Raw genomic sequence first — 69,920 nt, 5'->3', positions numbered from 1 at the left:
CAGACTGTTGGTTTTGCCTTCAGAGAAGAGCACCCTAATTCAAACCATCCCCAGACCCCGTGTGTCTCTGCACTTTGGTGTGACGCAAATCTCGGCCTGAGAGAGTCTCCTGTTACCTTTGCTTGTGTCAGTAATGTGGGGTCTGTCCCCTGCCCCCTCCATTGTACTCTAACCATCTCAACAAAAACAGGCTAATTTATGGTCATTTCCAAACAAGACACACACAGTGACCTCTCATGCTTCCAGTCTAGCTAGAGTGAGGAAAATGAAACGGTTGTCAACAGTCCAGAGGAAAGGAGAAAGAACTCATAACCGGAGCCTGGGGCTGGGGCACAGATGTTTCTGTTTGGAGGCTCAGACAAGAATTGAAAATGTAATTCCAGCTGGGAATGGTGCTTTTGAGGGGCTGAGGCAGAGCACCCGCCTCCCTCAGCTGCCCCCACTGCCTGCATAGCCTCCCGTTCGGCTTCCATGCTGATACCCTTTTGCCCAGGCTCTCTGTCCATAGTGCCTCCCACCCATTGAAGGAGCATTCTCTGGGCGCTATCACTCCCCCCTGTCCACGCCAGCCCTCTTCCAATGCCCTGCTGTCCACACTCACCTGCCCTGTGCTGGCTCTGCAGTCATACTGTGTGAGCTCCAGAAGGTCTGGTTCTGCTCCCAGCCTTAGTTTCCCCCCATCGGTCCCTAGGGTCTAAGGATCCCTCTCCTGAGCTGCTGTGAGGTTGAAAGAAGAGCCGTGGGAGCACTCCCTTTCCTGTGAGCTGCAAGGGCCTCTAGGAATGTGTTAGGGAGGAGGAAGAATCAGATGGCAAGTTGAGCCAGGGCTCAGGAGCAGGCAGAGCGAAGGCGAGGCAGGGTTTGGAAGCTGAGCGAAGACCATGGTTTCCTCGATGAGTTCCTGGGAGGGTGGGGCTGCTCCCTAAGCAGGCATCCAGGAGGAGCAGCTGACCTGGGAGGGTGGTGTTCATGCAGCGGCACCCCCTCCTGCCACCTCCACCCGGAGCCCAAGCTTCAGGCACTGGTGAAACTAGCTTTGTCTTGGAGCCTGGCCTGGGTGCTGACAGGAGCCCGTGGGTGGCCTGGCAGTCAGGGAACACTTCTGCAAAGAGGAATCTGGTTCCCATCCTGCAGGATGCTGGACCTGGCAGGGCGCAGCAGGGGTTAAGACCCACGGGTGAGGGATATCCACGTGACTCATCCTAGAACTGCTCCTGGTTCCGAATGGCTGGAGCACGGGAATGGAAACTTTCGCTCAGGCCTGTTTGTCTGGAGATCCAGAGTATGCAAGAGGAGTCCCTGGATGTGTTTCTATCAGTCAGGAGCTTTGAACTCAGGCCTGCCGTCTTCTGGCTGACACAGGCTCTATCAGGCATCTTTTGCCGCATGAAAAACACTGTTCATCAACGCTGAAAAACAGTTAAGGCAGGTGACCACCCCTCTGTTGCGGTGATGCCCCTGGGGAGACAGGGCCTTATTTTTGGCCATGAAGTGCCCTTCTCTGTGATTTTGAGTTGACTTGAACATCAGGGACCATGGTGTTTTTACGGAGCCAGTGGTCTCAGAGGGGTGATTTTGTGCCCCTGGGGTTGTTTGTTTGGCAATGTCTGAGGACATTTTTAGTTGTCACAGCCCTGGGGGAGGGTGCTAAACATTTCACAATGCACAGGACAGCCCCCACAACAAAGAATTAGCCAAAATGCCGAAGGTGCAGGAGATGAGAGCCCCGGCTGTAAACTTGGCTGGCTGTCAGCCGCCTCCTGCATTAGCACTGATGAGTGAGTCTGGGACTTTGATTCTGCTCTTCTGCTCCTCAGAGGTGTTTCCATTTCATCCCTCCCCTTTCTCTGCCTGTCCCCAGTTGTTGGTTGCATATGCAGAGCATTTGTTACTTGTCCTTGTAATTGACTCACAGACTTTCTGAACCATTCCAGTCGGGGAATGATTAGATTCATCCCCTACACACGCACAACATGCGTTATCGCTCATCGCTTTCAATTTTTAACATTTCTCTGCTTTGATTTTCTATTGTAATTGCAGACTGCTTCCCTCTGGTGTTTCTAGTACTCTCCTTGCATTTGCACCTGTTGGCTGGATGGGGAGGGTTGGTTATGTCTGTGAAAAGCCTCAAAACCAAGCCCAACTCAACAGCCTGACAGTGAGACTCAGCCACTGTGGTGTGACACATGCTGTCTAGTGGCACTAGTGTGACTCACCCCTGCACTGAAACATCTTGCCAGGATTCAAGGAATTTCTAAATTGGGAGCTCATAGGAGGTACTTCAGTTTGTCTGTCTGGGTCAGGAGGGCAAAGGCTTAGAAAGATACAGAGGGATGGGGCGAAGGACCCTGGGGACCAGGCTGAGAGCAGGGATGTTGCTCTCCTTCCTGCCTCCATTCTACTACCCATGGGGAGTCTGGATTCCTGATGTGTTCCTAAGTGTCCAAGATTTCAACGCTTACCCATAAATCTTAATAGAACAATAAAAGCTTTTTAATGACACACTCCAAACTGCAAAGATGATAAACAGAACAAGAATAGTGAAAGTCTCAAACCTTCATTGTGTTGCTGCAGATTGCTAAAGCGCTATTAACCCAGCAGATGTAATAGGTGGATTCAGTCCCCAGGAACCGGGGTCAGCACAATGCCTTCCCAGCCTGCTTACCTCCAGAACCTACTCAGTTGTGTAAGCCAGAGCAGTGGCCATTTTCCTGCTGATTGGTCCTATATTAGCTACTGTAGGACATAATCAGACTCTACCCCCAAATAGTAGTAGCAGTGGGCACTCACCGCCGAGGAGCAGTCCAACTTTGCTAAGCCAAGCCAGTCTGTCTCCAAATATAGCCCCTGTGTCTCTTATTTGAGCAGTGAAGATGAATGCTATGATGTGAATAAATTCCATCAAAGTGGCCCAACCCCAAAACCCAATAGACTCCTCTGGATCCGCTTGACACACAGAAGCCCAGTAAATAGTCTGAAGCACTTGAATACCGTAGAAGCACTTAATTCTTCCACATCCCATGGAACAAGTGACGATGCTGGCCTTTTCACTTCAAAACGATTGATGATGAAGCGGAGGTGGGGTTGTGGATGAACATAAGAGTGTTACTGTGCACTTCTTGTCACAGGTTAGACTGGGGATGGATCTCACTAAGGTAGTTCTTTTAGTATTTGTTCTTGAAAAATCTCTTTTAAAAATGTATGCAGATTTTTTTTTTTTTTTTGCACATCCAGATCCGTTTCTAAGCATTTGTGACCAGAAGGATCCCAGGAACCAGATGGTTCAAGGTGGTAAACGCTCTCATGTAGGCAGATAAGGATTGGTTGCCAAAAGGCCATCCAACCCGATTTTGGGTGAGATCTTTCAGCATCACTGGACATCACCAAATGACATGGAGGAAGATGCAGAGGAAGTTTGGGACACAGTTGCCCCAAACAGTGTAACATTCCTGGCTGAGTGTGTTTTCCAGCATCCACCCGTTTGAACCTTTTATGCCAAGTGTTTTAACAAGAAGATACAATTCAGCATTCCTATTGGGACAAATCAAAATTTCTTGGGCTGTTGACTAGGGAGCACAATATAGGGCAGGACTGCGTCTTGTGTCTAAACAAGGATGAACGTGACATTCTCCCATTCTCCGATGGTATGCGCGATCTATCCTCACAGAACCCTGGGTGGAGCCAGGAGGAGAATGCAATATAATTGCTCCCAAATGGGCTGTATGCAAATATCTTCCACACCAAACCTTTCTATGGGAGCAAGAAGCACAGAATTTCCACTAAGATGTTTTTCTCCAAATGACAAGAAATCTTTTTGCTCATTTGAAGAGAAATGGAATGGTATAAAGTATTCAGAATATGCAGGGGGAAAATTCAGTCTTTACAAAGAAGTTGTCTGTAACCAAGAGGAAAGTGAGTTGGAAGAACAGAGTGAGTATGAACCTTGCTGCCTCTGGACGGGACACTTTCAACCAAAAAATGAGAGACTTTGATGTGGCAATTGAAACAAAGCACTGACTTGAAGAAAGACAAAGAGCAGAAGCCTAAGAAAGGAAGAAAGATTCAGTAGAAGTCTAGGCTGTGTCATAAAGATGGGGAAGAGTGGGTTGAGGATGAACCATTGACTGAGACCTCTTGGTACTTCCAGGCCTTCTGTTGCAAAATGCAACTGTGTTACTTTGAGAGAACCTCTTCACACCCTTCTTTTCGCAGTTCCAATGTCAGGAGTCCTAGACTTTCTGGATGTAGATGTACAGTTCAGTTGAAGTGAGAAAAGCTTCCCCTTTTTCTTCCTCCATGGCAGTTAGATTTTCTTCAATCTAAAGATTTTGAAAACAAGATGTCTGTTCCCTGCCCAAACCTCATGCTTTAGAAAGCATTTATGAATTCCAGCCTCAAACTGCACCATAGAACTGCTGTGAGAGATGCAACATCTGTTTGCTAGTTCATATAGTGTCTTAGGATATCTGTATATGTATAATGTACCTAGTGCCAGATTTAACATAAGCACTCCATCTTCTATAGATTTGATTCCTCTGTTTTCAGAAAATTAGCACCACGTGTTAAAATCAAGTGTTGGTTACTGTTACTGACCATGACATTTCCTAACATTTGTTTTGCAACTGAACTTTTACTCAGTTGTCTCTAACCCTGGACCGCAATTTAGTTATACTCTGTGCTTCTTCTGGTAAAAAGCAAACAGACAAAAAGCTGTCCTGTTACTGCTCACAGCCCTTCACTACCTTTCTGTGACTCTCAGTAAAGCCCAGAACCCTTACCTTACAAGGTCCTGCCAGCTTCCCGGCCCCTCCCCACCCTCTCTCCCCATTGTTCTGCACTCAGCCATATCTAGGACTGCACAGGTGCTTCTATAGTGCCAACCATCGGGCCCCACTGGAGAGCGGCTGGTCCAGATGTATATGGATCATTCATGTCAGTGGAGGGGCCAGCGGTGCCAGGCGCAAAATAGGTTGTGGCACAAAAGAATGCATCACCTGCCGCCTGCCCTCTCCATTACTCTCTGGGGTCCTGGGTGTATTTGTGTTTCATAAGAGACTGGTGTGTGGTTTTCTGTGTGAGTTTGGAGGGCTGGGATGAGCAGGATGGAAACTGAACTATTCGAAGCCTCCAAGACAAAAACCTTCAGGAAGTGGAGGAAAGAGATGGGCTCTCATCTGGGCCTCTGAAGCTTGATCTCTCTTTCTCTCTCTGTCTCTCTCTCCTCACTCTACACCTAGGTGGAAGGGGGCATCAGTGAACTGGAATGGCTCAGACCCCATCCTGTGACGCTGGATATGGGTAAACCCTGTGGTCCACCACTCATCACCGAGGATGACAGATGAATCCCAGGCTTCTGGGGCAAGTCTCTGAGAAAAGCGTCGCCCCAGCCTGGGTCAGCATGGCTGCAGAAGCATCCAGAGCCTCCCTGCCCCTTCCATGAAGGGCCCACCCAGACTGTGCTGGGGACCCAGGGTGTTGCTATGTCCCCTCCCAGCTGAGCCGTGAATGCTGGGTACTGGAAGGAGGTTGCCAGGGTCTCTGCTGCCTTCATCTGCATCCCTCCTTTGGTCCCCGCTGGATGGTCCCTCACTCAGGCCTGCGACATGGTTGGCCCCGGGGACTCATTTCTGGTACCTGGTTTTCTATAAAAGGAGTCAAACCTATGTCAAGGGCCCAGACACTTTGTTCTATTGCTGCCCAGGGTGTGGTGTGCACTGTCTGTGGTGATCATGGCTGGTGTGGGGAAGGTGATGGGGTGATTCACTCCCCAGAGCCCTGGTGAGGCCCCAGGAGAATGGAGGTGGACCTGGAGAGTAGGCTGGACCTGGCCAAGTAGATGTGGGAAAAGAGCCTTCCAAGGAGAAGCAGGGACCTCTTGGCCATTATGGTGTGGGGAGGGCAATAGGACAGAGATAAACAGAGGGACTAGGGACTGGGTGTGGTCCCTGGTACCTGACAGGAAGCATATGGGGAGAGGGCTGACTGAAAATGTGGGTGGGCAGAGCCTGTGAAGCCCCTCACATTCCAGAGCAAAGACGGCATAAGTTGTAATAGGAAAAGTGGGATATATGAAGGGGAGTAGCAGTCTGAGCCTTGTTTGTTTTGTTATCCCATGAGTTTCAAAAAGATGAGAACACGCAGAAGGGCAATGGCATTGCCAGTGAAGAAGGGGGTGGGGAGAGAGGGTCATATGGAAAGCACAGTGAAGGACTCTCCTGCAGTGGTTCACAAGAACAGGTTGGCTGCAGGAGCCCAGGAGCACAGCACTAGCCTCCCGGGGTTTCTATCTCATGGCTGCCCATGTGAGAGCTGCCATCCCCGTACCCCACTCTGTGCCCAGTGAGTGCTGTGGTTGGGACTCTGAGGGGGCTGTGCAGAGGTGGGTGTGTACACACAGGAACCAGGGGATGTACCCCTGCTGTGTCTGCCCTGGCCCAGGGAGAAGCCTAGGAGCGCCACCAGCACGGGACAGCAGCCTGTCCCCAGCTTCCTTGTGCTCCTGGGGCTCAGGACACTAGCAGCTCAGGAGCTGTGTCCCTCTGCAGTGCTGATTACAGGAGACTCCTTTATTTAGGTCCCAGGCACGTCGGAGGTAAAACTGGCATTTGGTGGTGACAACGAAAGGGCTTGTCTTGTGTTCTTGTGAATGGACATGTGTAGAAGCCTGTCAGTCTTTGGGGAGAGGCAGGTGGAGAGCAAGCCAGGCCGTGAGGGAAGTGGGAGGGTAGGGACTGTCCTGTCCGGCCTGTGCCGAGGCCCTGGTGGGGTTTGCTATGTAAACTCTCGCAGCCATTCACAGCAGGTTTCCAGCAGAAATGCTTCCTATATATCCCTGAAATGTTTATGCATTTGTTTTCCTTGGCCAGGGATAGGGCACTCCAGCTGAGCGCCCAGGCAGAGGAAATCGGTTTCCCAGCAGCAGCCTTGTTTATCAGCCTGGGAAGGAAAAGTGTGTCTTTTCAATGAAACTCATTTAACCTCCTGACCAAGGTCCCTTTGGCAGGGCTGGAGAAAACAAACTATTCCCAGTATTGCTTGAGAAGACCATTTCCAACAAATTACAGACCTGCTTCTTTAGAAGTCGGGTACACTGTGCAGTTTGATGCACCTTGCCTAGGTTTTCCTGGAATGGAAGATGAGCAAAGCCCAGCACCACCCTCCCCCAAACCCAGATACTGAGACAAGTCCTTGGTGCTGCCACCAAGCCTGTAGGAATGAAATACAGGCCCTTGACTCCTCACCCCTGGGCAATCTCCATCCAAAGGGACAGTTTTCTAGAGAGGCTGTGGGTGAGTTTCAGAGAGTCCAGAGCCGACCAGATTATGTGAAAGTTTCCGCTCCTCTTGCAGTGGTCATTTTGGGAGAGGGAGTTGTCGTTAGCTTTTGTCACCTTTCCACCATGCCCTTGGAGTCCTCCCCAGATGCTCAAGCTGGCTGTGGCTCCTCCGGGGAGGAGGGGCAGGGCAGCAAGGTCTTAACCTGTCCTGCAGTGGTGCTGGGTGTTGCTGTGGGCCCTCTGATGGCCACATAGGAAGTGCCGGCTGCCTCTTTGATGAGGGGGCTTCCCACCGCTAAGGACTTCCCCAAGTCAGCTGGTCCACCCTTGAACTGTGCTATGGCAGTCCTCCAGCCCCTCTGCCGGAGCCAACCTCTCTTCCACCTCCTTTATGGAAGACCCAAATCTTCCTTCTGCAGGATCCACACTTGGACTGTGCCAAGTACCGACATATCGTTGCCTCCCAAATCCTGGAGATCAGACCTTCCCCACTCAGCCCATCTCCTGCTCTGTCACTGTCAGGAGCTGCTCACCTTTAACCTTCCCCACTCCATGGGAGTGTCCCATATCCTGGGGGTACACATCAGGCTTTCAGGCAGTCTCCTTGAAGCCTCCCTCCCTTGGCTTTAGGAGTGGAGATTCACCCTCTCTGCTCCCCATGGGTGGGGGAAGGGGACCCCAGCACACGGATGCTTCTCTCCAAAGACATCCTCACTAGCCCCTGGCCTCTGACTGCCAGCCCAGTACTTTCTTCATCCTCTCGCATCATGGGAGGACCATTCGCACAACTCTTCCTGTTAGTTCTACATAGCGGCAGCACCTGTCCGAAGAGCCGTTTCCAGAATGGCGAGAATTCCCTGGGGTCAGAGCTGGGCCAGGGCTTGGAGGGGTGTGGACACTGTCCTAAGGCAAGGTTTATCCAGACTCCACGTTACTACTCCCCAGGGTCTCCATGTCTGAGCCCAAAGGGAACACAGGGACTGGGGTGGGATTCAGCCCATCAAGAGCACTAGCCCTGGAAGAGAAACAGCAGTGCCCACCTCCTGTGAGGGCCGGGGCTAGTGAAGTCTCAGGCTTCCACAGGCCCTTGGCTCTGCTAAGCCAGGGTGGCACAGCAGGGCGTCTCTGCCCCCTCTGCCCTAGTCCAGATTCACCACTCAAAGTGCTGTCCTCAGACCAGCAGCAGCAGCATCGCCTGATATCCGGGCTTAGAAATGCGGACTCAGGCTGCGCCCAGAGCTACTGGATCAGAGTCTGCACTTTCACAAATCTTCAGTTGAATCCGAGTTCAAGTTTTAAAGCCCTGCTCTGGAGGTTGTGATTTTTTGGGGAGACTGTGGAAATGCACAAGTAGCCCCCAAAATGAAGTACTGAGGGCGTGTGTGGGAGGCTCTCGTGGGCACATGAGGAGGAAGCTGCATCAGATCCCAGGCCTGAGTTCAGTCCTAACTCCACTGCTTCCTGCCTGTGGGGTCTTGAGCAATTGCCTTGAGCTCACTGGGCCTCAGTTTCCTCATCTGTAGAATTACAACCTCCTAGGGCTAGATGAGGATTAAGTGAGTTACTACATGGTGCAGTGCTTAGAACAGGGCCTGGCACAGCACAAACACTCAGTAAATGTTGGCTCCTAATACTTCCAACGAGGTAGGAGGCAGCATCTCGTCTGGGTGTTGGAGGATGAGCAGGGTTTTAACAAGTAGAGACGTGGATGGAAGATCATTCCAGCGGAGAGGAACAGTGAAAGCAGGGAGACCAGGGAAGTCCGTGATATCTGCAGGTCTCCTCTGGGGTGACCACAGCGTGGGAGGCCCAGAGCATAGGAGTGGAGGCAAAGAGCAGGAGAGGGCCTCAGGCAATGGGCCGGGACTGGAACATTTCCTTGGGAGAAGAGAATTTCTCAGAGTGCTGCGTCAGACCTCTCTCTCCCTGGCAGGAGAGTGGGGTGTGGGGCAGAGGCTGGGAGCACACTGAGGGGACGGAAGTGAAAGATGGCTGGAGGCCTTTTCTACTGGAGGCCCTAGTGGACCATCCTTACATGGCCACTGAGCTCTTAGGGGATTCTAAAATTTGCAGGAGGCAGTCAGCCGGCCGGGTCTATTTGCAGGTATTTCTCCACCCACCAGAGTCCACCCTACTCCTTAATCATGCGCTAATCCTCATGGGGATGTGGGAGCTGTAATTACCAGGCAAAAATGCCAGGCATTTGTGATAATAGAGATTACTTAATGCAAACTCCAGGATGAGGGAGTGGGCTGATAGGTAGTGGGGAGGGTTCAGGCAGAACGCTGCTATCGTGCCTGTGCATGTGCTCCGGGCAGACCTGTTACACGCAGAGAGGGGTCAGGACCCTGCTGGGCAAGGGCCAGTGGTCACCACAGCCTACAGGTGGCCTTCCTGCCCTTCCTTTTCATGCTGTCTCCCAGACTTCGGCACTTCATTCCATTCTCCTGCTCACATGCCCACAAAATACCCATCCTGTGTCCTTTTCATCCAAGACGTCACTGAGGGCCTTTCCCCATACAGATGGGAAAACCGAGGCCCAGGCAGGAATCCTTAGTTAAGAGCCCTCCTGGGCATTTCTCTTCCACAGAGGTCTCTTGGAGACCAGACCACCGGATGGTCTTGGGGCTGAATCAGATAAATCTGATGGGAGGTGGGGGTGATTCCAACCTGCCTCCCTTTTTGACTCCCCTCCTGCTTCCCCCTCCAGCCCTACACGTTACCTGCCGCAGACCCCAGCAGCCTCTTCCTTAACTTCCCCTGGCTGCCTTCAGCCTTCCCTGATGTTCTCTGATTCACCTGGGTCCTTGCCCTCTGACATCCCATGTCCATCTGTCAAATCCTACCCATCTCACAAGGCCCCTCCTCTAAGAAGCCCTCCTGGATTACCCAGCTCAAAGTGCAAGTCCTCCCCTCTTGAGTGCCCACAGGACTCAGTCAGCTTCTCTTTCACAAACCTAGATCTTAATAGTTGGAGGGTGTTGGTCACCTGACCACAAGTTCCTCTGTTGTCTCGTGTACAGAAGCAAACACACAAGCACATGCACACACACACCTGTACACCTCTAGTGCTGTTTCCTTACCCCTGGACCCGGGGCTCCCTTCCTCCCTCCTTCCCAAATGTACCTGCCCACCCTGGGGGACAAGCTCAAAGCTCCTTCTGCCCACTTTGAGGCCCCTCCCACACCTCCAGGCAGAAAGTCTTGGCAGCTGGGTGTCAGGGTGGGAAGGTGCTGCGGGAGGTTTAGGGAGGCTCTAAACCGTTGGTTCCAGGTGTGGCTTTGAGATTAAACCTGGCACCTTTCCTGTGGCCCTTGATAAGGGTGCTCCTGAGTGTTTATCTGGCATTTTCTGTTTAAGGCCTGTCTGAGGTTCAGTGAAGTCCCCACGGAGCCTTCGGTGATAAGCGCAGCACTCCCCGGGGCCTGCTCTGTGGGGAGCCCAGGGTCTGTACCATCCCTGGGCCCTGCCCCTCCCCTCCCCAGCACAGTGACTGACCCTGAGGAGTGCTATTAATAATTATATCAGGACAGTTTTGTAATCAGGAGCTGCCACGCATGGGAACTGTAGTCTAAGGGAGGATTGTTCTGTTACTGATTGATCTCCCATCACCCTGCCCTTCAAACTCCGGGCTCAGATCCTTCTTGGGTTGTATTTGGGGGTTGGAGCTCAGATGAGGGGAACCTCTCGGTGGGCTGGAGCAGTCGGGAGGCTTCTTGAAGAGGGAGAATTGAAACTGGACCCTGAAGGGAAGTGGTTGCGGGGGAGGGGCAGGGAGCATTCTAGGTAGGATGGGGTCTGTGTTCTCAGGGGCAAGGGGCCTGGGGAGTCTCGGGGTGGTAGGAAGGTTAGGGATGTCAGGGCTGGATCCTGAAGGGCTTTGAATGTCAGCTTGAGCTGTGAGCACTAGGGAGCCATGGAGGGTTTCAGAGCAGGGCAGTGATGGGTCCAAGCTGTTTCGGAAGACTGATATGGCAACAATGTGGAGGACAGATCAGAAGGAAGACACTAACTTTTTAGCTGGGGCCATGGAGAGGAGGAGAGGTGTGAGAGCGCCTGCTTTTTCTTTTATTATTTATTTATTTATTTTGAGACAGTGTCAGCCAGGCTGGAGGTGCAGTGGCACAATCACAGCTTACTGCAGCCTCGATCTCCTGGGCTCAAGCAGTCCTCCTAAATCAGCTTCCCACGTAGCTGGGACTACAGGTGTTTGCCACCATGCCTGGCTAATTTTAAAATTTATTTTAGCAGAGACAAGGTCTTTCTGTGTTGCGCAGGCTGTTCTCAAGCTCCTGAGCTCAAGTGATCCAGCTGTACTCACACCTCCCAGAAACACGTACCTATCCACCGTATTACTGCATGGTGCAGTGCTTAGAACAGGACCTGGCACAGCACAAGGACTCAGTGAATGTCGGCTCCTAATATTTCCAATGAGGTAGGAGGCAGCATCTCATCTGGGTGTTGGAGGATGAGCAGGGTTTTAACAAGTGGAGACGTGGATGGAAGATCATTCCAGCGGAGAGGAACAGTGAAAGCAGAGAGACCAGGGAAGTCCTTGATGTCTGTGGGTCTCCTCTGGGGTGACCGCAGTGTGGGAGGCCCAGAGCATAGGAGTGGAGGCAAAGAGCAGGAGAGGGCCTCAGGCAATGGGCGGGGCTGGGACATTTCCCTGGGAGAGGAGGACTTCTCAGAGTGCTGCTTCAGACTTCTCTCTCCCTGGCAGGAAGAGCGCTCAGACTCCTTAGCCTGACATTCAGAGTCCTTCAGGACACAGCCATGACATCCTTAACCTTCCTACCACCCCCAGATTGCCCAGGCGCCTTGCCCCTAAGAACACAGACCCACTGCCTTTAGTGCTTCAGCTGAAGGAGCCAGGTGGTGGGCCCATGGACCCAAGTCCCCGCTCTCTCCCTTGCTTCCTGACAGGCAGCTCTCGCCTCCAGCAGCGGTCCCCTCTGCTCCTCTGTCAGCACTGGTGACTGTAGCTCTCCCATGAGCATCTTTGCGAAACATCCCTGCCACATGATGATGGAAGGCTTCCTCTGCCCGCCTGCCTTGGCAAACCATGAAGGAGGGGGCCTCAATTTGAGGAAGTGCCCAGGACTTTGTTCTGGCTCCGGCCGTGGCTGGACCCACTGCCTATTGTTTTCCATGCCATTGGTGACCTTGGGCCAGCTGTACTGGACTGGCTGACTCCTACCTCCAAGTCCCCTGCAGAAGACGGCCAGGCTGGCAGGATGATTTTCAGTGCTTAGGTGGCCTTGGGTGGGGCCCCTGCCCATGGAGAGACGTAGTTTCCCCAGTTCATGGGGGTCCCAGTTGGCATTATGGAGATTGCTAATCTCCCAAGGACCAGGAATCTCTTATTAGACAGGAAAGTGAATTCCGAGCCCCAGAGGAGATTGCTAATCTCCCAAGGACCAGGAATCTCTTATTAGACAGGAAAGTGAATTCCGAGCCCCAGAATCGAGACCCATACCTCCTCCTGAGTCTGCTGCTGTTGGGGGCCCTTGTCTTGGACCTGCGGATCAGAGGTCCAAGTCTGTCTGCCATTCCGCCTCTGGGTTTTGGGGATCCTTGCTGCAACTACATGGGGTGTGGGCTGTGAGGAAAGGGCCTGTGTTGGATGGTGGAGTGGTTACAAGCTTCTGCTGGAATTGGGACCGCCTGGGTTTAGATCCTGGCCCCAACCACTCAGTTGTGTCACCTTAGTTAACTTACAAAACAAACGCACAAAATGAGCTTTCTGAGCCTCAGTTTCCTTGTCTGTAAAATGGGATTAATAACAGTGTAAACATCATAAGATTGGTGTGAGGATTAAGTGTAAAATGCCCAGAAGGGAGCCTGGCGCCTCATAGGGGCCCAGTAAATGTTGGATCTTTTGCCATGAGCTGATAGAAGGATCCAGGGGTTGGGGTAAGTTCACCTCACTGAGATTCAGGAAGGGTGACCGTGAGATGCTGTGATGTCGTGAGGCCTGCTGGACCTTGTCTCTGTGTACGGACCCCTGGAAGTCAGTCCCTTCCTGAACCTTCCCAAACCCAGCCCTGGAAGGCAAGTCCCTCCTCTCCTTTCCCTGGCTCTCCAGGCCCCATCGCTGTTCCTGGGCCAGCTGGATAAATGGCTTCTTCTCTGCTTGCCCCCTAAGGCTGTTCCTCCCTGCTGTCGGCTTTGGTTTCCTGCTTGTGAAAGGAGGTGATTGGATGAGGAGGGCCTGCATGGCGGCTGGGCCTGCATTCCCAGCTGTGACCACTCCTGAGACCGAGATCGAGGGCAACGGTGGTGGGCACTGTGTGCAGCCCCTAACGAGCCTGGCACTCACACCTCCCTGGTGACAGATAAACTGAGGCTCAGCCAGCCAGGCGCTTGCTCAGGGCCTGAGGCTAGCAGATGGCAGGTGCCCAAGTTCTCCTGCTCGTTCCTCGCCTCCTAGAGGATTTGCTGGGATTCTGGAAGGGCCCCAAGCAGGGCAGAGGAGAGGGTGGGGCTTCCTGGAGCCCCTCCTCTCCTATCTTCCTTTATTTCCTGAGACTTTGGGGACTCTGGAAAAATCTGTGAATGTCTTGGTTTCTATACCCGTGTACTATTGTGTGAGAGCCCAGCCTTTCCTTCAATTCAGACCCCTCCGCTCACCCTTCACGAGCAGTCCAGAGAGAGTGATGGGTCATTGCCCCGTCTGGCCCACCTAGAAGGCAGCCAGCCTGGGAATGTGACACAGCCCCAGCACCTTGCGCAAAACCCACTTCCTATCGCCCCTAAGCCACCACAGAAAATGCAAGGCACTTTTTCCTTCTTTCCCGCTAAGGCAGACACACCTTGGGTTTATTTGTCTAAGGATTTTCCATTTCCTTTTCTGGAAAGTTGTTTGGGTCCTGCGCGTTGCTGTTTCCACAAAGGAGGCTGGGAAGAGAGGCACGTGTTCCCGGGAATCGAGAGTAGGGAGGCTGAGATCCCAAGACCTGTGGGAGCCAGGGCTCACCCTGACACCGCCTGAGGCCGTGATGATGCCCAAGGCCTCTTGGGGTGGCCTGTCATAGGAATAAACCTGTTTTAGGAGTGAAGAACCTAGGCCAGGACAGCAACTTCCCCCAGGCCTCATAGCACGAGGCTGCCAGGCCTCCCCTGCTCATGTCTGTGCTCACAGTTGTCTTCAGAGGCCGTTAATTGTCTGAGCTTCTTATTCAGCCCTGTCTCCCACTTGGACAGACTTGGGTGGTATAGGACTCCCTGAGGGCAGAGCCTACATCTTTACCTCTGCACCCCGTGGGGAGAGGGGCAGTGAGGGAGCCTCCCCTGCTTCTGCGGTGGCTAGAAGCCCACCCCTCCTAGCCCTCTTTCTGCTTGGACATTCCTTTCCCAAAACCACCTCCCTTCCTTTATATAAACAAATGTCTGCTATGTGCCCTACTCTAGGAAGCCTTTCTGGATTACTGGAAAGAGGTGGGGCTCTTCCGCTGCCCAGAGATCCACCTCACCCCTCCCTGTGTCTCAGGCCTAGTCCCAGCTGCCCACCCCTACACACCAGGGCAGCATGGTAGAGCATCACAGCTCCAGGGTTCCTCCGTTGGCAGGGGTGTTTGAGTCCACTAGTATCAGAGCCAGTACGTGTTGGAAGGTTGGTTTCCTGTGGACACTGACCCTGGCACTAGCTCAGATTGGGCACCGGGGCACTGTGTTCTTAGAACCATGATGACTCAGCATCAGGGATTCACCCTACTGTGGTGCCCACTCTGCGTCCTTTCCATCGAAAGTCCTGCTGTGCTCCTAAAACAGCCTGCTTTTCAAATCTCCTGATAGGAAGATCTGCTTGATCAATTCCCTGGGCAGCCAGAATCGGGGAAAAGCCTTTCTATTGATGACAGGCAGCTGTCCCCATTATCACAGGGTAAGAGTTGGTAGATACTTCTTTCCTTTCTTGCCATGACTTCCAGGAGCGCAGGTGGAAAGCGATGCTCCATGGCAGTCTGTCTCTGGTGCCATGAGCAGCTTCATTCCTCTCTTTCATTGTATGTTCACTAGATTGTTGTTAGGAGCTTTTCTTGTAATTCAATCCCTTAGTGTTCAAAGTGTGGTTCTGGGACCAGCAGCATTGCACTGCCTGAGAGATTGTTAAGAAATAAATAATCCCAGGCCCCACTCGGCCCTACAGAATCAGAATCTCCATTTTAACAGTACTCCCAGGTGTTTATGCTCACATTTTAGTCTAAGAAGCACTGATGGAATCCCAAAAGACTTCCTAAATCAAAGTTGCATGAAATAAGACCTGTGATGCTTCTTCCCCTTTCCTATCCCACATTCCCTACCAGGGGCTTCCCCTGACCCGGTCTAAGCCCAGCCCCACCCCTTCCAAGCCCCAGTGCTTCCAAACCAGCCCTTGCTCTGATTTTGCCCCTCATTCCGCTCCCTGGCAGGGTCAGTTACTGAAGGCTATGGGAGGGACCCTCTGTGTTGCGGTCTGTAGGGATGAGGAAGATAATGAGCTTGTGCCCCAGGACAGGGACCCTCCAGGTGCTGGCTGATCCAGACCAAGTTGACTCTCCTGTGGCACTGGGCCCTCAGGGTTCTGCTCCTGATCACTCCTGGTGAATGGGACATCATAGTGTGGGGACATCAGACCCAGGCCCCGTACTGTTGCCAGGATGAGGCAGGAGCAGAGAGGGCCCGAGAGACCTAGGAGTGGTTGGCCTCAGGAGCTGCAGTCCCAGGGAGTGGGACCTTAATCCCGCTTCTGCTCCAAGAGCTGTCACTAGTTGGAGGATACAGCAGTGTTGGTCAGCGGCCTGCAGGGCAGCAAGGGACAGGGGGCTGAGTTCCCCAAAGCCACCTGTAAGGAGCAGCCTTTGGTGCTGGCCCATGGTGGGACCAGCTGCCCAGGAAAATGACCAGGACCTCACCCGGTGAGCACCCACGTGGGGGTCAGTGGCCCTCTGGCAAGGATTCATCCAGGGGATTCCGGGGTCTGGTCATGTGTGCTTCCAGGCCACCTTTGCGAGCCCTTCAGACCCCCAGGCTCCATGAGTCCAAGCTCTGCCTCTTCCTGGAAGGCTTTGTTACTTCTGCCCTCCTGATCAGCACCTTGCCACTATACAAGTATTTCTGAGTCTGGGCTCCCTTCCAACCTTCGAACTCGGAACCTGGGCCTACTCTGTCCACCTATCCTCAGGCTCACTGGGTAGGGATGGGCAGGAGACAAATGCAGACCCGTGACGCAGGCCTGGTGGGCCCCTCTGTCTTGGCTGGCTCTGAAAATGGCCACTTCCAAAGCCTCTGGTTCTCAAACACCAAGGGCTTGGGGAAGGACCCTCATCCCCCGCTCCCAGGCTGCTCCTAGTGCTGTATTTAGCCTTCTTCACAGGCCTGGGCCTGGCGTGGGGACCTGGGCTTCCTGTGTTCCAGGCCCCGCGGCCCTAACCCCATCTGGTCTTGGCTCTTCAAAGGCCCCCGTGATGCCAGCCTGGAGTGGGGTGTTCAGGGAGGAAGTGGGGTCATGGGTCCTGCCTCAGTCATGAGGCAAGTCCTCTGCTCTGCTGCATGCCCTGCAGGGGGCCACTTTGCTATTTGTGGGGCTGGGGAGTAGGTTGAGACTCATTCAATGCGTATGACATTGGGGAAGTCACTTGAACCCATGGCCTCAGTTTATTTTGGTGCAGTGGGGTTGTAATGGCCTGCAGATCCTGCTGCTGTGTTCCAATGCTCTGGTGGCAGGAGGGTCTGGAGGACGTGGCATGGAGGGGGGTCTGTGAGGTGGCTTCCCAGGACCTGCGTACCTGTACAGCTACATCACAAAGCAGGAAGTGTGTGTGCTGAGGTGAGGCTGGGGAGCTGGGGGCTGGCTGAGGCAGGGGCCTGGGGCAGAGGACCATGTCATCATTTTCTCATTAGGTGAGACAGTGATCTGCCCATGTGAGATGATCTTGCTGACCCTGTGGGCTCCAGGAATGTTGGCCTCTCATGAATAGACTTACCAGATGGACCTCAGAGTGAGGAGGTCTCTGGGTGGATAGGGGCAATGGCAGGCCCTGCCCACCTTTCCTTCCACCCTTCTAGGCCTCACCCACCCCAGCCCCTGCCCATGACATCCTAGGGGAGAAAGAGCAAAGGAGGGTTGTCCTGCAGGTGGCCCTGCCCCATCCCTGCTCTTGGGGGCCCAGCATACCTTCCTGACCATGCCTAGTGGGCTGGCAGATGGCAGGTCCTGTTCAGCTTTGAACACCTTCCCAAGCTGCCTGCATGTGGAGTCTGCTCCCCACCCGGCATTGTGTAGAGAGCTGGGTCAAGCCTGGTCCCCTGCCCTACCCAGGGTTCAGGGTACCATCTGGGAATAGAGAACAGGGCACATATGGTAAAGTAGAGTGTCCCCAGGAAGCAATGCAGTCACAGAAATGCCCACAGCTTCTCTGTTCCACTGTTTAAACAGCTCTCCGTGAGGACAGGAGGTGAGGGAGGTAGCTGGATGAGGGGCAGCACAGGTGGCAACCGCTGTGTGCACTCAGAGGGGCCAGAGAGACAGGCTCAGGGCTGTAGGCAGTGGAGGCCACAGTGTACATAGCACAGGGCTTCAGAGGTGGCAGGGCAGTAGTGACCACGATGTACATAACTCCATGTGTGTCCTCACATGTGTATGTTTAGGCACACACGTTTGTGTGTGCACACATGTACTGGTGTGAAATGTGCATGGTGTGTGTGCCCGTGTGGTGAGCGTGTGTTTGTATGTACATGAAGCCCACACAGTGTCAGAGGAGGAAGGGATAACCAGGCCTATTGCCAGGTCTGTTGCATGGTTGTGACTTGGCAGGGCAGGCGACAGGGCCTGCGGACCCATCCTGAGGGAGGAGATGGTCCACCTGCTTGTTGCACGGTCCTGTGAGCACAGCTGGAGTGTGCCCATGCCAACTTTTTTCCATCCTGTCTCTGTGGCTCAAACTCTATAGCATGAAGCAGGGGCCATTGCTGGAGAGTTGATGGTGCTCTCTCGGACCCTGCCCTCTGCACTGCTGGCTGGTGGTGGTGGTGGCAGTGGTATTGGGGCCACGTTATAACTTTTGTGGGCCTGGGTTCTTTGGCCATCATGGGCTCTTTCCTCTAGACATTAAGATATTAGAAACTGGATTTTACAGTTGCATTGGCATCAAGATGCACATATGAACCCTGGTGGTGAGGCCTGCTTGAACAGCCCTAAGGGCAGTGAAGGAGGAATTTCACCAAAGCTCTGGGGCCACCTGCACCTAGGTAGTTCTGCCATTGGGCCCAGAAGGGAACACAAGGCTGTCCCGGGCAGGGCAGCTGTTCCTTCAGCTGGAAACTGCTGGGCTTTGCATGCTGTGAACACCTAAGAAGCCAGGAAAGCTTTGGCCTTTGAAGCAGCTGGCTTGAACCCGGAGGAGGCAAGGGCTCCCAGAAGATCGGACTGGGCCAGGAGGCGGAGGGAACAGTGTCAGCGACCATAGCGCTCTCAGGAGGAAACAGAGCCAAGGAAGATGCAGTAAGAGGTGAGGCAGCAGCCGTCAATGACAGGGTGGAACCCATGCCAGGGGGGCAGATGGCATGGGGGCCTCCAGGAGAGGGAGAAGCGAACTAAGAGCCTGGAATCCCTGCCTGCTGGCCTTGCTGTGAGGGCCCAGAGACCCCCTGTGGGGACACCTGGCTAGAGGTGTGGGGTGGGACGGGTTGGGGAGGAGAAGCATGAGAACTGAAAAAGGCCAGCAGACGACCCAGAGCCATGAGGCAGAGGCTGCTGACTCTTCAGGGACTGGGTGTCAGTGGTGGAGGGGACAACAGCCTCTCCCTTGGCTCAGGCCCTGATTGGAGATGCAAAAACAACAGGTCCTGTGGGGCTAGGGGAGCGAGGGGCTGGGAGAGTGAGAGGCAGGATCTCCCGTGGATTCCTTTTGGCTGCCCAGCCCCCTTGGTTCTTTGTCACGGAGGCCACTTTTCTGAGTCCTTGCTGCAGTCTGAGGAGGAGGTGGCCTCTGGTTAAGCAGAAAAGGGAGGAGGAAGAGGCTGGGTGTGGCAGGCAGAGCAGGCCAGGCTGGAGTGGAGACCCTGGGCTCCAGCCTGGCTCCACCCTGCCCCACCAGAAAATCCTCTGAGCCTCAGTTTCCCATGCACCAAAGGAGGGTGTCAGATCCAGTGCCATCCCTCTGCCAGTCCTGTGCTTTATAATCTAACAAGCCAATGTAGGAGACTTCTGAGGGAGCCCAGGGCGGGAGGAGCAGAATGGGAGGCTGCAGGGTCCCAGGAGAGAGGAGGAGCTTGGCATAAGGATGTGCTCCAAAGCCACTTACACACATGACACTTCATTCCAGGGTCCCACAGTGCCGAAGCCACTCCAGCAGAGGCCCTGTCCTGCCCTGCCCTGCCCTTCCTAAGGATGTGGGCTGGCAGCCTGGCACAAATGCCACCCCCACTTTTTTATTTTTTATTTTTATTTATTTATTTATTTATTTATTTATTTATTTTTACAAGTGAGGGATCCCTGCCCTCCCAGGCTAGCAGGGATTCATCACCCTCAGGGCAGGGCTGGGGAAAAAGTGACTTCATTCCTTCCTGGAGGATCTTCTCCAATCCCCACAAAGTTGGGGGGAAAGTAGGGCCCAGCCTCCCCAGGGCACCCTCATTCTGAGAGTTTGGTCTGACTCTCAAATCTCTGCTCCCATCCCCGGAGGTGGCATCTCAAACCCTTATGGACCCCAGCTGGGCTGATGGCAACTTTTTTCCACCCTGTTTCTGTGGCTCATCCTCTATTAGCATCAGGCAGGGGCCATTGCTGGAGAGTTGATGGTAAAACATCAGAAAATGGTGCTTTCCAGAAAGAAATGGGTACAGCATTATTGCTGCACCCCCAGGACAGTAAGCCTGGCCAAGTGCTCAGGGCAGGCAGGGGTGGGGATGAGGACAGGATAGGGGCAGGAGGGGAGAAGTACATGGGAAGCAGTAGCCTAGAAAATTACTAAATTGTTCCAGCTCTGGTGAATCACTGGTGGCCCGCTAAATCCGCTTTTGATTTAAGAGAGATCGTGTGACGCCTAAATGTTCAGGAGTTGTCTGTCAGACAGGAATTCATAGGCTTTGTGAGGTGGGTGCCTCTCTCGTCTCTCAGGGGATTGAGAGAGTCAGCAGATACCACCAGGATCAGCCCCCACCACGCCTAGCCCTGTGCTCAGCTCTGCGGGGGGGCATGGTGGGCAGGGACACAGAGGCCCAGGCCCTGCTTTGGGAACAGTGGGCCTGGGGTGAGCATGGCCTTGGCCCTCCCTGAGGGTGGTCTTGTGGAGGAAGGGTCAGGAGGGGCTGCTGCAGCTGGAGAGGAGAGCGACGGCACTGTGGCAGGAGGAAGAGTGAGAATGTCAGCACCCAGGCTTGGCGAGTCTGGGGCATGGAGCCACGCCTCTGTCTAGAGCAGGAAGGGTAGTGAGGGCCTCAAAAGGATGGTCAGTGGAGAGCTCCAGGCAGAGGACCTTGACAGGCTCTGGGGCCCTCCTGTCTCTTTTCTGGATCTGTGTGTTCTGGGCCTGGGCCCCTTGTCTGCTCCCCTAGGCTTGGAGAGGACTGGCCTTGCCTCATGCAAAGGACCACTCCAGACTGGTACCAAGTATGGCCCATGGCCTCCTGTGGGTGCAGGCCTGTGCGGGTGTCCTGAGAGCCAGGGTAAGCAGGTCAGAGTCGGGAGGGGGATGGCAGTGGATGCCCTGTGCAGGATCTTCAAGCAGAGCTGGGAGCCACTGGTCAGTTGGGGCAGAGTCACTGGGAGGAGCATTTTCTGATTTTTTACCACCCCTTTTCCAGGACCCTGGGGGACTGGGTCCTTTCTTCCCACCCTCCATCAGGGTTCTCTGCCCCAATTCAGGAAAGCCTGCATGATTCTGGAAAGTTCATCCAAGCTGTGGGTGAGCTGATGGTGACTAGATGGTCAGGACCAGTCTGCTCTCTGAGTCCTCTCCCACCCCAAACCCCATCTTCCTGGTGGCCCCAGAGGGATGGTCCTTCCCACCTCGTCCCCTCTGCCCTGCACTCAGCAGAAGCTTCTGGCCAGCGATAGCCTCAGCCACACCCAAGGTCTAGACCCTCAGCCAACATCTGAGGCTCCATCCACCCTCCTCCGGATGAAGCCCAAGGTTCTCCCACCAGGAGACGGGGCCCAGACAGTCCTGGGAACAGCCAGCTCTGGCGGGAACGCGGGTCTCTGGGGCAAGTCAGGAATGAGGCACATCTGGAAAAGCCTTTGCCAAGACCATTGCTGTCAGCAGGGCCAGGAAGGGCCCAGCCTTAGTAGCCTCGAGCCCCGCCCAGGGCTTAGAAGCGGGGGTGGGGGCAGCCCCCTTATTTAGCCTGGCTCAGGCCCGAGTCCATGGGAAGACCCAGGAGCCAGCAGAGTGCAAGCGGACAGCACCTGCCAAATCAGGAAGTCCGGGAGGAGAGCTGGGCTGCACACAGCACCTGCCCGGAGACCAGCCTCCTAGGGCTCACTGGGACCACAGGGGTGGCTCTGGCTGCCCTGAACTCCTCTGGTGCGTACTTTTAGCCGGTGCTTCCCTTCCCACCCACCACCCCAATTATACAGGGTTGTTGGAGCCTGTCCCCTCCCTCCCTGCCCCACCCATCCTGGCACCTCTGGCCTGCAGCCCCCAAGTTTTGTACTGGGGTTTCTGTCTGGTAACCAGGTCATCAGGGGCCCTTCCTGACAGATGGGCAGAGAACTGCATTCAGGCCCTGGGATGGGGTGTCCTGAGTTCTAGTGCCAGTTCTGCCTTTTTTTGGCAAGTCATTTACAAATCTGAGCCTTCCGGGGTTTCGGGAAACAAGCCCCAGCTGGACGCTGTGTCCTTCCTTCCTTCCTTCTCTGGTTGGTCTGCATTTGTGGCAGATCAAGAAGGAGGCAGAGGGGTTGGAGGCATCCCTGGGCCTGGGGCTCCAACAGCAAATCCTTCCCTTTTCCAACCACATGGCCAGGTGCCAGCCACAGGGACCCTCAGCAATGGTGGGCACGTGAGCTCTTGGCACTCCTGGCCATGCTTGCATTCTGGTGGCGCCTCCTGGTGACAGCCATGCCTTCCTCCAAAAGAATGGAGATGTAATGGTGGCATTAAAGGCAGAGGCCATGCTGACGAGGGGGGGAGGATGAGAGTCGCAGGAGGTGGTGGAGTGGCACCCTGAGGAGCCTCATAGCATCGTGAGATTGTTGGGATCTAATCTGCCTGGGCAAAATGCTTTGCTTGACCAGTTCCCCCTGGGTCCCTTGGTCACCTGCCCGATGCTGAGCAAGGTGGGCTTCTGCTGAGTACACACACACACACACACACACTCTCTCTCTCTCTCTCTCTCTCTCTCTCTCTCTCTCTCTCTACAGTGCCACAATCATTAGCCTCTCCTCGCTGAGCCCACGGGCTCTTAATGGGATGGAAACTGTGTGTGAACCGAAGCTGGTCTGCCTGGCTCTTGTCTGTCTTCCCTGTACCCAGAGCAATGTCTGGCCTGTGATACACACTAAACATTTATCCAACTATATGTTGGATAAATTAGTAAGTCTCAGATGACCCTCATCCACATGTACAGTAGCAAACTGTGGGCCCTCACCTGCACATGGACACCATCATGGACACCCGGGACATGCCTGGGTCCATGCAGGCCTGTTTTCCTGTCTGTGCCACTCTGCAGGGCCACATGGCCTGAGTTCAGTGGCCCCTTGTGGCCTGGTGCCAGTTCTGCCCCTGCTTCTTCCCTCAAGTCTTCTTGGCTGGTTCCCAGCACCTGCCAGCCTCAGAACATAGCCCTGTACCAAGCAGAGCAGGAACAGGTGTGGGGAGGAGGAGGGTGGTGTGTATGTCCCTCAGTAGGCATCGTCTGCTGGAGACAGCCAGGAGCCTATGGCCTGGAGGGAGATGGTCACGTTCCAGAGGACCCTGGTCTGAGGGGTGCCACCCCCACCTACCCTCAGGAGCCAGATCTACAGGAGAAACGGGCTGCTCTCTAAAACTTCAAGTTGAGGGAGTCCTAGTCCTGCAGAGAGCTCTGGTTGGATGCCCCTGGAACTGACCAGAGAGTTTCTCATGTGAGTCAGTGTCCTTGCTAGGGCAAGGGGCCCTGGGCCCGGAGCCAGGGGTGTGAGGGAGCCTCCCAGAGCCTGGAATGCTGAGCCAGGGCTCCTCAGAGGAAAGGATGTAGAGGAGGGCCCAGGAAGTGACCCAGCGGAGCTACTTTCCTCTCCTGGACAGCTAAGGAAGTGCTGATGACCTTCGGCCCCCCGGGCTCTCTAAGCAGGCAGGGCGTACTGGCCACCGCCATCCTGGACAGGCACTTAGGGGAATGCATCTCCTGCAGCCCCAGCAAACACACACCAGGCTGGACCCTGTCAATTTATGGTGAGAGCCAGGCCACAGCTAGGCAGAGGGGTGATCAGTGACGGCTGGCGTCATTGTCTGCAAGACGGCCCCCAGACAAGAGGTACAAGATGCAGTCATCCTTGCCTTGCCCTAAGCATACTTCGAACTCAGAGGAGTCCTCTCATTGGGCCTCAGTTTTCCACCTATAATGGGAAGATGCCAACACTGCTGAATGAGACTGTGGTGGGGCAGGCAGGAGGTGGGAGGAGAGCCCAGAGTATCCCAGGCCCTTCCTAGGGGCCACAGGGGGACCCTCCCTCCTGGGCCTGGCTTGTCCAGCACGTTCTATGTAGCAGGCAAGAGGGCTGGGCCCCGGGGTTCCTGACGGCTTGCTGGCCGGAGTCCAGATTCTTGTTGTTTGTCGGCTGGCGCTGGACCTCTGGATTGGAGATGCCCAGGGCACAGGGGGTCCACAGGGGTCTGCCTGAGGGCTTTGGTCCCTCCCGCTGTGGGGGGCCCGTCTGGCCCCTCCTGCTCTCTGCCTCTCATTTATGTCTTCCTTTCTGCTTCTTGGTTCTGGGTCCAGTCCTATCTCCCTGTTTCAGTTCGTCTTTTCTTAACCCTCTGTGCTCTGTCTCTCAGCCCTGCTTGTCTCACTGTCTCTGGCTGGGGATCTGTGTCTTTCACTTCTACTTTGGCTCTATTTCCCTTCTACTGTCCGTCCTTCTCTCGGTGTCTCTGCTCTCCTCCCCTCAGCCTGCATCTTCCTGTCTCTCCCTTTCTCTCCTGCTCACTCCCTCCCTCGTCTCCAGCACCTTCCAAAGCCAGGTCGGGCTGCCGTTCCTTCCACCTTTCCAGTGACCTGCCAGTGTGACTGCCTTGAAAGTCTGAAACTGTCTCCATCGTCACCAGCGAGCCCTCAAATCATTGGTTCAAACAGCTCCTGAGAAGTTTGGGAGCTCCGTGGGCGGGGGCTTTCTAACAGCCCTGCCAAGCTCACAGCATAGAGAACAGCCACGGACAACCTCTCTGCACCTTCTGATGCCTCCGTGCCTGCTTCCACAGAGGCTTGGCTGGTGGGACTGGGGGCTCTGGGACATCCCTAACATGGCATGCAGTGGCCGTGCAGGAGGCCCCGACTGCCCCTCGGGAGCCCTGGGCTCAGGGATTCCAGGCCAGTCCCTCTCTGGGTTGGGATGGGGATGTCAGGCCAGCAGGATCATGGTGCCTGCCTCCAGGGAGGGCAACATCCACCCACCGAGTCCAGCCTACCCACTCGCCCACTCTGGAGTGCCTGGCTCTACCCTCAGGAACCCCCTGAGCTTTGCACACAGGGTGGAGACACCTGTGTTTCTCTGGTCCCCTGAGTGAGGCCAGCTTGGAGGAATTTCCCAAAGCCTATTAGAGCAACGGCCGCCTCCTGCCTGCCTCCTTGGGCTGGGCAGGGCTGAGGGCGGAGGGAGAGAGGGAGGGGGGCAGAGGAGGAAGGAAAAAGTTGGCAGGCCGACAGCAGAGCCGAGTCTGCATCCATCCAGAGGAGGCCCGTGTGGTGTGGGGCGGGCCAGGAGTGAAGAGAGGCCTTCCTCCCTTTGTGCTCCCCCCGCCCCCCTGCCCCTATAAATAGGCCCAGCCCAGGCTGTGGCTCAGCTCTCAGAGGGAGTTGAGCACCCGGCAGCGGTCTCAGGGCAAGCCCCCTGCCAGCATGGCCAGTGAGTTCAAGAAGAAGCTCTTCTGGAGGGCAGTGGTGGCCGAGTTCCTGGCCATGACCCTCTTTATCTTCATCAGTATCGGTTCTGCCCTGGGCTTCAAATACCCAGTGGGGAACAACCAGACGGCAGTCCAGGACAATGTGAAGGTGTCGCTGGCCTTCGGACTGAGCATTGCCACGTTGGCGCAGAGCGTGGGCCACATCAGCGGTGCCCACCTCAACCCAGCCGTCACGCTGGGGCTGCTGCTCAGCTGCCAGATCAGCATTCTCCGTGCCCTCATGTACATCATTGCCCAATGTGTGGGGGCCATCGTCGCCACCGCCATCCTCTCCGGCATCACCTCCTCCCTGCCTGGGAACTCGCTTGGCCGCAATGACGTGAGTAGGGTGTCCCTGGGCTCAGGGTGTTCTAGAATGATGCTGAAAGGCACTGGTTCCATCCTCGGCCCATTGTGCAGATGGGGACACTGAGGAACAGAGAGAACAAGAGGTGGCTGGAGGTCACGTAGGGAGCTGGGGCTAGAACTCAGCTATGCATGCCTCCCAGAGCCTGTTTTCCGTCAGGCACTGTGGGAAGCTGAAAGCCAGAGAATAATGGTCTTGCCAATGTCCCCTGCAGGGCATTTATTATGGGGAATAAGCTTGGCCAGCCGTTTCTCGCCCCTTGGCTGTAGCTTTTTGGCCCTTCTCAGTCCTGCCTGTGCTGCCAGCTCCCTCCTCCTGCAGCCTTGCACCCTGGGGAAACTTTGCCCACCATCCCTAGCCACCCTGAACCCGATGCCCAGCCTGTCTGCAGCTGGTTCTGCAAGTCTGTGAGCAAGACTCCCTCAGGGAGCCCCCAGGCCTCTGGGGAGCCCCCCATATTCACACAGGTTTCCACACACATCACCTCTAGGAATTAAGAGAAGGGCCCTCTTCCACTCCTCTGCCCCTGGGAATTAGACAAAGATAAGGGAGTGGAAACACTTTCTGACACTGTTTGAAAGGGGTTTTCCTGGATTACAGTGTGGGCTGGGGGCCAGGCACTGACAGGTGTGGCGCGTGTGTGTGTCTGTTTGTGTGTGCATGTGTACACGTGTTTGCCAGCATGGGTCTCTGAGCTTGTGTAAACTGTGCACATGTTTGTGCACCCGTGTAAGGGTGTGTGGGGGTGAGTTTATAACCACACGTGCCCATGGCTCCTGGCCTGAATGGGGTCTGGACTGGGGTCACTAATGATAAGCAGATGCTGGTGACTGGGTGGCAGCTGTGGAAAAGAATGTCTCCTGAGCTGCTTGGCACGGGTAATAGGCTGCTGGCGGTAGCTGCCTGCTATCCCAGACCTGGGCTTTTCCAGCTCCTCAGACAAGTGCAAACTCAGGCCGGGCTTGGGCCATAGCAGGGGGTGATTTGGCCTGGAGACTGAGGAAGGCTTCGAGGATGTCTCTGAGGGCCTGCATGGGGAGGGAGGGAGGCTAAGGAACAGAGAGGAGGACTCATCTAGAGAGAGGAGGCTGGCGGGGCTGTGGGCAGGGCAGGTGGGTGTGGGGATGGTGTGCACCATCTCTGAGGGCGCCACAGAGATGGCAGGAGTGATTACAGCAGCTGTCCTCTCTCTTCCTAGCCAAAGTTCAGATCCCGGTGCTGGCAGCCAGCAGGAGGCTAGGTAAAGGTCTGGTGCAGAGGGCAGCTGGCTCAGCCCGGCCACGGGGGGCTTAGCACTTTTGTGTCACGGTGACACCTTGCCCAACCTCCTCTGCAGCCAACCTCTGCTCAGCCCAAGATTGAAGATTAGCTCCCTGGGCTGGAGTTTAGACTTTAGCCAGTTTAGACATGGCTACAGGGGATGTAAGGGACAGAGCTCAGGCAGGCCACGTCAAGCTCTGCGCCCCAGGCCTCAGTTTCCAGTGGAGGCAGAGCTTATGGCCTCAGGGAGTTCCGATGGGTAGGGTCAAGCTCACGCTGAGGCTTGGCTGGGCATCACGGGCTGGGGAAGGGTCCCCGTAGGGGAGGGATTGTGATTCCCAGGCTTTCTGGCCCCATCTCTTCCCTCCCATCTCACAGGGCAGTACCTCTGCACCTGCTGGCAAAGGCTTCACACTCCAGTACGGGCATCCGAGGCAGAGGCAGGAGGGCGGGCTCCATCTGTGCCATCTGGATCAGGGGCCACACCCGACTCCCATGTCCCATGTCCTCCCTGGCCTCCATTTTTTATAGTCACCCCAATACTTGGGCTGGGCATGTTGCAAATAGGAGAAAAAGAGGAGCAGCCTAGTGTGGGGGCCAGCCCTGGGCTGGGAGGCACACACCTGGATTCAAGACCTGTCTGCAGCTAACCTGTTGAGCTTCCTTGGAGCTGCAGACCCTGAATCTCGAGAGGGGACCTAGGTCTTGTGACATCTCACAGCCACACCCATACAGCCAGCTCACTTCATTGCTTTGCACTTATCACCCATCCCAGGGAGGCTGGCTAAGAACAGCCAAGCAGGGCCAGTGCTGAACATCAGGGCACTATGCATTGCGGTGGGGGCTCAGGCGCTGCCCTGTCCCCACAGGAAGGGTGGGGTTCTGCAGCTCAACTCTGGGCCTAGAAACAGAGAAGGTATCCCCCAGAGGGCTCCCATCAGACACTGGCCCTGGAACTGGAGGGGCCTCAGGGGTGGCCTGGATGCCTTAAAAGGGACAGGGGTTGGTCTGGGCAGCAGGTGACACACTCTCCTTCATGATCCAGGGGAGACTCCTGCAGCCTCTCTGGCCCTGAGCCCCACCCCAGCCAAAACCTGGGTGGGGCAAGTTGTTGGCATGGAGATTTCCAAGGAAAACAGAGAAAGAGGTGGCAGGAAGTGGTTGGGGTGAGTCAGGGGTGTCCCTTTGAGACATGTTGGGGACAACTTTCTCCTGACTTGAGTCAGGGCTCAGGATACGCCCTCTAGAGACCATGGGCCTCCATCCAGCCTGCAAGGTCTTGGCTAGTTCTAAGAGCCAAATACCAATTCTGGCCAAGGGTGAGAGGCTCTGAGGCTGTGGGGGGACACTCTTGCCTGTCCCCGTCCTAGCTCAGCCACTAACACCATGTGACATCACACAACAGACAAGCCTGTATGGTCCTAGCTCCTGTCTATGAGATAGGGACATAGCAGGGCATGGCCACGCTCTGAGAAGTAGGAGACATTGATGGACTTGGGATTACTGGCATTTGCTGTTTTTGTCATTCTGCTGTCTGGTTTGCTCAGCCGGCTCCCTGTAAGCGTGACCGGGGACTGCTGGGTGCTCAGTGCAGGGCCGGGTTAGCCCGGCTCCCTCCCCGGAGAAGCCCTATGGCAAGATAAGCCAGTGCACAGCTGCCTGTGATATGGAGCAGGAGGCAGATTCGATAAGAGGTGTCAGGGCAGGAGGCCTGGGAACCTTTGAACTTAAAGGGTGGGAGGTCCAGGAAAGCATCAGGGAGGAGGTTTCGCAGGAACCAGAATGTGGAGACCCTGCCAAGGGAAGGGCCAGAGAGGACTGTGTAAGCACAGGGTGGGAGGAGGTGGGGGGCAGTGTCTGGGAGTAGTGGGGTGTGGTCAGGCTGGGGGGCAGTGTCTGGCAGTAGTGGGGTGTGGTCAGGCTGGGGGGCATGGAGGGAGGGTGGTGAGGGCTCAGGATTCAGGCCGGGGGCTTCATCCAGGGGAAGGAGTGTGGATCCCCAGAGCCTGTGATTTCTGCCCCCTGGGCTCAGGCAGAGGGCAAAGCTACCCTCTTTGGGGTCTTCACCAGCCCTCCTAATTCAGGGCCTGACTGTTCAAGAAGTGCTTCTACCTGCAGCATCAGGGGCCTGACCGAAGCCCTAAACTCTCCCTTTCACCCTGTTTTCTGGGCCTCAGTTTCCCTAGCCATAGAGTGAGAGGCCCCTTCATGCCACCAGTTCTCCCGGGGGCCCTGTCACCTCCTCCAGAGCTCAGGGGAGGGCTGGGGAAAGGCAGGCAGAGTTTCCATGTCCCTGTCCAGCCCCGGCTATGCAGGGAGGGCTGGGGGCTGGGTGGTGATGCCACATCTGGGACATATAATTACTGTTTCCAGCCAGTCCCAGATGACAGGGAAGGCACAGAGAGGGGCGGGAGCTTTGTGGTGGAGACTTCCCTCACCACGGAAAATCCTGAGGCTGCTTCTCCTTTAGGGCCCTTAGCACAGCACAGCCCAGCTGGTCCCAGTGTTGCCCACCCCGATGCTTGCCCTAACCAGGGCCTGCACTGGGAACTCTGGTCTGAAGGGGCCCTGCATTCAGAGGGGACACAGCTCCCCGGGATGCCTAAGGGGCTCACCACCTCCTGCACCTCGCCAGGCCACAGCCTCCTCTCACACCTTGCCTCCCCCTCTCCACCCAGGGCAGCCTTCCAGCAGCGTGAGGGGCCATTAGCTCATTGCAAGGCATTTCCAGATGGTGCCCCCACTTAGCCTAGGGCCCCCTGCCAGCAGGGGCCATGGCCCTTACCTTCTGGAAACACACACAAATCTGGAGTCTCCTGAATGGCTGGAATCTGAGCGCTCACACCTGAAGGAAGGCAGGAAAATGCCTTCTGCAAGGTCCTGCAGGTGGCCTGGGTCCCCTCAGTCAGGGCTTCCCCCGGGGACAAGAGGGGCTCCTTGCCCACATGGAATGGTGCCCAGGGGGATCATGAGGGGCTGTCTTCACTCAGCCAGTAGCTACACTTCAGTGGCGTGGGCACACTCTGAGGCTGAAATCTCCAACTTAGAAGATGTCCAGAAAGGCTGGAAAATGCTACTGCCCCATCATCCTCCCACGCCCCTCTCCCCGCCCTTTCAGTGCCTGCAATCTCATCATGGTCAAGGCCCCTTGAGAGGCAGGTTTCTGCTCAGTGTAAAGAAGGTGGTGGTTGTCACTGCTGACATGAAGAAGGGGCTCCCTCTAAGTCAATAAGCTCCCTGTCATCAGGGGTGTGCAACAGACACTATCTGGTGGGGAGGCCACTTTGGGGGTGCCTTTCTATGCAGGGGTGTAGTAGGGTAGGTGACAGCTTCTGCAACATAGGCTTTGTGTCACACTGAAACCAGCAGTTCTGATGGCCTGCAGGGGATCCTGTGCTCAGGTTTCTGGATCCGGGGCTAGAGAATGACCACCCGACGTCAGGCAGAAGGCGCATCTGGAGACTGCCGGGGGCTAGAATCTGAGCCAAGGCCTCCATTTTACCGATGGGGAAGCTGAAGACCACAGAAGCGTGGAGGCTTGTCAAGGTGGCAGTGTCTCCTAGCCCTTGATTATTTCTGCTGCTCCACAGTGCACAGCATTGCACAAACACAAATATGCACGCATATGTGCTCTCACATGGGGAACGCACACACGGTACACAGAACTCATTCTCAAGACTGGGTGGTCCCGCTCAGGCTCTGTCTGGGACCCGAGGAGGGTTGGGCGGGGGTTCCTCAATGGAGCCTTTTCCTTTCCCTGAGCTGGAGTTAGGAAAAGAAGGAGGGAGGCAGGGAGGAAGCTATTGCTTTGTGTATTGTTTCTTGTCAGGAAGATGAAATGGCTTCTGGGAGCAAATAAAGGGCTCGTCGAGACTTGCTGCCTTCTCACTTGAGGGGCTCTTTTTTTTTCTTTTCTCTTCCCTGTCTAGCTGGTAGTGGCACCTGTGTGGGTGTGACACAGGGACAGTGAAGCACTCAGAAGTGCCATCAGACACACCAGTGCAGACACACAGCATGGCCTCCAGATCTCCTGTCCTGCAGAGACCCCTGTGTGATAGCTGCTCCTGGGGAGGGCTGAGGCTCTTGGTCACTACCTGACCAGTTGTATGAATGTCCCACGAGATTAAAAAGCATATGTATTCTCTAATTCAGGGGTACAGGGTTTTTAATATTTTTTTTAATCAAGTTGGTTAATGATGTGGTTCAAATCCTCCCTGTTCATGTTATTGGTAGTTTTTGGCTGCTTCATTTGTTCTATACGTTTCTAATAGAAGATTGTTACAATTTTTCACTCTGGTGGTAGAGTGATCCAATTCTCCTTATAATTCTGTCAATTTTCCCCTCATTTATTTTTAGGCTATGTTGTTTGGTGCATGCAGATTGGGGATTTTTGTAGTTCTTTTACAGATTTTTAAAATTTAATTATTGTGTAATAAATCACTTACAATCTAACAAAAAAGAGAAAGAGGGAGTGAACCCTGGACACATGTGGTCATCCACAGACACAGCAGACACTTATCTACAAGACATGCAGAGACACAAAGCCAGGAATACCCCCATGTCCATGTGTGAACGCCCACGGAGGAGTGACACTGTGGGGCCCACAGAGGTCCCCTCACTGCCCAGTGCTGAGTCCTGGAGGCACTGGGGTGGGCAGGGAAGGTCTCAGTGTTTTCTGTCCCCTGCGAATGAATGCTTAGAGCCTCAGTCAGGTCTGGAGGCCTCTGGAGCCCACTGTTCCTCAAGGCCAGGGCAGGCCGTCAGGGGCCCCAGGCCTTGGAAGCTACCCTGGTTGGCCTGTCTGTGGGTAGCAGGGAGGGCTTAGAGTACATTGCCCGGAGAGATCATTCCTGGGCTGCCCCTGAGCCAGGACACACTGGTAGCCCAGAGCCCCGCCTTCTGCCAGCTCCTGAGTCCAAGCTGGGGATAGCCAGGTCCCTTTGGCTGGGCCTAGGAGCGTCCAGCCCATTGACCTGTGAGTGTAGGGTGGCACAGCCCATGGGACAAGGATCCTGGCTTTGCTGCATCCTCCCTGGGCCTCAGCCTCCACAGCATCATCTCACTGAGCCATCGCACAGGCTGCCTTGTAGGGCCCCCAGAGGCTAATGATTGGCCCATTGTTTCCCAGCTAGAAAGTGAAGAAGACAGCCCTGGGTCTGGAGAGCATCTCTGGAGCCAGGCTGCCCCTTTCGAGGGTGGGAGTTCTAGAAAATTAGCATCTCTACTACTTCCATCACCACACAGTGAGGCTCCCCTCAGATGTGTGGGCACGAAATGGCAGAGGCCCCCCACCCTGTCCTCACCGAACTCCAAAGCCAGGAGGAGTTGCCCCCACATAGGCCGCAGGAAGATTGGTTTCCTACAAGATGCACAGAGAATTCAGTGTGGGCGTGGCAGGTGAGAGCAGAAGTTAATTCCAGTCAGGGGTCCGGGAAGGCTTCTAGGAGCTGGTGGGGTCTGAACTGGGCCTTGAGCAGTGGGCTTACAAGGGCTCAGCACAAAATGGAGAGCTTGTATCTTTTTGACGCTTCAGAAGAAATGTGTGCAAGTTTTTCCAGATGTAAATAATGCAAGTGTATTAGGTAGTTGAAGGAAGATTGTCAGTAGATGTTGAAGCAATCAGGGGAGGCTTCCTGGTGCTGGTGGTGGTGGTGGTGGTAGTGGGTACTAGAGAGGAAGGCTGTCAGCCCATGTGGTTCTCAGCAGTCAGGAAGACATATTCCTGAATTCCCGGGGCAGGTGACTGCCCCCTCCCCTCCCCAAGGACTCAGCACAGAGCCTGGAACCCTCACCTTCTGCTCTGCCCACTTTGCATGAAAAGCATGGTATCTTTGGGTAGGGGCTGGGACTCTCAGACCTGGTTAAGAACCAGAGGAGATGAGCTCCTTCTGGTCACATCTGTGAGGGGTGGGGCTGGGAGGGTTCTCCAAGGCGGGTACAGCCATGGCTCCATTAATCATTGCGGAAGGGCTGGCTTCAGGATTTCTGCCAGCTAGCAATTAGGCCAGCCCTGGAGAGCAGAGAAGAGAGGAACAGAAGGAGCTGTGAGCTTCCTGAAGGCTCAGACACAGAGGGACAGGGGTGGGTGGGTGGGCATCAGGACTAACCAGCCTGGCCTCACCAGCCTCAACCCCGTCCAGCCTGTCCTGACTCTGGGCAGGCTCCAGCTGCTGTCACTCCCATTTATGCAGGCAAGATGTCTCCTTCTGCCTGTCCCCAAATTGTACACACACAATGAGAAGAACCACAACAAGAGCCACAACCACTGCCCCGTCCCTCCTGCGTCGGCAAATGCCCTGAGATGGCCCCTTTAGCCTTTGAACCTCCCGGCTGGTCTGGAGAGCAGGCATGGAGAAATGAGATCCATTTTGCAGATGGGGAGACTGACGACCAGAGGGGATAGGCCATGCTCACGGTGCCAGAAAGTAAAAGAGGCAGGACCTGAACCCAGGGCTTCTGCCTCCTTGGTCCAATGTTGGCACAGAAAGGGAACTGGTCATTGCCCAGAGGTCTGGCAGACCTATAGGGATGTAGCTCTGGGGTCTGCCAGGAAAGGCCCAAATCTGGGGCTGCAAGGCAGGGGAGGGGATGTGAGTCATTCCCTGTAACCCAGGGCTGCAGACAAAGCCGGGAAGAGAATTGTTCTTGTAGGATGGCCTCAGGGTGGAGCTGGGAAAACCTCCAAGGTGTGCCCCCCTACCTTGGGTTTTGCAGAATTCCCTATGACCTTGGAGACACTCCCATACCCTGAGAATGGGAGCTGGGTAGTGGGGCTGCCAGCTGGGAAGTGTTTGGGTGCATCCGCCCTGGCTGGGAGAAGGCAGCCTAAGTGGCCTCATCTGGGCATCTTTGCAAATATGCCTTTGCTGATGTGGTCCAGCTCCCCTGTGTGAGTGCACTGAACCCCTGGGACAGCCACAAAGCTTAGTGGATGGTGTTGGAGCTCCTTGGGGAGGGTCCTCTTGGGGCAGCTGCACAGGGACAATTTTCATGACTTCACTGCAGCTCCCATTCCCTTCTCTTTCCATGAGTCATGTTTCTAAAAGTGGCCCAGGAGCAAGTGGCAGCCAGACAGTGGTGGGGGGGGCCTATCTGGCCAGGGAGACAGAGGGTGAGACTGGGGCCAGGAGCAGGGAGGAATAAGAAGGAGAGACAGGGAGGGCAGGACCAGAAGAAATGGGAGACAGGGCCTGGACCAGGAAGAGAGATGGGTGGAGAAGGAGAGAGGGTGGAGACAAGGGAGGCAGGCACGGTGGGGAGAGAGGGCGGAGGGAGCCGGGGGCTCACTGAAGGCCCCCACAGCCCTGGAATTTAGATGCAGTCAGGAATGGGGTGGAATGTTCTGGACTTTTGGGTATGAAGCGATGTCCCCTGCTGGGCCCTCCCACCTGTTTGCATCTCTTCTCCTAGGACCGTGCTCCTGACCATCACCCCCATGCCTGGGACTCGCCCCTTGCCTCTAGCCTTGGTACCCCAGAGTAACGTGGCCAGGATGCAGCTGGATGCAAAGGCCCCAGCTCACCCCACGGGTCTCCAGCTTCTAGGCAGAGTGGGGCTGGGGCTGGGGCTGGGGCTGGGGCTGGGCAGGTCATAGAGGCTGAGCTGGAGTTTCATCCACAGCAGTGGGAGGGTTCGAGGCCTGATTTCCACCACCTGCTGTATGTACTTGCCCTGGGCCCTGTGAGGGGCTCTGAAGGCCCCTCTGAGGGTCTGCCTTTCTTGCCTGGGCCTGGGAGGTCTGGGGATCTTTGGGGTTCTGGGACACAGTCCCTGCCTACCCTCCTCACCGGTCCTCCTCACCTCTCTCCCCTGCAGCTGGCTGATGGCGTGAACTCGGGCCAGGGCCTGGGCATCGAGATCATCGGGACCCTGCAGCTGGTGCTGTGCGTCCTGGCCACTACCGACCGGAGACGCCGTGACCTTGGTGGCTCAGCCCCCCTCGCCATCGGCCTCTCTGTAGCCCTCGGACACCTCCTGGCTGTGAGTTGGGGACCCTCCCAGGTGGAGGCAGGGGTAGGGAGGGCAGGGGCTGGTGGGGTGCCCTGCCGTGGGCAGCCGGTGGGACTTTCAACAGGGCTCTTGCCATGGGGTGGAGGATGGCGGCCAGCACTGGGGCTGGGGGGTGGGGGCTGGGTCCTGCCCTGGAGAGGAGCACAGGGACCTCCTGCCCAGCGTGGGGTCAGCACTCTTCTCTCTCTGGGTCTCATTGTCCCCCACCCCTGATTATTCTCTCTCTCTCCCTCCTCTCTCTCTTCACCTGTGACTCTGCCTTCGCCCCTCCCTCTGTCTTTTTCCCTCACAGATTGACTACACCGGCTGTGGGATTAACCCTGCGCGGTCCTTCGGCTCTGCGGTGATCACACACAACTTCAGCAACCACTGGGTAGGCGACCCACGGGCTGCCTACGGCACAGGGTGGGGGGTGGGAGGCTTTGGTGTCCCATGCTAAGCCAGACCCCACCCTGGCAGCATCCCTTCCTGTCCTGGAGGCTCTGGGAGACAGCCAGGGCACAGGAAATCAGGAAACCGAGGCCTGCCACGAAGGGGCAGGGCGGGGTCACACTGAGCTTGAGCCCTCCCAGCTCTGCCCTGCCCTAGGCTGCCCGGCCTCCAGGTCATCCCAGCAGCGTGGTTGAAAGTGGGGCTCCAAATCCTGGCCCTGCCACCTTTAGCTTCAGCATGACCTTGAGCAGCGTGCTTGAGCCTCGGTTTCCTGAGCTGTGGAGGGGGATATGGTGGTGCCCACCTCCCAGGGTGGCTGAGAGGAGGAAAGGGCTTACTTCCTATCTGTAAACTGAGCTCAGGACAGGGGCAGCGCCTGGTGGATGTTAGCTCTTCTTGTCACGGATGTGGATGTGCTAGGCCAGCCTTGCATTAACAACGGTCTCGGGGGCCCTTCCAAAGCTGGGAGAGTCGGGGTGGTGGCCTTCCTCAAGAAGGGGCTGCTACTGCCTGTGCCTGAACTGGGCCATGCAGAGGCAGGGAGGTGCCCTCACCACACGGCCTGGCCTGGGCGGGTTCTGAGGGGCACCGGAATCCGGATGTTAGGATTTGGTCCTCCTGCCTGCCTGTCTCAGGTGGGAGAAAACCTGCCCAACAGGGTGGTGGGCGGGCGGGGGTACCGCAGGGAACTCTTCCCAGGGCTTCTCAGTGCAGCCTTCTGAACACACCTGCTCTGTTCCTAGATTTTCTGGGTGGGGCCGTTCATTGGGGGAGCCCTGGCTGTCCTCATCTACGACTTCATCCTGGCCCCGCGCAGCAGTGACCTCACAGACCGCGTGAAGGTGTGGACCAGCGGCCAGGTGGAGGAGTACGACCTGGATGCCGACGACATCAACTCCAGGGTGGAGATGAAGCCCAAATAGAAGGGGTCTACCCCGGGCATCCACGTAGAGGGCAGGGGCAGGGGCGGGCGGAGGGAGGGGAGGGGTGAAATCCATATTGTAGACACTCTGACAAGCTGGCCAAACTCACTTCCCCGAGATCTGCCAGACCTGCACGGTCAAGCCTCATTTGGGGGTGTTTCTATCACTTTCTTTCTCTTTCTGTTTTCTGGCCTCAGAGCTTCCTGGGGACCAAGATTTACCAATTCACCCACTCCCCTGAAATCGTGGAGAAGGTGAAAGAGAGGGACCCACCTGCTAGTCACCTCTCAGAGTGGGATGGGAGGTGTGCCAGAAAGTCCCCCCCTCGTTCCAAAGTTGCTCATCGACCCACCTGCGTAGGTGCCTGGGATTCTACTGTAATTGCTTAGTGTGTTTGGGCACGGCCCTCCTCCTCCTAACCTGCACCTTGCTCCCAATGGTGCTTGGAGGGGGAAGAGATCCCAGGAGGTGCAGGGGAGGGGCAAGCTTTGTTCCTTCAGTTCTGCTTGCTCCCAGGCCCCCGCCCGCTCAGACTTACTGCCTGACCTTGGAATCATCCCTGTCTCAGGGCCTCAGCGACCTCCTTCTACAGAGTGGCAGGGACAGGGAGAGCTATACGGACCTGCAGCCCTGAGTGCAGACACAGCACAGGTCCAGAAAACGTGGTCTAGACCAGGGCTGCTCCTTCCACTCGCCAGGGGCATGGCTATCGCCACACGCCTCTGTGTACATGTGTGCAGAGCAGGCAGGCTACAAAGCAGAGATGGACAGACAGCCAGGCAGTTGGAACTTTCTCTTCCCTGTGGAGGGTGTTCCCAAGACAGGGCCTGCTGTTGCAGAATGAAGCCGTTTAGAGGGTGAAGGAGAAATACCCATGTTACTTCTCTGAGTTTGAGTTGGTCTTTCCATCTGTCACTGCATTATCTTGCTCATCCTTTCAGTTCTCTACCCCCTCGTCAGTGTAGACACAGGTCACCATTATGCTGGTATATGTCTATCAAAGAGCACTTGGGCTCGCTGAAGGCCAAAGCCTGAGGACAGAATGACCCTGATGCAGGTCAGCCCATGGAGGCTGGGCATGGCCCTCCTGGGGCTCAGGGTTTTTTTTTTTTTTCCAAGCCCTCAGCTGGTCCTGAGCGGATGGAGCAAGTCCTGCTCTTGTTCACGAGCTCCTGGTTGGAGGCATTTGAGCAGCTGAGTAACCTGCACAGTTTTGCTGCGTGACCCCTGGCCACAGCCTTCCTTCCGCATTGACCTGGAGGGGAGAGGTCAGCCTTGACCTGATGAGGCAGCTACAGCTGCAGCCCAAGGACAGTTCGGAGATAAGAATCAGCTCTGAAGGCTGAGTTCTTCCACTCATCTATCTACATAAGTCCATTCAATTCCACCAGGGCCAGAGCAGCTCCACCACTGTGCACTTAGCCATGATGGCCACAGAAACAAAGAGACACAATTACGCAGATATTTCGAAGCCGAGGGACAACCAGGAGGCCCTTAGCTGTCACCAGCACATCACATCCGCACACTCTTCTCTGTTCCCTAGCAGGAACTTCTAGCCCATTTAACAGATAAAGAAACTGAGGCCCTCCGTTTCAGCTAGATAATGATTTAGCCAGCCCTAGCAACCAAGGCCCTGGCTGTGGCTACTTCCTGGACCACGAGGCTCATTCCTCTCATTTCCAGCTTCTCAGTTTCTGCCTGGGCAATGGCCAGGGGCCAGGAGTGGGGAGGGTGGTGATGGAGGAGAGGGGCACACCCACCCCCAGCCTGGTTCTACGCTGCTGCGCACCAGGGCCCTGCGTCTGCCTGCTCTGCATAATTGTCTCTTTGGAGCTGGAATTTCATTATATGTTAATAAAGGAAAATGACTTGTAAGGTCCTTCAGGCTTCTTGCAGTTTTTCTTTCGATGCCGTGTCCCCACAAATGTTTCTGGATTACTCCACAGGGAAATCAGTCCACTGCTAGGGACTCAGTCTGAGGAGGAGCCACTGCCTCCCCTTCTGCCTTCAATACTCCTGACCTCAGGCGATGATACAGCCACACCACAGACTTCATCTGAGGGACACAGGTCCTACTCCTAGTAGGAGACTTCCAGAGCCCAGTGGGATGACATTGAAGATCTGGGGCAGGGAAAAGGGCAGAATTCTGATCAGTTTAAATGGGGCAATGGGAGCCATTTCTGATTCCTGAGTATGGAAGGGATGGGGGAAAGCAGGCCTGAAGTCTAACAGCCCCCCCAGCCCCTCATCCTCTCTACCCTCCACAGAGCAGGACCCCGGGAACACTGGGGATCGCTCCGCCGTCCTCCTTCCCTCCACCCACATTTGCCACCCATCTGACCTGGGCTGAGCGTCTCATGGGAGACAGACTTGCTCATCAGAGCCCAGTGCGGTTGGCTCTGCATCAGGCTGAGATTGGGACCCCGGCTCCTGACCCTCCCGACATGCACACACACTGCCTGATCATAGGGAACAGGTATCAACATGGCAGTGGGCTGAGCTGGGAAATAGTGTATGGGCAGGTCCCGGGGCCCTGGCACTGCTCCTGGGAGACACATGGTTCCTGCCTGCTCTGTGGAACACCTGGCTGACGGTGCTATAAGAGGGGCTCGGTCTCAGGGAGCCAGGGGCTAGGCACCCCCACAGTGAAGACTGAGGCCGTGTTGACGGGACAGGCTTTCTTATTTCAGTGTGCCCTGGGTCCCTCGGCTGTCTCAGTCCCTGCAAACCAGTGCATCACATCTGCACACTCTTTATTCCCTCGCAAGAACCTCCAGCCCATTTAACAGATAAGGAAACTTATCTCCCAGCTTGAGAGGGGCGTATAAATGGCAGCATGCCAGCCAGGCTGTGGGAATCGGCTACCAGCTAGCCCGCTGCACCCCAGGCCCGCCTGTGAGGGTGTGCCGATGCTGTCTGTCTCAGCCCTTCTCGGCTTGTCTCCTTAACTCGTCCCATCCTTCCAGGACTGAAGCCCTCCCAACCCCCGCTGTGGGTCCAGCCACCTCAACTCCTACTCACTCACTCTGACCCCCACCCCCACTCACCTCCATTCCATGACACAGCCTTCTTTAGTGTATTGCTTAGATATAGAATCCTAGAGCCAAGAGGCAGGGACTGAATAAGACATCAGGGAACTGCTATTTCTTGAGCACTCACTATGTGTGAGGAATCTCCCTGAGATTTTGCATACATTCGCTCTAATCTTTACAACATCCTTGGAAGGTAGAGATTCGTGTCCCCATTTGTAGAGGGTGCCAGAGTCCCTGAAGATGAACTGACTTTCCCCAGGCCACACAGCATGTTGGTGGCAGAATTGGGATTTGAACATGTTCTGCTTGGCTTCAAAGATCAGGCTCTTTCCACAATGTGGTCTTGGCCTGTTTTGCCATGATTCCTGCTAAGTTAAGCTCTGGGATAGCCAGGAAGCCAGGCTGCGTGCCGAGTGCAGCCACTCCAGCAGAGTGTGCATGGGGAGGGGGAAGGGAGAAGTGCCAGCCCTGGAGCCACCCGGCATCAGGAGAAGCCTGCTTATTCCAGGGTCAGCTGGACTTGGTGTCTGCTTGAGACACATTGGCATCACAGGGCCTGAGGCTGCTCCCCTTAGCATTGGCCCCACCCAAGCCTCCCCACTGTCTTCCAGGGCCTGGCTACCCCTCTCCCTGGGAGAAAAATGTCTGGGAAACGTGTTCACCCAGCAGAGTATCTGAGAAGGGGAAGGGCAATGCTGCATCATGAGGGATAATAATGCACTAAGACAGGGCCTCAGTGGCCTCAGCTACCCATCAGGCAAGGGGGCAACAGCTTAGGGCAAAGGCAATCCCAGACTACTCGTCAGCTTCCAGCCTGTGCGTTTAATGCTCCAGGCACCCCATCTCTTTGGGGCCATCCCCAACGCTGCTCTTCTCATCTTCTCTACAGCCCCATGCAGGGAGAGTTTTGAGGGAATAACAGATGAAGCGGGACTCCTTGGGCAGCTGAGACCTTGTCTGTTTGTTCATCAGACTTTAATGGAAGTAGTAAATTTCCTGAAAGCTCCCAGGATTCAATCTTTGTCCTCAGGCTGTTGAACATTCAGGCAGCTGCACATGTGATGTGACTTGGTGGAGGGCACCTGTTGTCCCTCTCTGGCTGGGTCCCTGATGAGACCAGACAACAGGTCACTATGTCCATCAGATGCCCTCCCGGCCCGGCCCTTGAGATTGCACATGGAATGACTCAGCTGGCTTGGAAGGCTGTGCCCTCTGCACCCGGCCCAGCAGGAAGCAGGATGTAATCTAGCAGCCACTGAATCCTAGAACGTGTGTCTTTCCATTAAACTCACAAGAGCAAAAAGTCGTGGTTCTGCAATTGCTCCATTTATTCTGAGGCCCCCTAGGAACCCTGGGACAGGTCAGAGGGTCAGCCAGAGCCCAGAGGTGACCGATCACATCAGCCTGAGGTTGGATTTCAGCCACACATACTATGACCTCAAGCATCGGATCAACCTCTCCTGGGTTTCTAAACATTCAAGAGCTCCTTATAGATGCATATTCCCCTTTTGACATTTCACTTTCTCCTCCAGAATCAAGGGGATACATCTTTCCCAGCCCTGGAGAGGTGTTGAGAGGTTATAGGGAAAAGACTTGATTTCTGCAGCACCCAGGACTAGGAGTCGTGAACTGGTCACAAATGTGGTGAAGTGTCAGCGGGGTTAGTGGCCCATAGCTCAGGCCCTAGCACGGCCACCCATCTCAACGCTCCTGTGGGCTCTGAGGGCCCAAATGGAAGGGTGTGGGGCTTAAAGCCACTAGACCACAAGGACCGCGGTGCCTTTGGGGGATTTGGTAGATGCAGGGAAGGTTCTCTCCGTTTTGGGATTCTTAGGCAGTCCTCAGTATCCCCAGAACCCCAGTCAGGAGTCTGGAAAAGCACTGGAGGAACTGGTGCCGGGTCCCCCCGCCCATGGCGTGGTCAGGCCATGTGCTGACCCACTGGGATTTTTCCATGGCTCCTGTAGGTCACACCTTCACTGGTTAGAAACCTCTCGAGGAGGGGACAGTGATTAATGTTTCATGGAGGAGCTGCTGGGCATGATGCCTTGTTTTCTTTAGGTTTAGAACACAATGAGGACAATGAGTGGAATTTGCTGCTGAGCTGGGGACCAGGGTGGGGCTATTCTTGGGGGCTTGGAGACCCAAAGGTAGTGATGTTTACTGTCCTTACTGCCAAAAAGGGGGCAATTCTATAGATAGGGAAGGCAGGTGAAGCCTGCGCTTATGCGGCTGTGTTCCCTAGCCCTCAAGAGCCCATCAGTCCCCACCGATACCTTGGGCCCTGGTGTGCAGAGAAGCCTATGGCGAAGGGTATCCAGCAATTTTAATGAGCTCGTCCTGCCTCGGTGATTCTGCTTCATTCCAATAAAACCATGTTTTCTGCATGTAGGATTTTGCTTGTTTTTCTGTTCTTTCCAGCGCATCAATCAGGAACTGGGCAAGGGCACAACTGATCTTCAGCCTGTTTTTTTTTTTTTTTTTTTGGGATGGAGTCTTGCTCTATCACCCACGCTGGATTACAGTGGTGCTATCTTGGCTCACTGCAACCTCTGCCTCCTGGGTTCAAGTGATTCTTCTGTCTCAGCCTCCTGAATAGCTGGGATTACAGGCGTGTGCCACTATATCTGGCTAATTTTTTTATTTTTAGTACGGACAGGGTTTTGCTATTTTGGCTAGGCTGGTCTCAAACCCCTGACCTCAGGTGATTCACCCCCCCAACACAGCCTCCCAAAGTGCTGGGATTACAGGCGTGAGCCACTGCACCAGGCCCACCTGCTCTTAAACCATTAAAATCTTTCCATCTGTTTTGAGCCATCCAAGTAACATCCTCCTAGCGCTCTGTCTGGCTTTCCTAGCTGCCTGCTCCTCTTTATTCTCCCCCAGACCTCCCCACAAGCCAGCACTCAATGGGTTAAGGGGCCCCCTCGGACCCTGTCCAGAACTACAGTTGTGGGGTAGTTCTGATGGATTCGTGTCTTCACTATACCAGGGTGGTATATATTTTACACATCAACCCTGGGTGAAAAGGAGTAAGAGGTGTCTATCCAGCAAGGTCCGAGTTAGAAAAAGGGTGTGTGTGTGTGTGTACACGCAGATTGGGGCACACAGTCCAAGGCTCCTGCCCTCTCTGGTCCTCAGTCTCCCCACCTGTAAGAAGAGTGGGTGAAGTGCTCCCTTCTCTGTGATGTCGGTGGTGTCCCAGTCCCTCCCTGACCTGGAGGTGGTGCTTTGGCTCATCTGGAATTCCCAGGGAGTGGGTCCAGGTGGGGCAGTACGTGTATGGGGTAGAGCTGGGGCCTGGGGGGCATCTTCCCCCTGGATGCACCCACTGTGCTCTGGGGGCTCTGCTCCATCTGTGCCTTGAGTTACATGGAACTCAAGAGACATGTTATTCCGAATAGACGTCACCACCAGGTACTAGACTCAGTTTGCCTGGAGCCAGATGCTCCCCAGGAAGAATATTGGTTTGAGAAGGCTGGCCTGGCTTGTGTTCATTGAGGGTGAATTGGCATACATTTCTCAATAAGCTGCTAAGTAGGTAAGCAGATCTATAATTTGTAGAAGAGTATTACCTTTTCTCCCTCTGAAATAGTAGTATGAGGAAAGCTTATTCAACAAATGAGTCCAATCCAAAAAAAGCAAACCAAATAATTAGTCCAGATGAAAAGTTCTTAAGGACTGAAGCTTACCATTCACAGCAGCCTTGAACATTCTGAAAGGGGTCAGCGTGTCCCTGGTGCCTTATTTCATATAAGTGTTTTTTAAAAAGCTTATATTTTTCATAAGGCACCTTAAATAGAAATAATAACTTACTCCTTTAAGGGACTCAAATAGGAAACAGAAACAAATCAAACCAATAAAACGAAGAAAATGTATTTTAATCATGTGAATGTAGAGTAGGTGGCTGGGGGTGGTGCTCAGGGCACACAGGGTGTTAACATATTTGGAATGTCACTTTGTGGGGTGCGGGGTGTGCATGTGTGTGCACGTGCGTAGGAGGTTCAATTCTCCGGAGAGTCCCATCAGGGCTGTCAGCAGGAATGCCCACACTGCATCTGTGCACGTCTACGAGATGCCTGTGGACCCAGCTTCAGGGGCTTCTGGACTGTGTCAGGCTACTGCCTGCCAGGGGATGATAGGAATCATGTAAACTCCAAGGAAACCTTCCTGAAATCTAGCTTTTGAACAATATGAGAGGATCTTACCCAGACCCAGCCACAGATTAGAGCCACATTGCCGAGTTCCCGGCAGCTGGTGTTTTGTCCAGCGGGGAAGAGCAGGTTCCTAGGGGTCTGGTGGGAGTCTGGGCTCCCCTTCCTCAATTGCCAACCAGGCCGACAGGACCAATGCTCTCATCCATCTTCTTTGCCAGATCCAATGTCTAGTCTTGAACTGATCATATGCAAAAATGTTGCGGGGTGGTCAATGAACACTTTTTTTCAGTAAGAAATGTATAATAAATTCTAAATGTGGTAAGAATGTCAGTAACCTTTGTATTGATTGATCACATTTCCTCAGCTGACATTCCCTGTGAAGTCAGGCACTGGGAGGTGAATTCCGTTGAAGACGGTGGCCAGAGCTAGTTTCATGTACCAGTCAAATCATTGACAGAGGCAGGTCTTGGAGGCTCGTCACAGGGGATGTGGCCCCAAAATTCCAACAGGCCACCTGGCACGTGCCAATGCCAAGCACGTGCCGCAGATCTGAAATGCACCTCGGGGTCCCCTTTCCTAGCGTTCTGTGCTTTCACCCCATGTCTGGGTCTCAGCAGCGAGGAGATGGACTCAGCAATCTCCCTACCCTCCCCACACCTGTACTTTTGTGTATCCTGCCTCACTTTACCCCTCTCCCATCCGTGCCTCTGCAGACCTGAAGAGGAGTCTCCGCTCTATGCCCTGAGGGAGGATTCCTGGGCACTTAGGTGGAGGTGACTGTTAAACTGTTCGTGAAGTTCCTTGGAGCTGCTGAGCCGCTACTGCGCCTGGATTGTAGCTGATGGGCTGGTGGCAGCTTCCATCCGAGATGAACTCCAAGAATTTCCGCTGCTGGCAGTGACCTCCTGGGCTGGGACAGGCAGCTCCATCTGCCTTCAGGAATGTGAGGCCAGAGACACCAAGCCCAGGAATGCCTCCATGGGCCTGCAGTTTGGGTTCCAGAGAATTCCGAGGGCTCCAGGCCCCTGCCCCTTTCCCTCTTTCTCCGTAAGTGTGAAGCTACCCAGGCTGCCCTCGAGGAGATTTTTCTGGAGGAAAAAATCCTGGAGAGTTGGATTTGAAACAGCTTAGCAGCCAGAGGGACTTTACCAATAGGTGCCACCCATGTTCCTGGCTAAGTCCTGAGTGGAGGGGCTTGGGGAGGTCACCTGTCCTCTGTGGTCCTCACCAAGTGAGGGTCTCAGCTCTTGGAGCTACTGACTGGTTTTTACAGGTGGCGAGGTAAGTTTGGAAACCACATTACCCTCTTGGAGTCTCACCATTCACGTCAGCAGAGGAGAGGCTCTGACAAGCCCCGCAATCAGAACTCATTTTATTGAAGACTGTGTTCACTAAACTTATTTGTCCACAGAACCTTCTTTCAGAAGTAACGTGGATTACCATTCCAGACAACTGGATTTCTACAAAACACCCATTGTAAACGTTGGCCTGGGTGTTATCTCCGAGGGCCCCTCAGCTTTCAGATTTCCCTGTCTGAAACCTCAGGATGGCTTAGTCTATCAAAACCTCTCCTGAGGGCCGGTGTGAGGGAAGGAGGAGAAAAGAGAGGTTCAGCGTTCCCAGTGAGGGTGCTGGTGAGGTAGAGGGGAGGGGAGGCAGGTTTGGGGTGTGCCAGAGAGAAAGGGAGAGGGAGGGAGGAGCGGGGAGGAAGAGAAGGGGAGAGGAGGAGATGGTGGGTGGGGAAGACCCTCCCACAGTCTCCCTCCAGGCCTAGCACTGATCAGTCCCTGCCCTGCCCTGCTGGGGGAGCTTGTACAGGAGCCAGCAGCGGGCTCCTGGGCACTGGGAAAAGGCCCCCAGGAACGAAGCCTCCATGAATCATTGACTATCCTCCCATTGTGCTGAAACCAGCTGGGGCTTGTGTCCGTGCCAAGCTCCTGGAGCTGTGGGCAAAGGTGATGCGAACTGGGGGTGAGCCCAAGCAGAGCCACAGCCTCATCCAGCCGCTTCCAAAGCAGGCCAGTCCCCGCGCGTCTGGGTGGGCTCTGCACACCGAGGCGCCCTCGCTGCCCCAGCCGCAGCAGCCAGGGACCTTAGACTGAGCACTGGGGTAGGAGTCAGGGCCCAGGGTTCCAGGCTTACCTCTGCTCCTGACCCACTGTGGCACCATGAATGAGCCCCTACTCCTTTCTTGGCCTCAGTGTCCCCATGTAGACATGGGGATTGAATTTCAGAGTCCTGAAAGACAGGCCTGGCTGGAGGATTTTGTCCAAAAGCTTTTCAAAACCTCATGCCTGGAACTCTACGCGTCAGCCTCGGGGCTTTATTATGGTGACCCCAGCTGATCTCCCACAGCTCTGCCCTGATTCAGGCTTGCTCAGCTCCGCCCTCAGGGACACACAGAGGGATGGCGGTCTGGGGACCTTTCCCAGGGGCCCCAGCATCCCACCCACCAGGGTTAGTTGGGGCCCCTGCGCCTGTCCACCTGTGAGAGGGGCAAGCCTGCGCTCACCCTGGGGACCTGCGGCTGCCTTGCTGTGCGACCCTGGCCGGCCCCTCCCCGCGCTGAGGCCCGCATAACATGGCACTGAGAGCAAGGCCCGAGGTGGCGGCTGTACAGCCAAGAGCCAGTCCGGCCTTCCTGCTGTGGGAGGAGGCCGCCCGCGCAGCCCTCACAGGCCGGCCTCTCATTCCACGCTCTCCGGGGCTTATCCGGGTGGAAACATCATCCGGCACCTCAGCCCAACTCTTGGGGAAGCTGCCAGCGAGGCCCCTTCCCCTGGGACCTCCCAGGGGGGCCATTTTCAAAGCTGGGAGCTTAGCACTCCCAGGGGGACCATTTCCAAAGCCCTGCCCACGTGTCCACATCAGCCCGATCCTCCATGGCTGGACGCTAATCCCTCGGGGAGCCCTGCAGGGCAGGTTCCAGGGCTTAATGCTTGAGGATGGAGTTAGGCTCCTTAGCAGGCGGGGCTAAAGTAGAAGTTTCCTGTTTGCCTGGTTGTTCTGGGAGCCCCGCGTCTGCCTGTGGGGGATACTGGGGTGCTATGACACGAGAAAGCCAGATGAGAGGTGGAGGTGATGGGGGACTGACCACAGCCCCGCCGCCGGCACCATCCTAGAGCTGGGAACACTGAGGCCAGGGAGATGGGACCTGCCCCAAGTCACCGCTGGGCTCAGTCGCAGAGATGGGACTGGAGCTCTTTCTGCTGCCCGGAGCTAGATGTGGCCCTCACCTCTGATTGCCTTTTGCTGTGACCATTTCTCATCTCTGCTTTTCTCTGTGCCGGGGGGACAGTCCTACACCATCCCTGCTGAGACCTTCACACCCTGAATGGCCCTGAGCACAGGTATGATCGCCTGTCCTTGCTCTGAGCGCCACCATCCCTGCTGGCCTCTCCTCCACTGTGAGTCCCGGGAGACAGTTCCAGAAGCAGGGAAGCATTCACTGAACAAAGGAGAGGAGGAGAAAGCAGTGTCCAGGGGCCTTGGGCCTGGCAGCCTGGGCATCCGTGCAGGCCAGGGGCACTGTTTCCCCAGGCACCAAGTGGAAGGCTGTGGTGTAGGCAGAGAAGTGGGGAGCAGAGGCCAGAGGAGCTGCGGGGGAGGAGCCTGGCCTGGGGGTCCTCGGCAAACTCAAGAGGCTCAGAGCTCTGGGTTCCTGCGGTTTCAGGATGGAGTCTGGACTTTGGCCATCCGGGGTCCCTGGCTGGGGTCAGAAGGGGGCTAGAATCCTCATCATGGTCAGTGAGGGGGCAACGTTTCTGCCATGCGTTTGGCACTGTGCAGGAACTTCATTTCATATTTTCTGCTTGGCTTGACACTCATAAATGAGCTGAGAGTTAGGGATTACTCATTCATTCATCCCAGAAATATTTATCAAGCCCTTACTATGTGTCAGGCACCATTCTGGGTGCTGGGTATTGAAGAAAACAGAATGTTTGCACTTTATAGATGAAGAAACTCTAAATCAGAGAGGTTAGGCAAGCAACCAAAGTCACACAGCTGGAAAGGTCTGGGACTAAGTTCTTTGCATTTGTATATAATGGCTGGGCAGAAAGGCAGGGCGGCGGAATAGAGAGGACTTCAGATGGCCTCGCTACGTGAGCAAGAGCAAGTCACTCCCCCTCCCCGTACCTGAGTTTCCTCAGTTGCCTTTGAGGCCTTTGGCAAAGTGGTCTGGAATAGCTCCTATGGGCAAAAACTGAAATTAACATTTTACATGGGACAGCTACTGATTTTTGAGCATGTTGTATGCATCAGACCCTGGAGTGTCCACGGGGAGCCAATGAACGTTCCTGAGTAGGGGTGGGGGGAGTGTCCCTGAACTGCGCTTGCCCCTGGGGCCCTCCCAGTTTTCCAGGATCACTTGTTCTAGGGTTATCAGGGGAAGCAGCTGAAGCTTTGGATAAACAGTAGGGGCAGGCAGGGACACGGGGACATATGCTTTATAAATAAGGGAGCTGGGTGGGGAAGGGATGGATTGGGTGGGAAGGGTGAAGGTTGGGCTGCAGGGAGAGGCCAGCAGAAGGCTTCAGGGGACATCCATCCACTTCTGGTACTCACCCCCCCGCCCCTGCCATTCTGTGGGTAGCCCCTCCTCTGATCAGAACTGACTCCAGCATCCCCTGTGCCCAGCCCCAGGCTCAGCATCTCTGAAGGGGGCAGTAGGGGCTGGAGCTCTGGCCTAGCCCTCCAGGTCCTCCCAGAGGGGACCAGGGCTGCTTCCTCCATGAAGTCTTCCATGCTGAGACCAGTCTATCTTGACCACACCAGTACACATCACAAGGCCACCCAGGTTTGTTATCAAGAACATGGGATCATCAGCCCTCGGTGCTCAGAGAAGATGGGTCAGCAATGAGGGAGGCTGTTGAGCGGGAGAGGGACCTTCAAGAAGGTTTAGGGGCTGGGCAGGTGGAGAGGAGGGTGAAGGAGGGGAGGAATTTAACCTGGGAAAGGGGAGGGTTGGAGGGGGATTTTCTCTCCATCTCAGGCCCTGCCCCTCTTGCCTGTGACACAGTGGTTACCTCCTTTCCTGCCTCTCCCAGTGCACTTTACATTTTTTATTTGATTACAAGAATAAAACATTGGTTACTTATGCAATAATATATGGAGCTTGGTAGAATGGTTTAGAACATGGGCTCTAGAATCAGGCTGCCTGGGTTAGAATCTGGGGCCAGATACCAGGTGTGTCAACTCCAGCAAATCACTGGTGCCTCAGTTTTCTTATCTGGAAAATGAGGATCCACCTCATAAGGTGAAGATTAAATGCGCTAATATATGTAAAGTGCTTATTAATATGAGAAGGAATTATTAGAGATGCAAATTATAAAGTTTAATAACATAATAAATACTTAGGAGCCCATTTCTCAATTCAGGAACTGGAACATTTCCAAAATTCTCATCTAGCTTATGCACCTCTCCTATTCCCCCAGCATCCCTTAAAGGTATCGACTATCCTGAATTGTGTTTTTCATTCCTCCTTAAAAAGAAAACGTCTGTAATCATGCCTGTATGCTTAATCAGTATATTGGTCCACTTTATTTTCGAGCTTTATAAAAATGGGAGCATGCTGTAGATGGCCTTCTGGGCTGTCCACTCAATCTTCGGTTTCTGGGAGATGCATCCATGCTGGGCCTGTGGCAGGGCCTCATTGTGTGAGCTCACTACCCTCGATTTCTTCCCGGCCACTCTTTCCCATGCCTGAGCACAGGTCCAACGTGTCTGCTGTAGCCTCCAGGCCTTCAGACCCCCACTCCCACAGCAGGCTGGCTGGCCCTTCCACAGCACCTTAGCCCTGGCTCTCTAGCTCTGTCCCTACCCAGACTCACGGCCACATTTTTAGACACTGCCTTTTCTCCCATCTATATGTTGCTCTGCAAGGAGTGGCTGGCCAGGGGCACCAGCATGGGCCTGAGTCCTTGCTTTGCTTCTAATTGGCTGTGTGACCCTGGGTGGGTCTCCTGCCCTCTCTGGTCCCCATCTGTAAGGAGAGTGGGTGAAGAGAGGCATCCCTCTCTGCGATGCCTATGGTGTCCCAGTTCCTCCTTGGCCTGGAGGTGGTGCTTTGCCTCATCTGGAATGCTGGAGGAGTGGGGCCAGGAGGGACAGTGTGTGTGTGGGGTGCAGCTGGGGCCTGGGGGGCACCTTTGCCTAGGATGCTGCCACCATGTTCTGGGGGCTCTGCTCCCTCTGTGCCTTGAGTTAGTAATAACCACTTCAAACCAAAATAAGCACATTGAAATTTTGAATCAAAGCCTTGTGGTGAGTTACAGCATGGAACTTAGGCTGCTGACAGCAGCCAGGGCTGGGAACCTAGGGCCCTGAGTCCCAGTCCCAGCTCAGAGAACAACTTCCTGTGAGACCCTGGGCACCTCAATTTCTCCTTCCGCAGGATGAGGCCAATTCTCCATGCGGGGTGCATGCAAGGAACAGCCGCGTCTGTGTATCTCACAGGTCTATGTATCTCACCTCTCTAGCCCCACTCCCCTCACAGGGCCGGCTAGAGAAAGCCTGCTCCAGGAGAAGAGGGCAAAGTCTGCAGTGAAGTTTAAAGTTTATAAAGAAATGAGTTATCTATGCACAGTTCAAAGCACCGTCTTCGGTTGGAGGAAAACAAAGTGTCACATTGTTCTCACGTTGTCTGGCTGAAGGCCAGTGTCCCTTCCGTGCCCCTGCCCACCCACACCTCGCCCTCGCCCCTCCCCCAACAGGTGTTACTGCTTTTGCCTGCTTTTCCCACATTTTCCCCTATTTTTATGATTTGGATGTGGAAGTTCCAGGCATTAAAAACTCTCATATACACAAATATAGAGTTTTTTTTTTAATGGAAAAAACCCCACATTCTGGCACTTGCTTTTTCTACTAAAAATTTTTATATTTTAATCAGCTTTATTGAGGAATACTTTACAAAAAACAAAATTCAGCAAGTTTATGTGTACACTTTGGTGATTTTTCTTTTTTTTTTTTTTTTTTAAACAGAGTTTCGCTCTGTTGCCCAGGCTGGAGTGCAGTGGCATGACCTCGGCTCACTGCAACCTCTGCCTCCTGGGTTCAAGCAATTCTCCTGCCTCAGCCTCCCGAGCAACTGGGATGTCACGTATGTGCCACCACGCCTGGCTAATTTTTGTATTTTTATTACAGATGGGGTTTTACCATATTGACCAGGCTGGTCTCGAACTCCTGACCTCGCGATCCAACCCCCTCAGCCTCCCAAAGTGCTGGGGATTATAGACATGAGCCATCTTGCCCGGTCGGTGATTTTTAACAAATATGCACAATAAGGGGACCATCATCATGATTCTAGATAGGACATTTTTGGACGTTCCTAAGTGTCTGCAGGGGTTGAGTCTTCTACTGGGAGGAGGAGAAAGGCATCTAAGGAAGGAGCCAGGGTCTGAAGGGGAGTGGGGTTAGGCAGGCCCTAAGTGAGGACGGTGCCCCTGACCCAGTGGGGAATGAGATTCCTTTCCTCAGTTTCATCATTTCTGTTCAGCAGAAATTCTCTTTGGAACTGCCAAGTTGACTTAAAAGTCTTTTTGTTTCTTTTTAATTTTTTTTTTTTTTTTTTTTTTTTTTTTTTTAGTGGTGAGGGCTGCCATATTGCCCAGGCTGGTCTTGAACTTCTGGCCTCCAGTGACCCTCCCACCTCAGCTTTCTGAGTCTCTGGGATTACAGGCGTTAGCCATGGCTCTTGACTTAAAAGTCTTAATAACAGATTGATTTGCTGCTCAGAGACTAAAGAATCTAAGTGCCATTATTAGCGGTGTCCGCAGGACCCTCAGCCCTGGTCCTCATCCTGCACCTGACTGTGGCCAGAGCCTCGCCCTGGTAGTCCCGACTGCAGCCCTGTTCAGAGCTGGGTCTCTCAGGGGATCATGTGAGGGCCGCAGATGGCTCCAGGCAGCCAATGGCCCTGCAGAGCCACAGCTAAGTGAGGGCTGGGGCTGGGGGCTGGGGGCTCCTGTCTGTGGGGCCCATTCTGAGGATCTGTGTCTGCAGGACTGCTGCCTGCGCCTGAAAGGAGGGCAGCATGGGGCGCAGGAGAGGGCCTAAACCCCAGCCGGGGAAAGGGGTCGCTCTGGTACCCTCTGCCTCCAGGCCCCTCAGCAAGGGAGGTTCGCGCCAAATATCCAGAAACAGCTGATCTGCAAGGCCTATTCGCCCGCTCCAAGCCCCGGGCCCCAGCTCTGGCCGCCCTTCAGCCTCCGCAAGCCTGGCGCCATCCCGAGACCAGGGCTGCTTTTAGCAGCTGCCGCTGGGAAGAGGCGGTCGTTGCGCATCATCACCGCCAGGGGGCACCAGCACAGGCGGGACTAAACCCTGGGAGTTTTACCGTCCATCGCCGCGGTCAAGGAGTCCATCTGCTAATGGGATAGGCAGGCCGGCTTGACCCCGGTATCTCTGAGATCCGCCGATATTACATGGAAAAACCATAACACCAGCTACTGCCTATATTAAATTTAAATAATTTGAATTGTGCAAGGAGTGTTCAAAAACAATTTTTTAACAGCTGAAATACTGAAATTAAAGATAATGTTCCATTTGACCATCCCCCACATCCCATCCCTTTCCGCTTTTCCCCATTTTTATAGTTCTAGACATTAAAAAATATACACAAATATAGTTTAAATTCAAAAGGCACATACATTCTGCAACTTGCTCTTTTCTATTAAAAATCTATAAATGTTAATCAGCTTTATTAAGGAATACACAGGTATTATTTAACTCGCCAATTTTGTGTGTTCAATTTGATGAATTTTAATAAATGTCTACAATAGTGTAACCACCATCATGGTCACTGTATAGGACATTTCTGACTTTCCTGAAATATTCTCTCTTAACCCTTTCCAGCCAATTCATAACCTCACTCCTGTGCCCTGGCAAACTCTTATCTGTTTTCAGTTGCTATCATTTTACTTTTTATAGAATTTCATATAGATGGAATCATCCTGCATGCAGTTTGAGTCTGACGTCTTTCACTTAGCTTTTATAATGCTTCTGAGATTCATTTACATGGTTGTAAGTAGTTTGTTCCTTTTTATTACTAAGTAATATTCTGTTGTATGTATATACCATAATTTACTTATCCATTCATCAGTGATGAACATTTGGGGGCGTTCCCAGGCTTTGTCTACTATGAATGAAGCTCCTATGAACGTTCTGGTATAAGTCCTTATGTGAACATATACTTTTTTTTTTTCTTGGAGAAATACTTAGAAGTAGGATTGCTGGTGTAACTGTAGGATTGCTGGTATAAGTGTATTATGTTCATCTGCTAAATGGGTTTCTACAGAAGCTGCACCATTTTGCATTCCCACCAGCAATGTAAGAGAGTTTTAGTTGCTCCACATCCTTGCTAAGACTTGTGTTGTCAGATTTTTACTTTAAACCACTCCAGTAGGTGTGTAGTAGCATCTTACAATGAAGTTTATGTTTCTCTAATGGCTTATGATGTTGAGTATCTTTAAATGTGCTTGCTTTCCATTCACATCTTCTTTGGTTAAGTGTCTATGAAAATCTTGTCCATTCATTTAATATCAGATTATCTCCTTATTGAGTTGTAGGAATTCTTTACGTAGTCTGGGTATAAGCCAACTTTGTAAGACAAATATTTTAAAGATGTTTTCCCTCAGAGGTTTGTCTTTTCATCTTCTTAATTTCACTATGTCTCTTTAACTTTTTATTTTGAAATAATTTTAGACTTACAGAACAATTGCAAAGATAGTACAAAGAATTCCTTTAATGGCAACATCTTATGTAACCACAGTGCAATGATCAAAACTAAGAAATTAACATTAATATGATACTATGCCTAAGCTACAGACCTTGTTCAGATTCCACTAGTGTTCTTTTTCTGTTCCAGGATTTGACCATGTCCCCTTGGTTTCTTCTATCTGTGACAGTCAAGTATTTTGTCCAGTGTCCCTCAACTTGGGTTTGTCAGATGTTTTCTCATTATTGCATCGAGGTTGTGGATTTGGGGGTAGAATACCAAATGCCCTTCTGGTTGCATCATTTCATGAGGCACATCATATGAATAAGACATCACTGGTGATGGTAATCTTCATCACTTGGTGTCTGATGGGTTTCTTCACTAAAAAGTCACAAATTTTTTCCCTTTGCATTTAGTTTGAAAGTTTGAGGGAGATACTTTGAGACCAAACAGCTATCCTTTCTTCTCTGAAACTTTGCTTTCCTTAAGCCTGTCATCCAAGCACTTTGGGAGGCCAAGGTGGGAGGATTGCTTGAAGCCAGGAGTTCAGTATTAGCCTGGGCAGCCAAGCAAGACCTCGCCTCAAAAAAAAAAAAAAAAAAAAAAAAATCAGCCAAGTGTATTGGCACGTGCTTGTAGTCCCAGCTACTCAGGAGGCTGAGGCAGGAGGATCACTTGAGCCAGACGTTAGAAGCTGCAGTGAGCTATGATCATGCCTGTGCACTCCAGCCTGGGAGATGCTGTCTCCAAAACCAAAAACAGAAACTAAAAAGAACAAACAAACAAATCCTTTGCATTCATTGGTGGGTTTGCCTGCAGCAATTATTACTGTGGTGTTCTGATGGTGATTTTCTATGCTTCTCATTCCAGCTACCTTTATTAACTGAAATCTTTCTGCAAGAGTTTTCTCTTCTCCATCATTTATTTACTGTGTGTGAACTCATGGCTATTTATTTTACTCCTTGGCTTGCGATCCAATACTGCTGCTATTTATTTGGTTGCTCAGATGGCCAGCCTTGGCTGCTGGGAGCTGCTCTAGGTTTGTACTTGTGTTCTTTGGCATGGCCCCAGCCTCCTTGCTCTGCATTCTTCTTTTTTTTTAGCATTCTTCATCTTTCTGGAACCATGAGTTGCTCCAGGGTTATCTTGAATTATTTTTGCCTCAGCCCTGGAATCAACTTCTTTAAGCAACCGTAGTTCATTTTATTGGAGAATAGTAAATACCATTAACAGATATCAAGATCTGTGTGCCAGCTTCTGTGCAGGTGACTCTCTCATCAGACCGACAGGAAGTATATGAATGTGTACGAATTCATGTGTATGCAAATATCTATTAATTGATCAATCGATCAATCTACCAATCTGTTGATCCATCATCTGTTAAAGCATGGCTTTACACTAACACGTGGCTGCAATCCAGCACAATGTGTTCATTTTGGCATTTTCCTTTATTTGTAACTTTAGCTCTCATTAACTACAATCTTTCTTTGGATCTTACTATCTACAGTATATTTACTTATTTGCTCTGTTCTACTCTACAAGTAGTTTTAGACTTATTACCTCATATTTTTGTGAAAACAAACTTGACAAACAGAGTACAGTGTTTATGCACCGTTCTTATCATCTTTAGTCTCACGGTATCCAGGCAAAATACTTAGATCCTTTCATCTCCAGGGTGATTGTGTCATATGTTTGTAATACAGTCAGTTTCATTGTCACAGTCTGCATTCCATCTTGGGAACCCCTGACATTTTTTTTTAACTATTCACATACAGTAATCTTCACTCTTTGAGATGCACAGGTCTATGGATTTTGAAAAATGCATGGAATCTTATATTCAACATCACATTATATACAGAAGAGTTTCTTAACCCTCCCATTGCCCTCATGCTGTACCTTTGCAGTCAAACCTTTTCCCCACTCCCAACCCTAGGCAGTTACTTATCTGCTTTCTGTCTCTACAGTTTTTGTCTTTCTTAGAGTATCATGTACCTGAACAATAGAGTATGTAGCCTTTGGGGTTTGGCTTCTTTCACCTACCGAGGCGGATTTAAGATTCATTTGTATTGTCGCATAAATCAATAGTGTATTCCTCTTTACTGATGAGTCATATTATATTGTGTGACTGTTCCACAGTCTATTCATTTGTTGAAAGGTGATTTCCAGTTCTTAGTAATTGTCAATAAAGCTACTATAAACATTTGTGTAAAGATGAGTATAAATGTTTAATTCACTTAGGTAAATACCCAGGAAAAAGACTGATAGTAAGTACATATTTAATTTTAAAACAAACTGCTAAAGTGTTTTGTAAATTGGCTGTACTATTTTACATTCTCACTGGAGTTCTCAGAGAGTGTAAGTTGCTCTGCATCTTTGCAAACACTCAATTTTTAAATTTTAGCCATCCTAGTAGGTGTGTAGTTGGTGGTTTGTAGCTTGTGGCTTTAATTTGCATTTCCCTAATGAAATATGGCGTTGAACATCTTTTTAGTTGTTTACCATTTGTGCATCTCTGTTGGTGAATGACTGTTCAGTTCTTTTGTTCATTTAAAAATTGCATTGTTTTTCTCAATGTTGAGTTTTGAGTGTTCTTTATGTATTCTACATACATGCTCCTTATTGGGCATTTAATTTGCAAACATTTTCTCAGTCTATGACTTGTCTTTTTCTTCTTTTTTGCAGAGCAAAAGTTTGTAGCATTTTGTTAAAATCTAATTTATCAAGCTGTTTTTCTCATATGGATTGTGGTGTTAGTATCATGTCTAACAAGTCTTTCCCAAGCCCAAGAATATGCAGATTTTTTCCATTCTTTCTTCTAGGTGATTTATTGTTTCGTGTTTAAATTTAGGTCTATGATCTATTTTCAGTTAACTTTGTAAAAGTTGTGAGGTATGAGTTGAAGTTCACTTTTGCTTTTCAAAACAAATATTCAGTTGCTCCAGCACCATGTGTTGAAAATACTGTACTCTCTTCACTAAATTGATTTTGTGCCTTTATTATACTGCTTTACTTGTATGTAGAATGAAAACTTCACAATCATATACTTCCCTCTTCCTCCTTCAATCCTTTTTGCCATTGTTTTTACACTTTTTATTTCTACATAGGCCACAAACTCCACAACATAACTATTAGTTTTGCTTTAAGCAATCAATTTATCTCTTCTTTTTCATTTTTAAAATTGTGGTTAAATTATATATAATTTGCCACTTTTGCCATTTTAAAATGTACTACGATTTAGTGGAATTAAATACATTCATAATGTTGTACAAACATCTTCATTAATTTTAAAAAAAATCATATCAAACAAACTCTGTACTTATTAAAGCAACAACTCCTCATTACCCCATTTCTCCAGACTTTGGTGACTTCTATTTTCTATGTCTAGAAATTTTCCAATGCTAGACACCTCACATAAATGGAATCATGCAATCTTTGTCCCTTTGTGTTTGGCTTATGTTATTTAGCATAATGAGTTCACGGTTCATCCATGTTGTGGCATATACCATAACTTCATTTCTTTTTATGGTTAAATAATATTCCATTGTACATATATATCACATTTTGTTTATTCATTCATTTGTTGATGGTCACCCACCTTTGGCTATTATAAATGATGCTGCTATAAATATACATGTACAAATATCCGTTGACATGGGTCATATGGTAGTTCAATATTTAACTTTTTGAAAATGTCTTCCACACAGTTGTGCCATTTTACATTTTTACTAACAACGCCTGAGAGTTCTGATTTCTCAGCATCCTCATCAATACTTGCTATTTTCCTTATTTTTTAAAATAACCATCCTAGTGGTTGTAAAGTTGCCATTGTTTGGTTTGTTTGCCTCCCAAATCTCACGTTGAAATCTGATCCCCACTGTTGCAGACCGTTCCATTGGTCTCTATATATCCACCTTCATGTCAGCACCACATCGTTCTGATTACCATAGTTTTGTAGATTTGAATTTGAGAAATATGAGACCTCTAGCTTTGGCTTGGTTACAAAATTGTTTCTGCTTTCAGGGTCCCTTAAAATTCCATCTAAATTTTAGCATGGGGTTTTCTAGGTCTGAAAACAATGGCAATATGATTTTTTATAGAGATTACATTGAATCTGTATATTAACTTTGGGTGATACTGTCCTCTAAACAATATTATGTCATCCAATCCATGAACATAGGATATATTTCCCTTGCTTTAGAGCTCTTCTTTCAGTAGTTGTGTAGTTTGCTATGTAAAAGTATTTCACCTCTTTGATTAAATTTATTCCAAAGTATTTTATTCTTTTTGATGCTACTGTAAACAGAATAGCTTTCTTAATTTACTTTTCAGAGTACTCATCATTAATGTACAGTAATACAACTAAATTTTGCATGTTAATTTTGTTTTCTTAAACTTTTCTAATTTGTTTTTTTAATGAATAAAAAAAAGTTATAGTCCGTAAATTTCATTCTCAGCAACCACAAAAATGATTTTAAATTCCGTAAAAACAAATAAAGTTTTAAGATGGTCCAAGTTTTTATTTCGCACAGACATACTTGGCATTTACATGGCAAATGCTTAGCGACTACAGCACTAACCAAGAACGTTTACACAATTTACACAGTAGTTGGCGTTCTGCACCACTCCTACTTTGTGTTATCATGTGTGTTTAACATGTATGGTTTCCAACTCTCTGGTTGGCTCAGCTCCTTTCTGGAGAGACTATTTCATTCATTGCTTAGTATGGGTCCCTGAGTCATCACAGTGCTCTTCTTGCATTACAGTTTCAATATTATTACCAAAATAAAGCCATTTAGACAAAATTTTAAAGTTAAATTCTGGTATAAGAAATTTCAAGTAACTTATAAGACACATCAATAAGAAGCAATACGACGTGACATAATAGCAAACATAGGGGCTTTATTTGCCTGTGACTAGTTGCTTAATACCTTTATAAGGATCAATGTATTTCATCCCTACATACGACCTTTTAGATTGCCTTGTTATCCCCATTTTTGAGAAGGAAAAACTGGAGCATAGAATGATTAAGCTAGTAATGGGCAGATGTAGGATTTGAACTAATACAGATTAGTGTATGGCTCTGAATTTGTTTATTAATTCTAAACATTTTTTGTGGACTATTGAGTTTTCTACATTTAAGATCATGTCATTTGCAAACAGAATGTTTTATCTTTTCCTTTCTAATTTGCGTGTTTTTTATTTTTATTTTTGCCTGATTACTGTGGCTAGAACTTCCAGTACCAGGTTGAATAAAAGTGGTGAAAGCAGCCTGCCTTGTTCCTGATCTCAGGGGGGCAGGGGATTTCCAGTCTTTCAGTGAGTATAATGCCAACTGCTAGGAAAGTATCCTTCTATTCCTAATATACTGAGTGGTTTTTTAAATCTTGAAATGATGTTGAATTTTGTCACATACTTAATCTGCATCATTTGAGGTTATCTTTTTCAAAAAATTTATTATATTAATGTGATATATTACACGGATTAACTTTTATATGTTGAGCTACTACCCTAGAATTGTTGGGATAAATTCCACTTGGCCATGCTGTCTAATCCTCTTACTATGCTGTTACATTTGGTTTGCTAGTATTTTGTTGAGGATTTTGGCAGCTATGGTCATAAAGATCAATGATCTTCTAAACGAGTATAAAATGAGAAAGAAGATCTTTTATTTTCATACCTTTATTTACCTTTTCCAGTCTCTGCTTCCCTTCCCTTCCTTCCCTTTCCCTTCCCTCCCATCCCTTCTCTCCTCCCTTCCCTTCTACTCTCCTCCTCTTTTCTTTTCCAGATGGGGTCCCACTCTGTCACATAGGCTGTAGTGCAGTGGCACAATGATAACTCACGGCAGCCTTGGACTCCTGGACTCAAGCAATTTTCATGCCTTAGCCTTTCCAGTAGCTGGGACTGCAGATGTATGCCACCACACCTGGCTAATTAAAACTTTTTTTTTTTTTTTAAATGGTAGAGACGGGGGTCTCACTGTGTTTCCCAGACTGTTCTTGAGCTCCTCAACAATCTTCCTGCTTCAGCCTCCCGAAGTACTGGGATCACAGGCATGAGCCACTGAACCCGGCCCCTTTTCATTCTTTAGTGTAGTTCCAAATTTTCATTTGTTCTCATTTTCCTTTTGACTTAAAAATCTTCCTTAGGCATTTCCTGTAGTGCAGCTCTGCTGAAAACGAATTACCTCATCTTTGATTTCTCTTTAAAAGTATTTGCCCTCATGTTTAAAATACATTTTCACTAATAAATATAGTTTGAAAGTTTTTTCTGTCAGTGCTTTAAAAATCTCTCTCCACTGTCTTCTGGTTTGCGGTTTCTGATGAGAATCTGTGGTAATTCTTATTTTTGTTCTTTTGTATACAGATTATCTTTTCCCCTTTGGTGGCCAATAAGATTTTCTCTTTATTACTGTTTTCAGTAATTTATAATAATTATCATGTGCCTGGGAGTGTTTTTATTGTTTATGTTGTTCATTGAACTCCTTGAATCCTTGATATATGTTTTTCATCAACTTTGGTAAAGTTCATCCCATTTTGTTGTTCAGATATTTTTCTGAACCTCCCTTCCTCTGTGACTCTGGTTCCACATATGTTACACTACCTGATATCGTTCCATAATTAACTATGCATAGGTTTCAAAAGTTTTTAGCACTGAAAAAACCGGTACTAACTTACTGTAACATGTCTGAACAGAATCTAGTTTGAGGCACTAAGAAGAGTAAGACATAAGTTTCAAAAGAACTCTTATCAGAGCAGGCCAGGTGCATTGGTTCATGCCGGTAATCCCAGCACTTTGGGAGGCCAAAGTGGACAGATCATCTTAGGGCAGGAGTTCAAGACCAACCTGGTCAACATGGTGAAACCCTGTTTCTACTAAAAATACAAAAATTAGCCAGGCATCGTGGTGGGTGCCTGTAATCCCAGCTACTGGGATGGCTGAGGCAGGAGAATTGCTTGAACCTGGGAGTCAGAGGTTTCAGTGAGCTGAGATGGCACCACTGCATTCCATCCAGCCTGACAGAGCAAGACTCCGTCTCCAAAAAAAAAAAAAAAAAAATCCCAGCGCTTATCAGAGCAACATAAATTCTGCTTTAATTGTAGCAAGAACTGATATCAATGATGATGAAGTTGGGTGGAAGAATGGTGAAATAATTGATACTTTATGAAAAGTTTAGGGAGATGATATCCCAAATAACTTAGCAGTTTGCAAATGGATAATTCCTTTTAGGAAAGAATGAGATGATGTTAAAGATAAAGCCTTCAGCAGCAGACCATCCACATCAATTTGTGGGGAAAATAATTAATTTTGTTCATTCCCTAATTGAAGAGGACGGATGATTAATGGCAGAAACAATAGCCAATACCATAGACATCTCGATCAGTTCAGTTTACTCAATTCCAGCCGAAAAATTAAAGCTGGGTAAACTTCCCAATTGATGGTTGCCAAAAACATTGCACCCAGATCAGCTTGCAGACAAGAGCAGAGATTTCAGTGGAAATTTTAAACAAGCAGGATCAAGATCCTGAAACATTTCTGCAAAGATTTGTAGCAGAAGATGAAAGATGGCTTTGCCAGCACAATCTTGAAGACAAAGCATGATCAAAACAGTGGCTACAAAGAGGTAGAAGTGGTCCTGTCGGGCCGGGCACGGTGGCTCACGCCTGTAATCCCAGCACTTTGGGAGGCCGAGGTGGGCGGATCACCTGAGTTCAGGAGTTTGAGACCAGCCTGGCCAACATGGCAAAACCCTGTCTCTACTAAAAATACAAAAATTAGCCAGGCGTGGTGGTGTGTGCCTGTCGTCCCAGCTACTCAGGAGTCTGAAGCAGGAGCGTCGCTTGAACCTGGGAGGGGGAGGTTGTAGTGAGCCAAGACCTTGACACTGCACTCCAGCCTGGGCAACTGAGTGAGACTCGCTCTTAAAAAAAAAAAAAAAAAAGCAGTGGTCCTGTCAAAGCAAAGAGACCGGTCAAGAGCAAAAGTCATGATGAAAACAGTTTTGGAGATGCTCAAGCTATTTTGCAGGTTGATTTTCTGGGGAGCCAGAGAACCATAACATCTGCTTATTATGAAAATATTTTGAGACAGCCAAAGCTTTAGCAGAAAAATGCCCAGGAAACCCTCACTAGAGAATCCCTCTCCACCACAATGCTTCTGTTCATTTCTCTCATCAAACAACGCCAATTTTGCAAGAGTTTTGGTAGGAAATCATTACACATCCACTTTACAGTCATGATTTGGCTTTTCATGACATCCTTTTGTTTTCCAATCCGAAAAAAACTTTTAAAGGCACCCATTTTTCTTTAGGTAATAATGTAAAAAAGACTGCATTGACATGGCTAAATTCCAGGGACCCTCAGTATTTTAGGGACGAGCTACATGGCTGGTATCACTGCTTACAAAAGTGTCTTGAACTTGACGGAGCTTATGTTGAGAAATAAAGTTTATGTTTTTTATTTTTTTAATTACATATTTCCATGAACTTTGTGAAATGCTCTTGTACACATAGATTTAAGTTTATACCTTTTAACTGCTTGGTAGTATTCCATTGCATGAATAAATCACATTTTGTTTAGCTATTGCTTTCTCATTGGACAATTGTGTTGCTTTCTGGTTTTCACTACGTTATAAACAACACTGAACAAAGGGGGCAAATATCTGGAAATGGAATTTCTGGCTTATAGGGTATGTTCATTCTTAAATTCAATAGATAATATCAAATTGTTTTTCAAAGTGGTTATACAAAATTCACTCTCATCTGCACCTTATGAATGCTCCCACTTCTTTACATCATCTTCCAGACACTGTGTTATCAGACATGAAAGTTTTAGGCAATGTGATAGGTGAAAATGGGTAGCTTATTATTTTTATTTTCATATACTTTAGTATTAGCAATGTTAAACATTTCTTCATCTGTTCATTGGCCTGTATATTTCACTTCTTTTCTCAATTGTCTGTTTATATCCTTTGCTCACTTTTCTACTGAGTTATTTTTCTCTTTCTTACTGATTAAAAAAAAATTTTTTTTTTTTTGAGACAGAGTCTTGCTCTGTTGCCCAGGCTTGCAATCTCGACTCACTACAATCTCTGCCTCCCAGGTTCAATGGATTCTCCTGCCTCGGCCTCCCGAGTAGCTGGCACTACAGGTGTGCGCCACCACACCCGGCTAATTTTTATATTTTTAGTGGAGACAGGGTTTCACCATGTTGACCAGGATGGTCTCGAACTCCTGACCTCGTGATCTGCCTGCCTTAGCCTCCCAAAGTGCTGGGATTACAGGCATGAGCCACCATGCTCGGCTGAGTTTTAAATATTTTTAAAATATATTTTTGATACTACAGATTTGTCAAGACTGGTTGGAAATATTTCTTTGTAGCAGAAAAATGCTTTTAGTTTTCATCTATGACATCTTCTCTTGAACATACATTTTAAAATGTTGATGTGATCACATTTTATTTTACTTTGAGTTTTATTTTATATGAAAATCTCCTTTATTCAAAGGCCATAAAAATAAATTTCTATTTTTTGAAGCATTTTTATGAATTTGTTGTTTTATAGTTAGGATTTTAAACCTAGAATTCATGTTTTGTAAATGTGAGCTAGAGATCGCATCTGATTTTTTCATACAAAGAATCAGTTGTTCCAATCTTATTTGCTGTTAGTCCATCTTCATGACATGCCATCATAAATGATTGTCCACTGTGATCTAGGCTGTATATGAGGTTCTTTATAGTACACGGCTTTCCTTCCCACCAACCCTATCAAGAAGGTGTTAGTAACATCCCTATTTTTCTTACGGGAAAATGTAAGCTTATATGGTTTGGATATTTTGTTCTCACCAAATCATATATTGAGATAGACCTGCATTGTTGGAGGTAGGCCTGGTGGGAGGTGTTTGGGTCATGGGGTGGATCCCTAGTGAATGGCTTGGTGCCCTCCCCATGGTCATGGGTGAGTTCTCGCTCTGCTAGTTCATGCAAGAGCTCGTAAAGAACTGACATCTCCTCCCTTGCTCTCTCGCTCCCTCTCTCACCATGTAATACACCAAAGGCTCCCCCTTCACCTTCCACCATAAGTGGAAGCTTCTTGAGGCCCTCACCAGTGGATGCCCGTGCTATACTTCCTGTACAGTCTGCAGAACTGTGAGCCAAAAGCAACGTCTTTCTTAAAATAAATTACCAAGCCTTGGATGTTCCTTTATAGCAGTACAAATGGACTAACACAGAGGCTCAGAAAGGCTAAATAACTTGCCAATGTATGACAGCTAGCAAGTGATGGAGGCAGAATGTGAATCCTGAGTGTATACAGAATTAGCTAGAGAAGACAGCTCCATGAAGGAACAGGCTTGCAAGGATCCTTGGGGAACAGAACAGGTGGAGCAGGGTTTCTCAGCCTTGGTCTTACTGATCTTTGGGACCGGATAATTCTTTGTATGGTGGAGGGTGGGGGTATCCTGTGCATTGTAGATTCTTAACAGCATCCCTAATCTCCATTCATTAGACACCAGTGACACCCCTCACCCCACTCCCCACCCCGACTCCTAGTTTTTATTTTCATAATTAAAAAATGTCTCCAGACATTGCCAAGTGTCCTCTAGGGAAGCAAAATTGCTCCAGGTTAGGAACCAGTCGTTTAGACAGTAATCACTACTATTAATGATCACTATCAACCTCAATTATTAGCCATCATTAATGCTAATGATAGTGGTGCTAATTATCAACAGTGATTAATTGTAAGACCTTTTTCCCTGGTGCTGTTGCTTCTTTGTAGCTGAGGAACAGAAGGTTCTAGCTTTCCTTTCAGGTTATACCTTCTCAGCTCACTGCTCTTCCAACCTGTGAGCTCCCAGCCTGCCGTGAGAGGCGCTCTGCTCCCCCCCGCAAGTGTGAAAGTGTGCAGAGCTCTGTGCGGCATGCTGCTTGCACCGTTCTCACAGGTCATCTCGTGAAAATGCTCGCACAAGGTAGGAGGGTTTTGAAGCTTGGGGTGGTTCATGTTTTCTTTTTGAAATATTTTTCTTCAGCATGTTGTTGACAATGAACAGAAATGGAAAAATAAAGCCCTGCTGATGTCCAAATGAGCCCTAAATCCAGATGTGGCGGGGGCGAGTCGCCTTCAACATTCATGATGCACCGGGGCCGTAAACCTGTCTGGGGTTGTAGCTTCCAGCCCAGCAGCTTCTGAGTGGGGATGTGCGCACAAACATCAGGACCTGTCGGCTACCAGGACATTCAGGTCTTTCAGAAACGATGCCTTTGAAATTTCAAGATACCGTGCAAGATCCAGGGCATTCAGAACACTGTCTTTAGCTGGCCGGTGGAGATCATGCATTCTAAAGTCTAAAACTATAATAAAAGCAACCAGGCGATGAACATTCAGTATAGTGTGAGTGACTGTGTAAGTCTTCTCTCATTTCTGCTCCCTATGAGAGTTGTCCTCCCCCTGTTCAAGATGGCCTGGCCCATGAATCGTGTCACAAGGCTTCCAACCAACCTCATTTCCTCCTCTTGCCATGAGAGTTTCTGGAGAGATTTTGACAAGCCCCCATGTGAGGTCCAGAGCCTTGATGTTTGCAGCTTCAGCCCACCATCCAGGCTAGAGTCCTTGCCCTGTACAGGACCCGGGTCTTGCTGACATGACACATTCCTGGTCAGTCCATGCCAGCGCTTAGAGATCACCTTCCTTTTCTAAGACCATTCCAACCCTCCATCTCCACTGACATCCATCTCCACTGATACTATACCCTTCTCCTTCCCCACCAGGTCTGCACAGTTCTGACCTCACTCTCCAGCCCTGTGGCTAAGGCTAGGATCCCACGTCAAGTAATCTGGGGGCTTCTGAAGGGCAGGTGCGGGTCCCATTCCTATTCTTTAAGATCCCATCAATCTGATGGCCACCAGAGACCTGGGCTTAGAGAAAGAAGAAAGTGGTAGAGAATTTGACCAAGTGACCAGGGGCAGTCACCTTTCTGGGCATTTGCTATCAGGACAGACACACGAGCAGACTTATGGCCAGAATATAAGGTGGTGGGGGTGGGGGCTCAGCCCCTGCCTGCTGGAAACAGAGTCCCACCTCAGAGCCATGGCTGAGCTGAGCAGGTGTCCTGAAATCCTGGTGAATATTCAGAGGGCTGTGTCCCCTTGGCTGGCTCCTGCCTATGCAAACAGCCACCTGAAAAGGGGAAGCAGAGGGTGTGGTGGCAGTGGCAGTGGCTGTGTCAGGGGACAGCAGGGGAGGGAAGACAGCCAAGGCTCACTGAGGCTGGTGGAGGGAGCCGCTGCTGGGCCCACCATGGACCGCCGGATGTGGGGGGCCCGAGTCCTCTGCGTGTTGAGCCAGTTACCGACCGTGAGTAGCCAGCTCAGACCTTCAAGCCTCTCCTACTAGGCTCCAGATTTGGGAATCATGGGGCCATCTGGAGCCTGGCAGAGACCCTACTGCCTTTCTCCCACTCTAAAATCCCTCCCCACGAGCAGGTGGCAGGCTGTGGCTTAGAGCACTCCTGATAACTGGGGACCCCCACTCATCTCCCTCTGCCAGGCAGTCTGCTGTGATTCTGGGTAGCGCTATTAACACAGACTTCCTGTTGCTTTCCCCAGGGCCTGGCTGTGCCCTCTGGGGACCAGAGACTCTGTCTGCCCCAAGACAGTGCCTCAGAATTGGGGAGGCAAAGTCAGGCCTCCTCTTAGTTCCCCCAGTCTGCTCTTTCTGTCCTCTGTGCATCCGCGATGCTTCCACACGCTCCCCTGGTAAGATTTCTGGACCCCTCCTTAGCCCCATGACTCCCTGAGCCATCTCCAATTTGGTGGTTTCCTTTGAAGACAGTGTGGCCAGGGAAGGAGTAGAACCTGAGGAGTTGGTGGAGACCAGCTGCTTCTGCTCCAGCAGTTAGGGGATCCATCATCCTGTCGTGATGCTGAGGGCCGGAGAGGCTTTTGGCAGCCAAACACTACTCCACGGGCTAGGGCGCTGGAGCACGGAGCATCAGGACAGACAGCCTTTCCCAGATGTGCTGCAATTTTCCAGTAACTTTCCACGAAGTTATTGCAAGTGACAGCAGGGACCAGGATGGGAGTCACAAGGTTCTGGGATGGTGGGGGCTGAAGTATTCTTCCTCTGCTGCCTTGTTGGGGCGCTGCTGCCCCTCCCGAGCACCTTGCTGCACCTACTCCCAAGCGCACAGGCTTTGGGCTTGAATCCTGGACCCGTGAAACTAGCCGTGTGGCCTGCAAGTCCCTCAGCCTTCCTGAGCCTTATCTCTTTTGTAAAAAGAGAATATATCTGCTAGCCAGGTTTGCTGTGCATTGAGTGGAGTCTGATTTGTCAAGGGCTGGGTAGAGGGGTGCAACGCAGGGAACTGACTGCCCCCTGGCGGCCATCTGTGTGCTCTGCAGCAAAAGCTTTATTTTCAGCAGAGGGACCCAGGACCTGATGGTGGCCATTCAGCAGATGGTGCTGATTCGAAAGCTAGAACTAAATCACGGTTGGCCAGTGTGGGCTCCATCCCCTGCAGACACCAGGAAGAGTGGCAGGCACACATGCCAGGCCTGGGGGTCCAGGGCACGGGAACCTCCCCTCAGGAGTGTGTAGGGGTGACTGGGAGACCCAGGATGTGTTTTGCCAGTCCTGATGGAGCAGGAGCATTTGGATAAATCTTAGAATGGTCTGTCTTTCCACCCCCACGACTTCCCTCCCTAGAATCTTCCCTTCCATCTTGCCCTGTGACCACACACCCCGAGTCATTAGTTGGACTTCCCTAAATTTCCCTCCTTCTCTTAGCGGTGTGGGCACTGTCTATCTATCCTTTGGCCCTAGGCTGCTCACATGGCGTCCTTTGCCCTCAGAGGTTCCCCTTGATAGGCCCCGAGAAGGTTCCCAGGCAAAGTTGGGGCTTTCCAGATCGTGTAGCAGGAGGAAGGATAGGCGGAGACCATGGCTCTCTCAACAGCCCAGGGTCAATGTCAGGTTGATGGTGTAAGAAAGTCCTATACAGGTCCACCTGCCCTCCTGCCCTTCCTTCCCCGCTTTGTGCCCTCAGTCTGTTGGGAGATGATGGGGACACACAACGGGGCTCTGCCCTGAGACCACTGAGTCCTGGGGAGGAAGCCAAGAGCCAAGTCTGGGGTACCCACCAAAATGAGACCTGGAGCCTGGGTAGTGGGTGACATCTGCACCCTGAGGCCCTGCAGGGCTAAGCAGGGGATGGCAAAGTTGGGTCCAAGCTGGATTTGGGGGAATGGGGTCAGTGGGGTGGGACAGGAGTGACTTCTGCCAGGGCAGTGCTGGTGGCGGTGACCCTCCTTACTGGGCTGGATCTCAGATCCTCTTCTAGCCCACAGGTCCACGGCAGAGCTCTCGGGCCTCTCCATATGGTCACCCACTGTCTGCTGTCCTCACTCTGGTGGTCAAAGTCTCTACTCTCTGACCCCAGCCCGTCTTAGGTCTGCTGCACTATTTGCTGTGCCTGCATTTATCCCAAAGAACACTAGCTGTTAATAAAACATTTGCTGACACGGATCCTGCTGGACAGACAGAGAGAGAAAGTGTGTGTGTGTGTGCGTGTGTGCCTGTGTGTGTGTGTGTGTGGTCATGGGAAAAGAAACATCAGTCCTGGGCAGATACTTCCCAAATACACCTTTTTCCACTTCGCCTGTCTTTGCACATGCTGTTCTTTTGGTTTCAGATGTTCTTCTCCTCACTGTGTGTGCCTGGCTTTAAAAATGTTCCTTTGTCCCCAGGTTCAGCTCAAATGTCACCTCTCCAATCCCTGAGAGGGGCACTCCCTCCCATGGTACATGTCTTGCTTCTTTTTGCTTTTTTTTTGAGACAGAGTCTGGCTCTATCATCCAGGCTGGAGTGCAGTGCCATGATCTAGGCTCACTGCAACCTCCGCCTCCCAGGTTCCAGCATTTCTTCCCACCTCAGCCTCTTGAGAACTGGGATTACAGGAGTGTGCCGCTACGCCCCGCTAATTTTTGTATTTTTGTAGAGATGGGGTTTTGCCACATTGGTCAGGCTGGTCTGGAACTCCTGACCTCATGTGATCTGCCCACCTTGGCCTCCCAAAGTGCTGGGATTACAGGTGTGAGCCACTGTGCCTGGCCCCTGTCCTGGTTTTGATCACAGTTTGCACAGGGTCTATTAGGACCCAGTCCTTCCTCCTTTCCCAGCCACTCCTCTCCTGTGAGAGCCTGGGGGAACAGAATTCTACACTGGTTGACTTGGCTGTGTGTGTTATTCACAAATATGTATGCTGTATACCCAGTTCACAGTGCAGAAAATGTGTTTGTGAACTTGGATCCCCTTATATGCATCTCTTTGGGCTCTGGCCTGCTGGGTGATCAGTTTGGTGTTCCTCCAGCTCGGGGCAGTGGGAGGGAGAAGTGCCAGGAATTCCTGCTGTTGACTCCCAGTTCCCTGGAGAACTTGTGAAAATGCAAAGCGCTGGATCCACCCTAGATCTCTGCATATTCCTGCCTCTGTCCCAGTGGATCTCTAGTTGGTTCTTGAGGCACACTTCCAGAAATAGTGCTAGAAGATTTCCAAAAAATCCAACTTGTTTCCAGCTTCCAGAGAGCATTCCTCATGAACACTGTGTAGCACAAGATCTGGGAAGCTCCTAAAACTGCAATCTTTCAGGGTGCTCAGCCACCAAGGCTATGATCCTTTCATCTGCCCATCCACGAACCCACACCTCCATCCCTACACAGCTCTCTCATCCACCACGGACCCATCCACGCGTCATCTCTCTGTCCATCCATCTGTCCATTCATCCATCCACCACCCTCCCAGCCCTGTGTATGTCTTCCGTCTGTCTGTATACTCATCCACTCCACCAGCCAACTGCCCAGGCATCCCTCCCTCCCTCCCTCCCTCTATGCATCCACGTTCGTTTGCTCCTCCACCTCATCTGTGTGCTCACTTAGCCATGTGCTCATTCATCCATCCATCTTCTCTCTCACGAACTTATTTTCTCACATGTTCCTGCCCATGTGCACCCCTAAAAGCAGAGGCTGAGACAGAGGTCAGAAATTTAAAATGATTTCCAGTGGGATAAATCCAAAGGATTGGCCAAGCTGCACTCCTCTGGAGACTAGAGAAGAATCCATTTGCTTGGCTTTTCCTTGCCTTGGTGTCCTTTCTCCTTCAAAGCCAGCAGTGGGGCACCTTTAAATCTCAGTTCCTACAGCACATATCCTCATGACGCCTCCTCTGATCCTGACTTTCCTGCCCCCGCACACCCCCTATAAGGAGCCTTGTGATCGGGCCACTCAGAGAGTCAAGGATGATCTTCCCATCTCAAGACCCTGAACTCGATCACATCTGCACAGTCCTTTTGCCATATAAGGTGACATATTCACAGCTTCCAGGGATTAGGATGTGGACACCTTTGGGGGCCATTGTTCTGTTTACCAAGGTAGCTTACGCAGAATTGCTTCCTGGGAGCAGGAGTGCAGAGCAAGGAGTAACACTGGGAAGGAGGAAGGGCCCTGGCAAGCATGGAGTTGGCTGTCTCTGCAAGGTCTTCAGAAGCACATCGTCTTCTGTGTCTCAGAACTTACTTCCATGAGACAGAATGGAGAAACAGTCACTCAAACCTAGGCAGACCCAGGTTTGCATAATACCAACTTTCCCTCTTCCAGTGTGACCCTGGGCAAGTCAGTCAACCCTGACCTCCGC

The 69,920-nt window shown here is 51.7% G+C and overlaps 3 protein-coding genes across 8 annotated transcripts in view; all 3 read left to right on the top strand.

Annotated features, from left to right (window-relative positions):
• The window catches only part of MINDY4 (MINDY lysine 48 deubiquitinase 4), a 126,479-nt gene extending 120,810 nt beyond the window's left edge, over positions 1–5,669 (top strand). For all 4 annotated transcript variants that reach the window (XM_032286874.1, XM_032286875.1, XM_032286876.1 and 1 more), the window contains one exon: positions 5,238–5,669. In XM_032286874.1, the coding sequence (XP_032142765.1) occupies positions 5,238–5,286 (49 nt within the window). In that variant the 3' untranslated portion in view covers positions 5,287–5,669. The remainder of the gene's footprint in view (positions 1–5,237) is intronic.
• Positions 5,670–24,950: 19,281 nt separating this feature from the next.
• AQP1 (aquaporin 1 (Colton blood group)) lies at positions 24,951–38,212 on the top strand. Its single transcript, XM_032286878.1, has 4 exons — positions 24,951–25,681; positions 34,784–34,948; positions 35,271–35,351; positions 36,154–38,212. The coding sequence occupies exons 1-4, from the start codon at positions 25,298–25,300 to the stop codon at positions 36,331–36,333; spliced, it is 810 nt and encodes a 269-aa protein (XP_032142769.1). The 5' UTR covers positions 24,951–25,297; the 3' UTR covers positions 36,334–38,212.
• Positions 38,213–65,415: 27,203 nt separating this feature from the next.
• Positions 65,416–69,920, top strand: part of GHRHR (growth hormone releasing hormone receptor) — a 19,892-nt gene continuing 15,387 nt past the window's right edge. Inside the window, exon 1 of one of the 3 annotated variants that reach the window (XM_032286872.1) lies at positions 65,416–65,588. In XM_032286872.1, the coding sequence (XP_032142763.1) occupies positions 65,532–65,588 (57 nt within the window). In that variant the 5' untranslated portion in view covers positions 65,416–65,531. The remainder of the gene's footprint in view (positions 65,589–69,920) is intronic. The other 2 variants (XM_032286873.1, XM_032286871.1) reach the window with 2 other exon arrangements.

The sequence above is a fragment of the Sapajus apella genome, unplaced genomic scaffold, assembly GCF_009761245.1.
Source record: "Sapajus apella isolate SASKATOON/1434 unplaced genomic scaffold, GSC_monkey_1.0 scaffold19, whole genome shotgun sequence".
In the NCBI taxonomy this organism is placed as follows: Eukaryota; Metazoa; Chordata; class Mammalia; order Primates; family Cebidae; genus Sapajus; species Sapajus apella.
Note: the sequence above shows the minus strand (reverse complement) of the source record. Positions and strands in the feature narration are given on the sequence as shown.

Excerpts from the sequence above, each read along its gene's own strand:
- AQP1 (XM_032286878.1), top strand. The coding sequence starts at position 25,298 with ATGGCCAGTGAGTTCAAGAAGAAGCTCTTCTGGAGGGCAGTGGTGGCC. Across the intron at positions 25,682-34,783 it reads ACTCGCTTGGCCGCAATGAC|CTGGCTGATGGCGTGAACTC; the intron begins GTGAGTAGGGTG and ends TCTCCCCTGCAG. Across the intron at positions 35,352-36,153 it reads ACAACTTCAGCAACCACTGG|ATTTTCTGGGTGGGGCCGTT; the intron begins GTAGGCGACCCA and ends CTCTGTTCCTAG.